This window comes from Zootoca vivipara, chromosome 3 (genome assembly GCF_965207765.1).
Source record: "Zootoca vivipara chromosome 3, rZooViv2.hap1.1, whole genome shotgun sequence".
Taxonomy (NCBI): domain Eukaryota; kingdom Metazoa; phylum Chordata; class Lepidosauria; order Squamata; family Lacertidae; genus Zootoca; species Zootoca vivipara.
In genome coordinates, this window is record NC_142586.1 from 112,383,747 (window position 1) to 112,443,658 (window position 59,912).

The following is a 59,912-nucleotide window of genomic DNA, read 5'->3' on the forward strand; positions in this document are numbered from 1 at the left end:
CCCATCTATAGCTAAAGAGTGGCTTTTCTCTTGTGTGTTTCTGCCATTGAGACCATATCAACAATTAAAATCAGATCTACAAACTATTATGGACGGGAGCTTTCTTCATTCATATGCCTGGGAGCATGTAAAAAAAAATCATGCCTGCTCCTTGCCTGGGGGATATTACTCGCATGTAGCGCAATTTCATGATAACATGAGAGTGGGACTACATTTTTAGCTCCACCCTGACTTTGCCCAAAGCTCCTTCAGAGTCCCCATTCATCATAGGCAGGATTTAGGACAGCTTTCTTCCCACTACATCCTACAAACATATTAGCCATTCTTACGCTCTTCATAGAGATGCCCTCCCCTGCTTTTTCGTTTATATGTCCTCCATCCTTCTTTCTTTGTGGCTTGTATGCCTCTGTTCTTCCAAGTTTACCCTCCTGCAATACCTCCAGACCTGTTTACAAACAAGTGGCATTGGTGGAAAGGAAGCAAACTCATCACCATCTCTATCAGAGCCACAAACAATGGTCTTAATTAATTAATAATCTGCCAGGGTGCAAGGAGGCTAAGCCAGAGAACATAAGGTGACCATGCTTGTTATAAATGCCTTCCAGGCCCATTTCATTGTTCTGTAATTCATGTCTGAAGGTTTTTAATTTCAGCGTATGTCTTACCTGCAGAAAAGAGAAGCAGCACACAAATGGCAAGCATGAAGAGCCAGCACAAAGGCATTGTTGAAGCTTGACTCGGATCTCAAGTTGAACAGTAAGAGTGGACTACAGAGGCAGAATGTTCTTTTGATAGAATGCCCTCCTATTTATTACTATTCATGATATATTAAAACGTAAAGTCTGTGCATGAATGCTCCGGGTGCGATGCATGTGATGATATAAACTGTTAATCAAGGAAAAAGAAAGGTAATTACCATATTTGTTGCATGTTATTTTTCAGGAAGTCATAATGCTCAAGGAACAGAAAATAAATTTCATGGCATTAAGCTTGATCTCTCCTCAGGGTTGAAAGGTTTAATATCATTTCCTGTTTTAATGGTTTCTGTCTGGATATGAATTCCTGCTCTAGGTATTGTGATCCACTGCAATACATAAAGGAGGCACTGAATACCAAAGCAATTAGGAAGGGTGGAAATGGGGAGAAATATTGGGTTATGGAGAATAAATAAACTGCTGTCAGGAGCTTTTGCAGGACATCTGATGACAAAGGAGAGTGCTCAGGATCATGAAATGGCTTTTGTGGAGGCTGAACAAAACAGCAATGTGGGACAGAATAGCTGTTAGGAGATCCAGCAGCCTGCACTATGTAGGAGCAACATCAGAGCAGCTAGACTGGTGACTGGGAGTGGCTGCCAAGACCATATACCACCAGTCATGAAAGACCTACAAATGGCTCCCAGTACGTTTCTGAGCACAATTCAAAGTGTTTGTGCTGACCTTTAAAGCCCTAAATGGCCTCGGCCCCTTATACCTGAAGGAGCATCTCCACCCCCACCATTTAGTCTGGACACTGAGGTCCAGCGCTGAGGGCCTTCTGGCTGTTCCCTCATTGTGAGAAGTGAAGTTACAGGGAACCAGGCAGAAGGCCTTCTCGGTAGTGGTGCCCGCCCTGTGACTTTTAGAAGGCTTCTGAAGGCAGCCCTATTTGGGGAATTTTTTTAGGTTTGATGTTTTATCGTGTTTTTAATATTGTCAGGAGTATGGGCAGGAGTCAGGCTCTGGGGCCTGTAGTGCTTTGCAGGACTGAGGCATGCCTCAGCTTGTGCTGGAGAAGCAAGGCATGGCCACACAGGTGAAGTCCTCAGCTTGTGCTGGAGAGGCAAGGAGTAGTCACCCAGGTGAGGCCACTTGAGATCTCACTGCACCTGGTGGCAGGAGCTGGGAGAGATAAAAGCCCAGCATTTCCCTTCAGCTTTTTGCCACAGCAACGCTATCCCTGCCTGGTTGCATCTGGCCTCCTGCTCCTTGGAGCCTTGCCTTGCTGCCGCCTTGCTTCTTGTTCCTGGATCCTCCGCATTGCTCCTTGCTCCTTGGACCCTTGCTTCGCCTTCGCCTTGCTCTTGCCCCGTGGACCTTCGCCTTGCTTCTTGTTCCTGGATCCTCCGCCTTGCTTCTTGTTCCTGGATCCTTGCTTCGCCTTCGCCTTGCTTCGTGCCCCTTGGACCTTCGCCTCTGCCTTGCTCCTCGACCCTGCTTCTTCACCACCATCTTGCCTCTGGTCCCGACGCCCGCTGACCGGACCGTGACAGTTTGCTATTGGCCAACCCACGTCCCGGCCAGGCTGTGAGATGGACAGAGCCCAGCCTATGGACCTCGCCACTGTGCTGCAGCACTTCAGCATGCAGGTAGCTACGCTCCAGGGGGAGGTGTGAGCACTTCAAGCAGTCCCTGCTGCGGCCCCAGACCAATGGACTCTCCCCGTCCCAGTGCCAGATAAATTCAGGGGGAAACGTGGAACTCTTCCAGCCACTACCCCCCCCCCACAGGCTGTGGTCAACCCCTTCTATGGACCCATGCAATCATCCCGGCACCCCCGCAGCTTCTCTCGTGCCTTCCACCAATGATCGGGTCTCCCACATCCAGGAGACACAAGCCGACCCGGTACAGCACCCAGAGAGGGCCAAAGCAGACTGTAAGGTGCAAGTGGATCGACGGCGGTGGCAAGGACCTGCATTCCAGGTTGGGGATAAGGTTCGGCTGTCCCTGGCACGTCACTGCACCGGACGTCGGCCCCTGAACTTGTCGGCCCCTGAACTTGGGGACCTCCGAGAGTACCACCCACGCAATCATCCCTGCACCCCTGTGGCTTCTCTCGTGCCTTCTGCCAATGATCGAGTCTCCCACATCCAGGAGACACAAGCCGACCTGGTACAGCACCTAGAGAGGGCCAAAGTGGACTATAAGGCACAAACGGATCGACGGCGGTGGCAGGGGCCTGCGTTCCAGGTTGGGGATAAGGTTCAGTTGTCCCTGGACTGAGCTTGGGAACCAGCTGACTTCGTGCACGCACCTGCCACGGTTCGGGCCTCCCATCGGAAGTTCCCAGAGAAGCCTGGACTATGACCGGGGGTGGAACCCCGTTTCCCTATGGGGGGGAGTACTGTCAGGAGTATGAGCAGGAGTCAGGCTCTGGGGCCTGAAGTGCTTTGCAGGACTGGGGCATGCCTCAGCTTGTGCTGGAGAAGCAAGGCGTGGCCACACAGGTGAAGTCCTCAGCTTGTGCTGGAGAGGCAAGGAGTAGTCACCCAGGTGAGGCCACTTGAGATCTCACTGCACCTGGTGGCAGGAGCTGGGAGGGATAAAAGCCCAGCATTTCCCTTCAGCTTTTTGCCACAGCAACGCTATCCCTGCCTGGTTGCATCTGGCCTCCTGCTCCTTGGACCCTTGCCTTGCTGCCGCCTTGCTTCTTGTTCCTGGATCCTCCGCCTTGCTCCTTGCTCCTTGGACCCTTGCTTCGCCTTCGCCTTGCTTCGTGCCCCGTGGGCCTTCGCCTCTGCCTTGCTCCTTGACCCTGCTTCTTCACCACCATCTTGCCTCTGGTCCCGACGCCCGCTGACCGGACCGTGACAAATATTTTGTTGGGAGCCACCCAGAGTGGCTTGGAAAACACAGCCAGATGGGTAGGGTATAAATGTATAAATAAATAATAAATTACTGGTTATTATTATTATTATCATTATTATTATTATTACAACTCACAACAACAACCAGGCAGCTCCATGGCATCAGGAGGTTGGTTGGCATCCCTCTGACTCAGAAGACAATGGAGTTTGCATTCAGGGTTCTGCAATCTTTGGAGGTTCTGTTAGGCAGTTCTGGGCACTGTAATTTATGAAGACTGTTGACAAGCTGGAATGTGTGCAGAGGATCAAGGATCTGAAAACCAAGTCCTATGAGGAGTGGTTGATTGAGTTGGGTATGTTTAGGATGGAAAAAATGGTACGGAGAGGAGATACGATAGTCATCAAGGGCTGTCACATGGAAGATGGATCAAGCTTGCTTTCTCCTGTTCTAGAGGGTAGGATTCGAGCCAATGAATTCAGGATACTAAACATCACAATCCCCTTCATGGATCAATGCCTTGTCGTGGCGAAGGGGCTTGAATAACTCAGAGAAGCTATGAGCTATGCCATGCAGGGCCACCCAAGATGGACAGGTCATAGTGGAGAGTTTTGACTAAACGTGATCCACCTGGAGAAGGAACTGGCAAGCCACTCCAGTATCCCTGCCAAGAAAACTCCATGGACAAAGACAACAGGCATATAAAAGTTATGACGCTGGAAGATGAGCCCTTCAGGTCGGAAGGCGTCCAACATGCTACTGAGGAAGAGCGGAGGACAAGTACAAGTAGATTCAGAGCTGATGAAGCGGCTGGGCCAAAGCCGAAAGGACGCTCAGTTGCGGATATGCCTGGAAGCGAAAGGAAAGTCCGATGCTGTAAAGAAAAATATTGCATAGGAACCTGGAATGTAAGAACCATGAATAGAGGTAAGCTGGATGTGGTCAAAAATGAGATGACAAGAATAAATATCGACATCCTGGGCATCAGTGAACTAAAATGGAAGGGAATGGGTGAATTCAGTTCGGGTGACTATCATATCTACTACTGTGGGCAAGAATCCTGTAGAAGAAATGGAGTGGCCCTCATAGTCAACAAAAGAGTGGCAAAAGCTGTAATGGGATGCAATCTCAAAAATGACAGAATGATCTCGATACGAATCCAAGGCAGACCTTTTAACATCACAGTAATCCAAGTTTATGCACCAACTACCGGTGCTGAAGAAAGTAAAATTGACCAATTCTATGAAGACCTACAACACCTTCTAGAAATGACACCAAAGAAGGATGTTCTTCTCATTACAGGGGATTGGAATGCTAAAGTAGGGAATCAAGAGATAAAAGGAACAACTGGCAACTTTGGCCTTGGAGTTCAAAACGAAGCAGGGCAAAGGCTAATAGAGTTCTGTCAAGAGAACAAGCTGGTCATCACAAACACTCTTTTCCAACAACACAAGAGACGACTCTACACATGGATATCACCAAATGGGCAGCATCGAAATCAGATTGATTATATTCTCTGCAGCCAAAGATGGAGAAGCTCTATACAGTCAGCAAAAACAAGACCTGGAGCTGACTGTAACTCAGATCATCAGCTTCTTATAGCAAAATTCCAGCTTAAACTGAAGAAAGTAGGAAAAACCACTGGGCCAGTAAGATACAATCTGAATCAAATCCCTTATGAATACACAGTGGAAGTGAGGAACAGGTTTAAGGATTTAGATTTGGTGGACAGAGTGCCTGAAGAACTATGGATGGAGGCTCGTAACATTATACAGGAGGCAGCAACGAAAACCATCCCAAGGAAAAGGAAATGCAAGAAGGCAAAATGGCTGTCCAACGAGGCCTTACGAATAGCGGAGGAGAGGAGGCAAACAAAATGCAAGGGAGATAGGGAAAGATACAGGAAACTGAATGCAGATTTCCAAAAAATAGCAAGGAGAGATAAGAGGGTCTTCTTAAATGAGCAATGCAAAGAAATAGAGGAAAACAATAGAATGGGGAAAACCAGAGATCTGTTCAAGAAAATTGGAGATATGAAAGGAACATTTCGTACAAAGATTACCATAATCAAGGACAAAAGTGGTAAGGACCTAACAGAAGCAGAAGACATCAAGAAGAGGTGGCAAGAATACACAGAGGAATTATACCAGAAAGATATGGAGGTCTCGTACACCCCAGGTAGTGTGGTTGCTGACCTTGAGCCAGACATCTTGGAGAGTGAAGTCAAATGGGCCTTAGAAAGCACTGCTAATAACAAAACCAGTGGAAGTGATGATATTCCAGCTGAACTATTTAAAATTTTAAAAGATGATGCTGTTAAGGTGCTACACCCAATATGCCAGCAAGTTTGGAAAACTCAGCAATGGCCAGAGGATTGGAGAAGATCAGTCTACATCCCAATTCCAAAGAAGGGCAGTGCCAAAGAATGCTCCAACTACCGCACAATTGCGCTCATTTCACACGCTAGCAAGGTTATGCTTAAAATTCTACAAGGCAGGCTTAGGCAGTATGTGGACCGAGAACTCCCAGAAGTGCAAGCTGGATTTCGAAAGGGCAGAGGAACCAGAGACCAGATAGCAAACATGCGCTGGATTATGGAGAAAGCTAGAGAGTTCCAGAAAAACGTCTACTTCTGCTTCATTGACTATGCAAAAGCCTTTGACTGTGTCGACCACAGCAAACTATGGCAAGTTCTTAAAGAAATGGGAGTGCCTGATCACCTCATCTGTCTCCTGAGAAATCTCTATGTGGGACAAGAAGCTACAGTTAGAACTGGATATGGAACAACTGAGTGGTTCAAAATTGGGAAAGGAGTACGACAAGGTTGTATATTGTCTCCCTGCTTATTTAACTTATATGCAGAATTCATCATGCGAAAGGCTGGACTAGATGAATCCCAAGCAGGAATTAAGATTGCCGGAAGAAATATCAACAACCTCAGATATGCAGATGACACAACCTTGATGGCAGAAAGTGAGGAGGAATTAAAGAACCTTTTAATGAGGGTGAAAGAGGAGAGCGCAAAATATGGTCTGAAGCTCAACATCAAAAAAACCAAGATCATGGCCACTGGTCCCATCACCTCCTGGCAAATAGAAGGGGAAGAAATGGAGGCAGTGAGAGATTTTACTTTCTTGGGCTCCTTGATCACTGCAGATGGTGACAGCAGTCACGAAATTAAAAGACGCCTGCTTCTTGGGAGAAAAGCAATGACAAACCTAGACAGCATCTTAAAAAGCAGAGACATCACCTTGCCGACAAAGGTCCGTATAGTTAAAGCTATGGTTTTCCCAGTAGTGATGTATGGAAGTGAGAGTTGGACCATAAAGAAGGCTGATCGCCGAAGAATTGATGCTTTTGAATTATGGTGCTGGAGGAGACTCTTGAGAGTCCCATGGACTGCTAGAAGATCAAACCTATCCATTCTTAAGGAAATCAGCCCTGAGTGCTCCCTGGAAGGACAGATCGTGAAGCTGAGGCTCCAATACTTTGGCCACCTCATGAGAAGAGAAGAATCCTTGGAAAAGACCCTGATGTTGGGAAAGATTGAGGGCACTAGGAGAAGGGGACGACAGAGGACAAGATGGTTGGACAGTGTTCTCGAAGCTACGAACATGAGTTTGACCAAACTACGGGAGGCAGTGCAAGACAGGAGTGTCTGGCGTGCTATGGTCCATGGGGTCACGAAGAGTCGGACACGACTAAACGACTAAACAACAACAAACATCACAATGAGCTGTTTGACAGTGGAACAGAGTCCCTCGGAACATGGTGGACACTTGTTCATTGGATGTTTTTAAGCAAAGGTTAGATAGTCATCTGTCATGGATGCTTTAGCTGAGATCCCTGCATGTTCCCTACCCAAATGTTCAAAAGTAGGGGGTCCATGGCTTGGCCTTTGAACCACTAGGGCCTGCAGAACTTAGCTAATTGGGAACCACTGATTTACAGCATTAAAACTCTTTATACTATCTCGCTCTTCTGCTCTCTTTTTCAGCACCACATTTTCATTCTCTCTTTCCCTGTCACTCGCTTTCCCCTCTCTTCTTTCCTTTTGTCCCTCCTCCCTTTGTGCTAGGTACATACTTGGTGTAACTGGGCACAGGGTAGCTTCTTCACATGCTCCTATGATAGGGCATTGTTGGAGTGGAGAAACAATGCTCACCTAAGAATTGTCACCTAAGCTCCAGTGAAGTACCGGTAAGTCATCATCATCATCATCATCATCGACTTTTATTGCGCTAGCCATAGGCCATGGCATCATTCAGAAAAATAGCAAAAGGAAAAACAGCAATAACCATAAAAACATCAGGCACCACACATACAATATAAACCATGGTCACAACTACTAAGATTGTTTGTTGCATAAAATAGAATAGCAGGAGATTCTCCAGTAAAATGTGCCAAACTAAATATCCGAATCTCCTTTGCAGTTGACCACTATTTTATCTAGTTCTTTCCCCCTGATCTTCTTAGCTGCCAATGCATGGAGTGATACTTTATAAGTTACAAAGTCAACGGTGAAGAAAGAGACTGAACAGCCTGTCAGATTTTATCCTCCTTTACGTTTGTGGTCATTCTTCCTCTCTTTGCAGGACAAGCTAAACCCAAGACTTATAAGGAGGTGGGAGGTTCCTGCATTCATCATAAATCAAACTGCCCTAGGAATTCCATAATTCCAGCCCAAAGTAGTAAGCAGAATGAAAAGTGCTGCAAAGATTAATAAGGTTCGGATCCATTTATTTGATGCATCTTCAGTGATGGAAGCCAAGAGAGCTCACTTTGTGCTAATGTCGACACAGATAAAGCAGCATATTCCACTCATTAAATGTATGTCAAAAATACAGATTTAAGATTTGTTTCCAAAATGTCTGTTGTGAGATATGATTCTGTCTCGGTTACACTGTGGAATGTTCCTGCTCAGGTCTACAGTTTCTGGTGACAATTGTTGTGGTTCAGAAGCTTGCAGCTGCATTTTGGATTAGGTGCCATTGCTAAACAGTATTTATTTTTTTATTTTTTTTATAATCTATTTTATTAATTTTCCAATTAAAACACGATTATATCACATTATTTCAAATTATACAAATACATATCAATTAAACCGAATATTATGCCAAATCATATAATATTTTCTGGAGTTCCCATGCTTCAAAAATTTGGGGATTCCTCGCACCCGTCTACTGCCGTCTTTTTCTAAAGTCCAAATCTTCACCCAAAATCCAAAATAATCCCGATCATTCCCCACCAGTCACTAAAATATTTTCTTCTTTCATCCGATTTTTTCACAGCTGCTGAGATAAGTATCAAACGAGAGTTCACATATATACTTTCTCCTGTGTGGGTTTTAATCGTCCTGACCCCCCCATAAATCTTCTGTCTGGAATGTCCTGTTGCGTCAGCCTTTCAACACGGAGCAGCGCTAAACAGTATTTAAAGGCAGTCCATGTGTACCACATCACAGTAGTCTAATTTGGGGGATTCAGAAAGTGCATGATCTTAGCCAGGAGTATCAATACAGGCAGGACCACAGCTGGCATACTCAGCTGGTACAAGACACCCCAAGTCCTTCATGCCACCAATGCCTCCAGTGACAAAACTGGATCTAATAGGATCCTTGACTTGGGTACCAGATTTGAAGCAGTTCAGCCCTATCTAGACCTGAACTCCCCCTTCCTGGCTAGATGAGCTATTGTAAAGGTAAATGGACCCCTGACCATTAGGTCCAGTTGTGACTGACTCTGGGGTTGTGGCGCTCATCTCGCATTATTGGCCGAGGGAGCCGGCGTACAGCTTCCAGGTCATGTGGCCAGCATGACAAAGCCGCTTCTGGCGAACCAGAGCAGCACACGGAAACATTGAGACTGGTGCAAAATACATGCAGTCCTCTCATACACACAAAACTACTCCTGTTTACCCAGCCGGTCGACTTTCTTAATTCCAGCAATATAATTTAGGAGTCTGAAACCGTGGCCACTCTCCTGCAAAGCACCCAGATTCAGTAGACACAGATCTATCTTCCCACCCACCTTTTCTCCATCCTATCCAGATGGAATTCCAATTAACCCCCATCCAGTTCATTCATGATTCCAAGCAAGTCCCTTCTGGCATAGCAGGAGGGCAGGTTGCGGGCACCTACGAGCCCTTCATGCGCTGGGGGGATGGCTGCTATCCCCCCAGCCATTGGCCGTGCCCCAGGCGCAGCCCTCCCCGGCGCATCCAACCCGGACATCCCGGGGGGGGCGTGGCTCATGGACTTAAGTGAGTGTGCGGCTGGGGCTCAAAAGCGTACAGGTGGGCGGGAGGTTGCTGCCCTCCTCTCCCCCAAAATGCTGAGGGGTACTCCCTTAAGGAGTCTGGGGGCATTGCCATGTCCAAAACCGTGGAAGGTGAGGGCCTAAGGCACACCCCTTATTAGTGGCCCCAGGGTGAGTTCCTAGTTGATCTGCATCGCAGGGCTCACCCAACGGTGGTTAACCCTTCCCAGACTGCCAGCACATCGGGCTGGAGTCGGATATAGTCGGTTAGATCCAGTGCCTAAGCCAATACCTTTCCACATCTGTAACCAATAAAGTTGTGGCCTTTTATGCCCATTAACCTTATTCAACATGTCCTGTGTCTTTATTTACTCCGGGAGGGACCTGGGTATCGCCACGCAACTGGTTCGCTACATTCATTATCTCACCCCACTCAAATGTAAAGGCAGAATAGAAATGGGTGTGTGGATGATCTTCACTGGTTCTTCTTGGTAAGGCCAGATGATGCCCTGAATGTCTAAACTTATTGGATGGATGTTGTAGAGATGAACAAAAGAGTTCATATATTCTACAACATGGATTGTACAACATGGTATTCTACAGCATGGATAATTTCATCCTTGAAATAATTAGCAAACATATAACAACATGCTTCCAGGGATTGACATTATCAGACACCCTTTGGGCCCCTGGGGCCCCGGCACTAACATCACCACTGGGACTTCTACAACTGTCAATGTTGTGGTCTGGCACTACTGGGGCTTGTTGCCACCAGTCACTCATTCACCCTTCCCTTCCTCCTGTTTACATGGTGGTGGTGAACGATATGTGACTCAGGTTAATTCCATGGCTTTGTGGACCAAGGAGGTCACATAGGTGAGGCCAAGCTGTTCTGGTTTTCTTCCCATCCTCCTTCCTTGTGAAGCTGTAGACACCAAAGCATTGCAGTTGTGTAAGGACTTGGTGTCTAACTAAATTCAAAAAAGTGTGTAACCTTGTTTTACAATGGGTCCTTACCATCACAACTTCTAGTATGGGCTAATGTCACATTAACTTTGATGATGGTAACTACAATTTATTTCCTGCACATCATTCTGTAGCCACTTGTTCCTCCTGGTGGGCTGAGCCCTCTGCTCCCTTCTCTTTTGACTCATCTTAGACCAGGGGTCCCCAGACTACGGCCCCCGGGCCGGATGCGGTCCAATTAGCCTCCCAATCCGGTCCGCGACGACCCCCGCCGCCCGCTCTTACGGCGCGCGGCGCGGCGATCTTCAAAATCGGCAAAAAACCGCCGAAAATCCTTTGTGCGCATGCGTATGGGCCTCTCCCGACCCAGAAGAGGTCATTTCCGATGCACTTCCGGGTCGGGGGAGGCCCATACGCATGCGCACAAGCGATTTTCGGCGATTTTTTCCGACCGTGTGCGTGTGCGCATGCGCACGGACGCGCACTCCCCCGCCCTCCGGCCCGCTGCGCACGCACTCCCCTGCTCTCCGGCCCGAAGCCCGGTAAGTCTGGGGACCCCTGTCTTAGACCTAGGTAATGGGGGAAGAAGTCTCTGACTCTTGCAAGGTGGTTTGAACCAGTGGAACTTCTCTTCTAGGCTGACAGAGCTACTCCCCGTTTCCAATGATGCCACAGCAGGTGTGTCAAAGAACAGCTCTTCCAAGCCTAGAGAGCAAGGCAGAGGCAGAGAGAGGGATGGATCTTGCAGCTGCCATAGCAGGGATGGATAAGGCGAGAGAACAAGTTGAGGAAGTGCCCTCCTAGGATCTTCGCTGGCAGATTCCTCCACTCACAGTGGAGGTTGCTACATGCTACTGGAGCCCTCTCTCAGGTCCTCCATCTGCATCATCCCAACTTGGCCACCCCATGAGAGCTCTATCATGAAGGTCCTAGACACATCTGCATGAGAAGGGAATTTCACAGCTTAGTGGCTGCTACTGAGATTGCCCTTTGAGATTCTCATGACAGTGGTAAAACTCCCTCTGTCCTGCGAGGGTCTGTAGGGAAGCTGGCAGTCTTTTATGTATATGGGGCCTGAGACATCCAGGGCTTTAAACAGTAATGTGAGCACCTTGAATTGGACCCAGAAATGAACCGTCAAATAGCGAAGCTGTTTTAAAACAAGGTTTTTATGAGATCTGGATGAACCCCAGGCAGTAATCTGATCAATGCATTTTGGACCAATTGAAGTTTCTGTGTCTCCTCAAGGGCAGGACACATAGTCTGCATTCAAAAGGTACCAGGTTCAGGATTGGGGGAGTCCATGGACTCGAACCTTGGAGATTCTGTGCAAAACAGAACATTCATATGCAGCCAGCAAAATTATGAAGACATTAAACTGGGTGTTTTTATTTCCATTCCATTGTGCCTTGCTATTTGGAACGTATGCAACAAGGTGACAGGTAATAGCAGACTTTTATTTCCATGGATCCCTGAGGACAGCGGGTGTCAGCGCAGCTCCCTCCTTTAGCTTCACATGCTTGTATGCCTCTCAACTTTTCATTCTCAGTTTCTCCTACACAAAGGAAACACATTAACACAAGAGAAAATCACTACAAACTGTTCTACCAAAGGTATAGGACCAGGGCTATATTGAGCATATGTGGCACCAGGGTTCAAAGATCCACCTGGCACACACACCCCAACGTTGCCCAGAGTTGTTGACCTTTTTAGGGGGGAACCCCAAAGTTGTTGACCTTTTTTAAGGAAAGTTTCCCAGAGTTGTCGGGTGCCTGGGGAGTGGGCAACCAATGCAAGCAGCAGAGGAGCTCAGCACAACAAACTGGTCTGAAGTGTCAGCAACTGAGCGAAGGCGGGTGTCTTGTGGTGTAGGCAACGTGTGCTGGGTGGGCCTCTCCACGACCCTATGCCAATCCCAGGCATGCAGGAGGGCAGAGCCAGCCAGCCGCCTCAGCGCCTTGCTGGCTCGCTCTCCCCTGAACTCGCAGCACAGAGCCACCTGCAGCAGAAGAGCCTGCTGCGGTGCTCCAACCGACGGGCGGGCTCTTCTCCGGACTCAACTCTCGAGCCCTGGACTCTCATCCCCGCACCCCTAGCGCTTATGGGTTAGATGGCCCTGTATAGGATTCCATACAGCCATAAATGTAGGAGCGGTAGCAAGAAAGCAAATGTGCCTGTGAGTATTTTTGGTGACCCTTTGTCTTGAGTGAACCGTGTTGGGTGATTAGCATTACTGACTGATGAAACTTGCTGTGAAACCTGGATAATATCTGGAGAACAGGTCTCATCAATTTGGCTTCAATTGTACCATTTGGCTTTGTGCTTACAGCTAACAACTACTTGAAGAACACTTTCTTGCTGCTGCTCCTACGTTTATGGCTTGTGCTTCCAGTGAAAGACTATTTGAAGAACATTTTGTTTGTTCCAAGCAGCAAGAGACATTGGTTCATTATATGTTTATGAGTATCTCCAGGCTTGGTTATGCACATTGCGCTTTAGTTTGCTCATTGTCCAGGAGGTTTATGACTATATATACTGTACTTGTTCTAGTAAAATTGCCCTTTATATTCATAGCCAGTTCTTGTGTTGTTGGTTTGTTGTTTAATGATTGTTATTATACCTGATACTTTTTGTGTACACTTTACAACATTCATTCACAGCCATTGTAATTACATTAAACTGGACTTTCCATCACATTTTGTCTTGCTATTAGGAAAATATGTAGCAGGAGCACCAAGGCCGTCTTAAGCATGTCGGGCGCCCTGGCGCTGTGGTGCGGAGATCGCTCCGGCGCCCCTGCCCCGCCCCGTTTCTTGACGTGGCTGGTGGGTGGGCGCAGCATGGAGCACGGCTGGATAAGGGTTTAAATTGGAACTCAGTCTGGTGAAGATGGAGATATTGAGCAGCTGGAGGGGAGCCCGGTGCCCTGTCGCCTCGCGCCACCCAGCCTTCCCTTAGAGCCGGCCCTGAGGAGCACCAACTGCTAGGGTTCCAGCCATTTTGGCTTCCCAATAATTTTGGGGGTGCCTGGCCCCCCACTATGTCCCAAAAAATCAGGCAGAGGAAGCCAAGCATGGAACCAAGCATAACATGGCTTCAGTGGCTGGCTCTTTCTCCCTTTGCTGCTGCCACGGAAGAGAAGGAAGGAGGAAGCAGCCTCTGGCTGATGGCGGCAGGAGGAGGAGGAAGAGGAAGAGGAGGAAGAGGAAGAGGAAGAGGAAGAGGAGGAGGCTGACTGCCAGAGAGGAGGAACTACCAGCCATTGAAGCTGTGCTGCTGCCGCATTCAGCTCTGCCCCCGGCTCCTCCCGATGTCATAATTAAAGCTTCATTTGGAGATTCTCTTCCATAAAAGAATCATTCTATTGATGTTGGATTCCATGAGTGGAGGACAAAACAAATATAAATCAGTCGTCCTACTTCAGCCATATCTTCTACAAAAACAGAAACACTATTGGTAATGCATTTTACTAATATGGATGGATGGCAGCTAACAAATTGAGGCTGAATCCTAACAAGACAGAAATACTGTTTGAGGGGACAGTGGACAGTGGACAGGCAGGTGTGGAGGACTCCCTGGTCCTGAATGGGGTAACTGTCCCCCTGAAGGACCAGGTGCATGGCCTGGAAGTCATTTTGGACTCACAGCTGTCCATGGAAGTGCAGGTCAATTCTGTGTCCAGGGCAGCTGTCTACCAGCTCCATCTGGCAGGCTGAAACCCTACCTGCCTGCAGACTGTCTCGCCAGAATGGTGCATGCTCTAGTTCTGCCTGGACACTGAGGTCCAGCTCTGAGGACCTTCTGGCGGTTACCTCGCTGCGAGAAGTGAGGTTACACGGAACTAGGCAAGAGGGCTTTCTCGGTAGTGGCGCCCGCCCTGTGGAACTCCCTCCCACCAGATGTCAGGGAAATAAACAACTATCTTACTTTAGAAGACATTCGAAGGTAGCCCTGTTTAGGGAAATTTTAAATGTTTGAGGCTTTATTGTGTTTTTAATGTTCTGTTGGAAGCCACCCAGAGTGGCTGGGGAGGCCTAGCTAGATGTGTGGGGTATAAGAAAGAGATGGGGTTAATAACCATTCTCATTTGTTGAGATTGCCCAACAATGTGTGAGAAATAGATGTGTTCCATGATTCTTACATATCACCATCTTAACTATGTATATATTCAACTTCTTCCTCAATAGCTTTTTGCCTGTCTATGCCTATTGTGTCCACCATCAAGTGATCCCCACCACTCTTGTTGGCTGACGCTTCCAGCAAAACACATGTTAGTCTTTCATGCAGACTTCCACAACCTGCCATCCTCTAGATGTTGTTGGACAATATCGCCTATGATCCCAGACTGGCCATGTTGGATGAGGCTGATGGGGAAACTATAGGAGAATTTTACTCTCCCCACTGCACTGAATATTTGGCAAAATGATCCCTCTTGTTTTGCCATCCACAAATAGCTTGGAGAGTATTGTGGCGGGGAAAAGTTTTGCTCATCCTAAAGATAGATGACAATAGATTATTGCTAGGGGACAAATGATAGGTTATATGCATGGCAGATGGCAAACAGCAGGTGTCAGGTGGTAGGTGATAGATAGATAGACGTGCCTATAAAATAAGCCATGGCACGATTTTCTTGAAGCAACAAAATATAAGACATACCCCAAAAATAAGCCGTACCGGGGCAGTGGTGGGAGCAGGTCTGGATGGTGCTTCTGTAACGAAGAGTAAAAGGAAGATGCCTGTCCTTGCCGGAACCGCCACATGGAGCTCAGACCGAGCGGGAGCCGACAAAAGCTGCAGCACGCGCTGTGCCGAGCCCCGACCTAGCGGGACCTGGCGAGAGTCGCGGTGCGCGCCGCGCCGAGCCCCAACCCAGCGGGAGCCGGCAAGGGCAGCGGCACGCGCTGTGCCAAGCCCCGACCTAGCGGGACCCGGCGAAAGTCGCAGCGCCCCGACCCAGTGGGAGCTGGCAAGGGCAGCGCCGCACGCCACGCCAAGCCCCGACTTCAGAGAGCTCTGAAGTGACAATTTCCTGGCTCCCAACTCACTCTCAGCTATCACGCTCCCAGCTACTGCATTTAAAGCAAAAGAGAAATGCCAACCGAAGTCCGAAGGCTGGGGATTGTTTGCTTTTTCATTTACATGTAAATAATTATGCACTCGTAATAACCAAAGCCGGGACCTCCTGGTACGCTGCCAATGAGAGATCTCTGGCAGCTCCGATTCAGAGCTCCAGACTCACAGCAGTTTAGCAGCTATTTAAGGCGCCCCTCCACCGGTTGTTGACTGAGCATCAGGCAGGCTCTATTTGAGGTGCATGCAACGCGCACTCTCAAGCCAGCTCGGGAGGCTGGTTCAGCAGCCCGAAAGCTCTGCCCTTTAACCCTAGAGGTTTGGCCGCTTTGTGGTGAAAGGGCAGTCTGCACAAACTCATGATCCCAGGGTCGGGGTGGGGAGGTCAGCTGGTAAGCCTCCTCCCCAGCCCATATAACTCGCACCTGATAGGCTCTGCCATGCTGAAGGACTCAGCAAAAGCCGCAGTTGCAAAACTCTGACTGTGAAAGCTCTGTAAGGATACCAGCCCAGTTGTTGTACCATACTTAATAAAAAAAAATAAGACATCCCCTGAAAATAAGCCGTGGTGTGTTTTTTTGGAGGAAAAATAAATATAAAACGTGTTTTATTTTAGGAGAAACACGGTAGATAGATAGATAGATAGATAGATATAGATAGATATAGATAGATAGATAGATAGAGATAGATGATAGATGATAGATGATAGATGATAGATGATAGATAGATAGATAGATAGATAGATAGATAGATAGATAGAGGACTCAGCTATACAGCTGCAAAGAAAACATTTTAAGTGTGTTGTAAAGCGCATTATACAAATGTGACGCTAGGTGGTAATGGTGAGCTATGACAAATTACATATATTTTCACAGTGTTTTTTAAATATGTGTCTAGATTCCACCATAGAGGAAAACTGTGGTGTATCAAGATATGATATTAGTTATTTCTGCTTAACATATCTGCTGAGTTGCTTTCGCTTAACAAGATAGCTTGCAAATTTGCATTAATAGTTAGTTGATGTTGCTGAAACCCCCACTGTGGAATTCCATCACCATGTAAGTACTTTCCCAATTCCAAGGAAATACACTCTTTTAGCCCATAGGTGACACCAGTCCCTCTATGTCCTTAATCTCTGTTCTGGCTTGTGTTACTAAAAATCTATATTTTCAGATCCTGAGTACTTGGGCATTTCTGTCTACAAATAAAAACATACAAACCATATTCATAATCAGAGACTATTGCAGAAGGATGGAGCCAGTGTGGTGTAGTGGTTAAGAGTGGTAGACTCCTAATCTGGGGAACCGGGTTCACGTGTCCGCTCCTCCACATGCAGCTGCTGGGTGACCTTGAGCTAGTCACACTTCTCTGAAGTCTCTCAGCCCCACCCACCTCACAGGGTGTCTGTTGTGGGGGAGGAAGCGAAAGGAGAATGTTAGCCACTTTGAGACTCCTTCGGGTAGTGATAAAGCAGGATATCAAATCCAAATCCAAACTCTTATTCCACCTCTACCCTCCTGTAGTACAGCTGGGCAGTACACATGGGTTTGGTTCCAACTCAATAACTTTTCAATTAATATTTTTACAGCCAACAGGGGGTCAAAGCGATAGAAGGAGAAGAGAAGAAGTGTTTGGATTTGATATTCCACTACCCTAAGGAGTCTCAAAGCAGCTAACAATCTCCTTTCCCCTCCTCCCCCACAACAAACACTCTGTGAGGTGAGTGAGGCTGAGAGATTTCTGAGAAGTGTGACTAGCCCAAGGTCACCCAGCAGCTGCATGTGGAGGAGCGGGGAAGCGAACCCGGTTCACCAGATTACGAGTCCACTGCTCTTAACCACTACACTCTCATAGAACACAAGCTGGCCAGGCTGGTAACAGATGACTTCCAACCCCATTTTATTCTTCTGTTATTTATGTTCAAATGTTTTTAATTTCAATGCATATCTTACCTGCAGAAAACAGAAGCATCTCAGAAAACAGAAGGGCAACCACGAAAAGGCACTGCAAATACATTGTTGAAGCTTGACTCAGATGGATCTCAACTTGAACGGCATGAGAAGTCAACTGAGGGAGAATGCTCTGATGATACTTCTATGTCTTCTTGAAGGTTGATTGCCTACCTATTTATAGGGTTCTTGACATACAGACACGTAATGATCTTTATGCAATGCATGTGATGACAGAAGTAGAAAAAAAAGGTTATTATCTTATACGTTGCTTGTTGTTAATCAGGAAGATATAATCTTCAAGGAACATAAACTTCCTGACATTACCCCTGATATTTTTTCTGAGTTCAGGAACAAAATAATTGTTTTTAAAACTCTCTGTCTATATTTTATTTCCTGCTTTAGGTGTTGAGGTCCACAACTGCTATCCCTCAAGAAGACAAGGCGTACCAAAGCAAGGACATACTGAACAGTACATTGAGTTGCTGAATGACTGACGGTTCAGCAGATTGGAAAGCTGGTTAACAACTGAGTGGAAAAATATAGTCAAAGAATCGTAGGACTGTAGAGCTGGAAGGGACGCAAGGGTTATCTCATCCATCATCCTGCAATACAGGATTCACAGTTAGAATTCCTGAGAAATGAGGAAGTCTGTTCCACTCTTGAACAGTTCTGTCAGAAATGTCTTCCTAATGTATAGCTGGAATCTCATTCCTTGTAAATTTGAATTCATTGGTTCAGATCCTACCCTCTGGAGCAGAGGAAAACAAGTCTGCTCCATTTCGCATGTGACAGCAGTTCAGATATTTGAAGATGGCTACATATCACCTCTCAGTCTTCTGTCCTTCACACTAAACATAGTCAACTCCCCCATAAGGCTTGGTTTCCAGACCCTTGACCACCTTGGTTGTTGCCCTCTCTACATGTCCCATTGTGTCAATATCCTTCTTAAACTGTGGTGCCCCAAACTGGACAAAGGCAGGGCTTGACTAAATGCAGTTGGGAGCCTCTTGACTACAACAATTGTCACTTGGATTTTGAGAAACCTCAAACCTGGACAGGAAACATCAGGAACATTCTATAATGTAATTGGGATGGAACCATATCTTGCAACACATATTTTAAAGATGAGTTTCACACCTGCATTTTTAACTTGTTTTAATGAGTGGGATACACTGCTTTATCTGTGGTGAGCAGAAATAAGCTTTCTTGGCTTTTAGATATGATAAAAATGGTCCCTCAAGACCTTTGGTGTCCTGAGACCCTTAATAAAAATGATCTTGGACAATCTTGGTAAAATAGGAAGATTTTATTAATACGGTACATTTGCAAATGGGTGGTTGCAGCATGAAATGCCAGCAAGCACACAGATCAAAACATCTTTCATAGCTTTTCAAGTCTAAAATTCCTCTCTCCCCCCCCCTTACAGAGAAGGTGTGGAAAGCCCCCAGCTGGTAACAGCACCCCAGTTTCCTCTATAATAATTTCCACGACGCATCAGCGGACTGCCTTTTCACCACAAAATGTTCCATCGCCAACTTTCATCTTTATGTTTGTTAGTTTAGCAACAGGTGTTAACCACAACATTGCAACATCATATGTGCAACTTTCATACCTTATTAGTTTAGCAACAGGTGTGAAACCCCCAACCTTGACACATGGAACTTTCATATTTATGCCGACCACACACTGCATCCCGTGATCTTGGGTATTTTTGCACCTGCGCTGTACCTTCTTCTGATCTGCTTTTGTGGTTAATGATTAACTTAGCTGCTAGCTTCATGCTTTTCAGAACTTGCTTTTTTGTGTGAGAAGAACAAAATAGACATTTTATGATTTCTACTGCTAAGGTAGAAGCATTTTACTTAAAAATATATTTTATTTAAGCTATAGGTAAAGTGAATAACTATAAGCCTGAGGGGGAAAATAAATGGCTATGGGTGCAGCCTATTACATGTGCTGAATAAAAGTGAATAAAACATCTTATTTCTTACAAGCCATGAAGAGGCAACGTTGATCATTTCTCATATTGGCTTCCCCGACTGAAGATCCATCTCTTTTTTCAGGTAGTCAAGCTTAAGAAAATGCAATGGCCTGGAGCTGAACATCATTTTTTCTTGCAGCACACTTGATCACTGTCACAGTCATGTTGTATAATGTAATCATAGAATCATAGAATTGTAGAGTTGGAAGAGACCACAAGGGCCATCCAGTCCAACCCATTGCCAAGCAGGAAACACCATCAAAGCATTCCTGACAGATGGCTGTCAAGCCTCTGCTTAAAGACCTCCAAAGAAGGAGACCCCACCACACTTCTTGGTAGCAAATTCCAAGAAGTCTATACTATACTGGGGCATTACTGAGGCATTATAATCTATACTGGGGCATTCTGGTGCTCAGAAGTCTTTGATCCTTTTCTGCACCTGTCTCAGTACTCATCTAGCCAAGGTCACAGAGTTCATCTCTGGATATGGCTGAACCCTCTCCGACCAGCTCAAGGGTACTCTTGGATCCAGCTGTGTCACTGGGGATATAAGTGACATCAGGTGCCTGGGGACAATCTTTCAGCCATTATCCTGTCTGGATAGAAACACTGGCCATGATCATTCACACTTCCAGAGTCTCCAAATTGAACTCAAGTAGTGTGTTGCTCAGAGTTGCCTTTGAAAACTATTTTGCAAAGACAGCTAATCCAAAATGCAGTTGGAAGATTCTTGACCACAACAATTGTCACTTGGATTTTGAGAAAGTTCAAACCTGAGGAGGAAACATCAGGAATATTCTATAATGCAATTGGGATGGAATCATATCTTGCAGCACATATTATAAAAATGACATTCACACCTGCATTTCTTTCATGTTTTTAATGAGTGGAATACACTGCTTTATCTGCGTTGAGAAGAAATAAGTTTTCTTGGCTTCCCTGACTGAAGATCCATCTTTTTTTCCAGGTAGTCAAGGTTAAGAAACATGCACTGGCCAGGAGCTACACATCATTATTTCTCACAGCACATTTCTTTGTTGCCACCACAGTCACTATAGTCTTCGCTTCGTGGGGCGCATATTTTAGCAGAGCTGGGAATTACACACTCATATCCTGCATGTTTACAATATTCTCCGTTAGCTCCTGTAAGAGAGGGAAATGGAAAGAAATTTAGACAGATAAATACCGGTAAGGAGAATGAGATTCTGACCTGCCAGGCAGGCTGATCAAACAAAGAGAGGAGGGGTGACTGAAAGAGAGAAGATGAACAGAGTGAGATAACATAGAGAGATTTATTGCTGTAATTGGTTTCCTTATTTTCCACATTTATTTTAAAGTGGGCTGTCACCAAATTGGACCCTGCTGCCTGGTGCACCGGTGTCGCCTATTCTTAGTTGACTAAAGCATTTTCCTTATTTTTCACATTTATTTTAAAAAATAAATAAATAATTCCTTCCATCAGCACCTTAGAGACCAACTAAGTTCGTCATAGGTGTGAGCTTTCGTGTGCATGCACACTTCTTCAGATACACTGAAACAGAAGTCACCAGACCCTTATGTATAGTCAGAGGGTGTCGCCTATTCTTAGTTGACTAAAGCATTTTCCTTATTTTTCACATTTATTTTAAAAAATAAATAAATAAAAAATTCCTTCCATCAGCACCTTAGAGACCAACTAAGTTTGTCATAGGTGTGAGCTTTCGTGTGCATGCACACTTCTTCAGATACACTGAAACAGAAGTCACCAGACCCTTATGTATAGTCAGAGGGTGTCGCCTATTCTTAGTTGACTAAAGCATTTTCCTTATTTTTCCACATTTATTTTAAACAAAAAACTCTAGGCATTGAATTCTGGATTTCTGAAATCCTGGATTTTTAAGCTTCAGTGTTCCAGGTTCTATATAACCATTGCATAATAGTATTCCTAAATATTCATGATAAGATTTAAACCAACGTACATATATTTATAATATACGTCTATGTACAGGGGTGGCCCATACTGTTTCACCACCTGAGACGAAAAAGAGACATAGGGCTGGATTTAGGATAGCCTCCTTCTTCTCCGGGATCATCTTTACAATGGTCCTGGTTGTGGGCAGGACCGCGAGCCAGTTCCACCCCCATGGGCGGAGTAGAAGCCTCCGTGCCAGGGTGGCACCACAATCATCCCAGGCCTATTTGGCCAATCAATTTTGAGCTGGATGATTGAGGGGAGTTTAAAAGAGGCCACGCGACGTGTGATGAGCATCTGTTTCGCACTGCCGGACACCCTCCCCCCCTCCCTGTCTTTATATGTGTGAGCTTTGGCCTTGCTTTGGACTTCGGTTGGCCGCCTGTCTTGGAGCAGGGGCCGGGTAGGGATTTTTTCCCATTTGGCAAATTGGCACTGGCCACTTGGTTTTTCACCTACCTCTTAGCCATCATCACAACTTTTTAAGGTTTGGCGGTTAGGCATTGGCACATTCATTTTTGGGGGGAGGGGAGGTCAGCCATCGCCTGCCCCTCCACTTGATATGGGGTATTCTGTTATAGGAATCCAGGGCCTGGATCCTGTTCGAAGTCCGCTTCAGGGGCTAGGGCCACGCCAGGCCTCTGGGAACACCGAGGTGAGCTGCAGGCGGGATCCCCCGATGTGGCTCCCTCTTGAGTGGTTTACCTTACTTGACTACCTGCAAAGGGGGCAGGAGTCGGCTATAGCCTTCGCCAATGCCTAAGCCAATACCACTCCTGTAATTCAATCCTCTATAATAATATCCAAGTGTCTCTGCGTCCAGTCCCTGTGTGCATGGGATTGCAATACTGCGCATGTGCCCCACGGACAGCCGTTGGGACTTGGAGGCTCACGTGCGCCGCCGGGACTGTAGGCTCTTGCCGCTCACTGTGATGGGAGGGATTGACTACGTGAACGGAGTCCTCCTGAGAGGAGCTGCCAACGCCGACGCAGTTGCCGCCCCCGCCTGCCAGCACCGGCCACAGCCCTGGCAGTGCCGCCGATGCCAGTTCACGGGGGCCAGACATGCTGGGTACAGGGGGTGGCGCGGGGGCCAGGCTGGCCAAGCCCTCCTTCGTCTCCTACATCAGCCCGGAGGTAGGTCGGGCCCTGAGGGGACCAGGAGAGACTGTTGGTCTGAGAGGAAGGGAGTACGCGCGGGCGGGTGGGGCTGGCTGGCAGCGCGCGGGACGAGGAGGGAATTGGGACTCATTGGGAGAAGGGTTTATCTACACATTCCTGGTAAAAATAAATCAGGAGTCCCTCCAGGAAAATTATGTGTTTCTGTTAATGACCATGATGGTACCAGGGAAGTTCTCAAACAAGACATGATGACAATACACATAGTCCATCACCAATTATAGCTCACTGTTCTAGCACCCGCTAATTTAACGGGCTTCATGATACTAGTAATTCAATAAAGTTGTGGCCAAAATTTTATCCAATAACCTTAAACTAAAATTCTGTGTCTGTGTGAATTATTTTAATAAGGGGGGCCACACAAACACATTAACTATTCCTAACCTAGGGCAGGATTTAGGATAGCCTCCTTCTTCTCCCTCCCTCCTACAAACACATTATCTATTCCTTAGCTCTTCCATGGCCATGCTAGTCCTAGATGACTTCAAATCCCATATTTTTCATCTGTCATTGATGTCTCAATGTTTTTTTTAATTTCAATGCATGTCTTACCGGCAGAAAACAGAAACATCTCAGAAAACAGAAGGGCAACCACGAAAAGCCAGCGCAAACGCATTGCTGAAGCTTTACTCAGATCTGAAGTTGAGCAGCAAGAGCAGACTACTGAGGAAGAATACTCTGGTGATCGTTCTGTGCCTCCTGGACCACTTACTAGCCACCTATTTGTAGGGTTTTGTGGTATACTGACACGTAAGCTCTGTTCATGGGTAATCCGGATGTGATGCACGTGATGACAGGAATGATTAATCAAGGATACAAAAGAAAAACATAAAGTGAAGTTCATGACATTAACCATGAAATATTTTCAGAGTTCAAGGATTCAGTGGCATCTATTGTTTTAACAGTTGCTGTTTCCTGCTTTCAGCATTGTGGCCCATGGTTGTTGCTCCTCAAGGAAACATGGAGTACCAAAGCAAGGAAATACTGAACAGTGTGCATTAACTTAGGGAAGTTTTCTGGATTTGGTGCACAGTAAATTTGATTTTATAACCCTTTGGTTGACAGCTGAGTGGAACACTAAGAGCACTATTGCTATTCTGGCGGCCACACAGAGTGGCTGGAGAAATAGAGCCAGATGAGGAAGGTATACATGATAAAATTATTATTATTACTACTACTACTACTATCTGAGACAACTGTTGTGATACACAGGACCAAATGCTTTGAATGCAAAAGTGTTCAGTTTGCATAGGAGACTGTAGGAAAGATGTTGTTTTGGTGCTCTGAGAGCATCCACAATATGGTTGAATGCAACTGAGGGAGATTTCATAACAAGAAGAAACTACATTATATTTAGTCAAATCATTATTTCCTTGCTTTGATACACTGTGTCTCCCTGTGGGGTAGTAGGCATGGACCACAATGCCTGAAAGAGGAAATAACATATCGGCAGAAACTTTTAAAACAATAGATGCTGCTGAACCCCAGGACCCTGAATAATGGGAAATGTCGTGGACTTTACTGTCTGCTCCTTGAACATTATGGCTTCCCAAGGAATAAAAACAGAATATATGGCGATTAACTTTTTTTTTTGTCTCCTTGATTACGTTTATGTCATCACGAGGAGTACATCTGAATCATCCATTCATTGGGCTTAGATGTCAGTACGTTACAAAATCCCATTAATAGATCAGCCTTCAGCCTTCCAGAAGACACAGAACATTAATCAAAGTATTCTGCCTCAGTAGTGAACTTCTGTACCCAGGGCATGTGGGCCTGTATATGACTGCAGCCTCCCTAATTATTCCACTCAGTTGCCAAGCAAAGGGTCTGAAATGGAATTTACAGCCCACGGAATGCTGAATATTTCATCATGCCAATGCACTGATCAGCACTTCCTTGATTTGGTATACTGTGTCTCCCTGAGCAGTAGTAGTCATGGACAATATCACCTATATAATTTTGTTAATATATTCATTAAATTTATGTACGAACATTTTATCTGAAGATAACAGGGTGGTTCACAACATTAAAATACAAAATGGAATCACAAAATATATAATAAATGCATAATAAAACAAATGAAGAAACAAGAAATGTTATGGAATCCAGAACTCTGCATGAATAGCGTCATGAACTTTACTCTCTGTTTCTTGAAAATTCACAACAGAAGTGCTGAGAGTCAGTGGCGTCGCAATGGGGGGGCGTGGGGGGGCGTTACGCTCTGGTTCAATGTCTGCAGGGGTAACAAGAAATTACCCCACGGGGGGGGGGGGTTCGTGGTGGCACAAGTAGCCATCGCGCCGCTGCATGTGTCGTATGTAGTCCCTTGTTCTCTTTTAAGTTATAACAGCAATGTCACCCACCTGAGAGGTGCTGGACCTGAGTTCTGGTGGGTTCAAGCTGAAGGAAGCCCTGGGGATGGAAAATACAGGGCCTAGTTCCAGATGTCACCCACAGTCAGCATAGCCCATGAAGGGAGTTATATTCCAGCAACATCTCAAGGTCCACAGGTTTCCCACCCCTTGATCTATGAGCATTACAGACCATATTTTATACAGTGCTCCCTTGACTTACGAAGTATTCGACTTACGAAATTTCGCGTTACGAATGAAAAAGAATGGCCGACGCTCACGTTTTTTCCGGCATCCGAAAGGGAAACTGTTGCGGTTTAGATGGGGTTTTCTCGACTTACAAATTTTAGATGTGGTTTACTCGACTTACAAATTTTTCCTTTTCCAATGCATTCCTATGGGTAACCGCTTTTTTCGACCTACGAATGTGCATTCGGAACGGATTAAATTCGTAAGTCGAGGGACCACTGTATTTATGATAAAATATCCAGGGTGAGTATTGATTGACAAGATGGAAATGTTAATTATCAAGTACCTAGGAATCAACAAAATATTACTGAACTGTCAAAAATATATACATACATTTTATAGATTAAAAAAAAAAGCTGATGGAAAAGAGCTGGAAGGAGAAATAAAATTCCTTGATGTAGTAGAGTATATGATTTCCGTGTGGCTCCATCGCACAGCGCCCCCCTGCCCACCCGGCGCCCTGGCGCCCCGCGCCACTAGAGTCAATGGGCAAGCCACCCCTGCCAACCGTATATTGTTAGGCCCAACATTTGTCAGGTTCAGAAAAACAAGTTATCATCTCTCTTAAGAACTGAGATCAGGCAAAAGTGCAAAAAGAAGAACAACCCAGAGCTTGTTAGTATTTTTCATTCTCCCATTGCTATTGGATCTCGTGATCCACACTGGTTACAGGTTACATTGCCTACAGACAGCCACCCAATCTTAAACAACTCCTCACCCACAATAATACAACCACCAGACTTAACATGGACACTGGTACCAGAGCCTGCAATAAACCCAGATGCCAACTTTGCTGCCACATACACCCAGACAACACCATTACTGGCCCCAACAACATCCAACATACCATCTCAGGACTATTTAATTGCTCATCCTCTAACATTGTGTATGCCATCAAATGCCAACAGTGCCCTTCAGCTCTCTATATTGGACAAACAGGCCAAACCCTACACCAAAGGATAAATGGACATAAATCTGACATCAGGAACCAGAAGACAGAAAAACCAGTAGGAGAACACTTCAATCTCCCAGGACATTCTATACAAGATCTCAAAGTAGCTGTCTTACTACAAAAGAATTTCAGAAATAGACTGGAAAGAGAAGTTGCTGAATTGCAACTTATCACCAAGCTCAAAACCATGGAGGGACCTGGTTTGAACAGAGATATCGGATTCTTATCTCATTATACATGATAAGCGATCTTCAGCCATCTCAACCCTTGCTTTTTCATGCAAAACCATTTGCAGTCGTTTGCGGTCATCAACAGCTATCAGTCAGTCAATCACCCATTTGCACCACCCTTCTGAGTGATCCCCCCTCCCCATCCCCACCCCTCCCCACCCCTTCTCTACATAAGTGCCTGGAAACTTCCATTTCACTGTATCTGAAGAAGTGTGCATGCACACGAAAGCTCATACCAAAATAAAAACTTAGTTGGTCTTTAAGGTGCTACTGAAGGAATTTTTTTTATTTTACTGTGATCCACACTGTTTACATTCCATACTTCTGGAAGTGTGAGAACGGAAGCTTAGACACTGTTTTGGGGCTCTTTCTTTTGTCTTCTGGACAGACAGGATGTTTGCGTGAGCTTCTCCTCGCACTGTTGTGTTGTGTTCTTTACTATGATTTGCTTTAATTTGGCTTGATTTGATGTACAGCAATAAAATCAGTGATGCTACATACTTCCACAGCCAAGCTTTCATTTACTCTGCTGTTTGCATGCTCATATGAGCAGATATGAGTCGTTGAGAGACAGGACTGTTGCTGAACTCTTCTGTTACCGGAGGGAGAGGCTCCAATAGAGCTCCTCAGTTTAGCACACATAATCTTTTTTCTTCTTCTTTGGCGATCACTTGTATCCGAGTAAGATTGTCTTCCATAAACACGGTTTTAACAATGGGCCCATAAGTGACTGTGGAGGCCAATTCTGGATCCACACGTCCTTCCACAGTGGGGACATTGGTTTCCGGGCGGGAGTTGATCACAGTGTGAATTTGCCAAGCGTGCCTTCCTCTTAGCACGTTTCTCCCTTGCGTCCTGAGATCGAGTGTCTTCAAAGCCCATGACACCTTTGGTAAAGGCTGTTCTCCAACTGGAGCGCTCGCAGGCCAGTGTTTCCCAGTTGTCAGTGTTTATACTACATTTTTAAAGATTTGCCTTGAGACAGTCTTTAAACCTCTTTTGCTGACCACCAGCATTACACGTTCCATTTTTAAGTTCAGAATAGAGTAGTTGCTTTGGAAGACGATCATCAGGCATCTGCACAACATGACCAGTTCAACGAAGTTGATGTTGAAGAATCATTGCTTCAACACTGGTGATCTTTGCTTCTTCCTGTACACTGATATTAGTTCACCTGTCTTCCCAAGTGATGTGTAAAATTTTCAGAGACACCATTGATGGAATCTTTCAAGGAGTTGGAGATGGCGTTTATAAGTTTATATGTTTCACAAGCATATAGTAAGGTTGGTAGTACAATAGCTTTGTAAACAAGCATTTTGGTTTCCCTGAGAATGTCCCAGTCCTCAAACACTCTGCGCTTCAATCGGGAGAAAGCCGCACTCGCAGAGCTCAGGCGATGCTGGATTTCGGCATCAAGGTTGGCCCTTGTGGAAAGTTAACTGCCTAGGTAGGAGAAGTGATCAACATTTTCCAATGTTACACCATTGAGTTGGATTTGTGGTGCTGCAGAGGGGTTGTTTTGTACTTGTTGGTGCAGCACTTTAGTTTTTTTGGATGTTGAGTGATAGGCCAAGCTTTTCGTAAGCTTCTGCAAAGATATTTAGGATGGTTTGGAGGTCATACTCTGAGCGTGCGCACACTACATTGTCATCAGCATACTGAAGCTCTGTGACGGAAATTACGGTAACCTTACTTTTTGCTTTCAGCCTGCTCAGATTGAAGAGCTTTCCATCTGTTCGATATATGATCTACTCCAGTGGGGAGTTTCCCATCGACAAAGTGTAGGATCATGCTTATGAAAATAATGAATAGAGTTGGGGCAATAACACAACCCTGTTTAACACCTGATCCCATTGTGAATGGTTCACTTTGGGAGCCATTGTTATCTGCCATAATATTCAAAGAACAGAAAGTAAAATTCATGTCATTAAGTAGGATACGCACCCATATGGTTCTATTGCACTTATTTTTTTAAAAAAGTTTCTGTCTATATATTATTTCCTGCTTTGAGTATTGTGGCCTAGGACTGCAACCACTCAAGAAGACACATTGTACCAAAGCAAGGAAATACTGAACAGTTCATTAACCTGATGAAATCTTCAGGATTTAATGAGTTGTAAAATCAATTTGGTTGAGTGGAATAATATGACCACAACTACAAAGGCTGATGGCCTATACAGGCCCACATCAGAGACACCAAGTTGCCCCCAAAATTCAGGAGGCGTGGCGTGACCCTTATGCATGTGACATCTCACAGTCTGGAAGGAGATCAAGGGCTCTGGAGGAGATGGTCACTGAAGTTGAGCCAATGCTCGGCTCCATGCTTGGCCTCCTCCACCCATCAACATTGAGGGGGCACAGCCTCCTTCCAGCAAATATTGTAGACCCTCCAAGTGTCCCTATTTTCCAGGCACGGTCCCATATTTTCAGAAGCTGACTCAATTTCTTATTTGATACTTGAATTTTCCCTTTTTCCTTAGAAATTTTCTATTTTCATCGGAGAAATGTTGTAGAGCATGGGAGTCAATTCCTAGGGGCTGTGGCGGCATTATCCCCCTCAATAAAATATTCGAGAGGGTGCCCCCCCCAAAGTTGATGGGCATTCCCATTCAAATGCTGTGTGTGCACTGTATCATATGATCGATTGTGTGGGGCAGAGCTTATCTGAGCCCCCACAATATTTTGTTCAAGTTGGCACCCCTGTTGGAGGGTAGGGAGTTATCTGACCCCCAAGTCATCTGATGGCAGCCCTGTATAGGGACGTTTTTCGATATTTAATGTTTTAATATGTTTTCACATATTTTCCAATCTGTCCAGAGTGGCTGGGGCAACCCAGTCAAATGGGTGGGTTATATATAGCTATTTGGAGGGAATCAGTTTGAGGGTGCTGAAGACACCTCAGCCTCCTAGAGTTGGCACACCGGACCCACTTGCTTTGTGTGCAGAAGTGCCTAGGATGTCTCCAGAAAGAGGGCATATTTTTTATTTCTTTTAACTTGCTCTGGAACTTTTGTTTGAGCATTAAATAAGACAAATGAAGAAAAATGAAAACAATTCTGAGTTAGATGAAATATGGATCTGACTCTGCAGCTTGTTTTTGTTATGAAATCTCGTAAAGTTGAGAAAGCAGCCAACTTGTGGATTCTCTCAGAGCCATAGCTGCCAAGTTTTCGCTTTTCTCATGAGGAAGCCTATTCAGCATAAGGGAAAATCCCTGTAAAAAAGGGATAACTTGGCAGCTATGCTCAGAGCACCAAAACCTCATCGTTCCTTCAGATAGCTATAGATGTGTCCTAGGCTGCTAAAATAGGAGAGTTGGAATTTTGGTGACCATGAGCAAATTTCCTTCCCCCACCCTCCTGGCCACTACCTCCATTCCACAGCTGTTGTTCCTGTAAGGAATTGCCTGGTTCATGCTGGGTCAAAAGAACAGGAGAGATTATGTATCTATTCGTGCACAATCTATTTATTGTGTTCTTTTAATCTTCTTACTATTGTTCTGTTTCCAGTTGCTTGGGGAAAATGGGGAAAATACAGTTGTAAGGAGTGAAGGGAAGAAGTCCTGGGCACACAAGGTAATTCAGTGGTTTTTCCCAACCCTGTGAGAGAGCAATGAAAGAAAGAAACCACCTCTTCCTTCCTGTTTGCATTGATGAAAACTGACACAATAAGTCATTGGCACAACAGTTTATTATTATTATTATTAAAATCGGGAGGTCAAAGCATTGGAAGAAACTGGAGATTTCCTTTACTGAAAGTTGTTGAGTTGCAGCAAAAGCTTGGCTGATCTCCTGAATGTTCGGCACATCAGATTGGTTGGAAAGTGAAGGCATCTTTTACAAAAGACTGCTGAGATATATGCATAGCTGCCAAGTTTTCCCTTTTCTCGCGAGGAAGCCTATTCAGCATAAGGGAAAATCCCTTTAAAAAAGGGATAACTTGGCAGCTATGGATATATGGATTCTCTGGGATATCATCTGAGATATCTTTCTGTAGGTCGTCTCTGAAAAACAGAAAAGAACAGAATGAGACTCACAGGCCTCACAGTGTCATCTACTTTGTGCTGCAAGCTCTAGAGACAGTGGAGGAAGTCAAAGGAGGAAGCCAAAGCACTGGCAAGAAGGGGAGGTTTTCCTTGCAGAAAATGCTTGAGGTGCAACAAAGGCTTGGCTAAACTATTGAATCAAATGCTGGGCACATCAGAAAAAGGAAGCCATCTTTTACCAAAGCTTTGGTGATATATAAGGATTCTCTGGGATATCATCTGGAATTTGTTTCTGTGGGTCATCACTGTAAAATAGAAGAGAACATGATTCACAGACCTCACAGTGTCGTATTACTTCTTCAGCCAATTGATCCTAAAAAAAAGTACTGGTAGAGGCATTCTGAACTATTCTGTACTCAGAGGTGTTGAATCCTCGGCCCTCCAAATATTACTGACTTTCAACTCCAATAGGCCCAAGACAAGATGGCCAACCATCTGAAATGTTATGCCTTGGTGAGAGAAGTCTCAAAAGTTCAGAGATGTGTGGCAACATTTCACTATGGTGTTTGGCTTTATCCCATAAAACAACTGTGCTTCAGCAGTAGCACCAATGTGGTATCTTCCTGAAGAGGGTGAATTTGCCAATGTAGAGGCAAAGGAACAAACTGAAGGAGGATGGTACTGTTGGTATTTCCCACTGCCACTATTGCAGAGGGTCACGTGATCGGGTGGTTTCATTTCTTATCATTGTGTGTGTTAGCGGAAGTCAAGCCGGCAAGCTTCCACTTTTGGTCTCTATCCAGCTAAGGGCTAAAGAGGAACATAACCTCATTAAAACAGATCAAAGAGAAAATAGCATTGTTAATCTTAACTTTGAACGGTTGCCCAGAAGATCCAGAGGAAAGAGGGGTCATGAAGAAGAGGAGGAGGAGGAGGAGGAGCAGGAGGAGGAGGAGGAGGAGTTTGGATTTGATATCCTTCTTTATCACTACCCTAAGGAGTCTCAAAGCAGCTAACAATCTCCTTTCCCTTCCCCCCCCCCCCACAACAAACACTCTGTGAGGTGAGTGGGGCTGAGAGATTTCAAAGAAGTGTGACTAGCCCAAGGTCACCCAGCAGCTGCATGTGGAGGAGCGGAGACATGAACCCGGTTCCCCAGATTACGAGTGTACCGCTCTTAACCACTACACCACACTGGCTGGTGAGAGAACTGGATGACTTCCTGTTTTTCTGCCGCCATTACAAGGAGTGCAGGATCAGTCCTCTGGGAAGCTCCTGAGCTCTGTGAGGGAGAAGAGGTTGCGCCAGGGTTCCGTGGACCTCGAAATCCAAGGAGGGGAATACTAGGAAATGCAGCATCTGGCGGCATTCTTGGCAACTCTCCCAAGCTTGGGCTAGCCCCACTGGGGTGCTCCGCCGGGAGCTGGTGAAGTTCAACCAACACCATCACACAGTGATGCCACAAGCTCCAATTGAAAGTGGCAAAGCATTCTGAGACCTAAACCCTAATCTGGGTTAAGGGCTAAATTTATAATTCAAATTGAAGCAATAGCTCTAAAGAAGTTAAAATGATTCGGAAGGTGTTATAAATCGTTAAAAATCAAGGAAGCCCATCCCAATGTTTGTGAAGAAAGTGGCGCATGAGAGGAGACTTTTGGCTGACTGCGAAGCAATGGTGGGCATCGTTTTCCTCGGTTGAGGAGAATGGTGTGCTTTCGAGGAAGGGGGGACTGCTCCAGCGCAGCGGCTTCCAAGAAGAAACCCCAAATCAAGTTTTTTGGGGACGAGGATCCGGCAGACGCCAGAAGCGAGCTCCCCCATCCCCTGGTTTGCCTATTTTGGGGCGGCGAGAGAGCAGGGGGTCAGAGCGAATCGCGGCGCATCGGAACAAAGCTACCTCGGAGGCACGAAGCTGCGATCCTGCCAGGCAACAGCGATCGGTTCTTCCTAAAAATTGTAAAAATTCAAGGACATTGGATACCGTGAGGAGAAATTTAAGAAACTTTTTAAAATAATTGGATAGAATTGGCCACGGAAGGAGATCTAAACAGGAAGTCAATCTCCCCCATTATGAGGACTGTAATGCACTTAATTTGCCTATAGCCGGAAAAGTGAAAGGAATCTTTTAAACATCAAGGGCTGGACTTAATTCCTTCCCCCGGAGACAGGGAAAAGGGGAGAAAGATTAAACACACCAAAATCCCTGCAAAAATTGTCAATTTGGACTGGGGAAAATCCCTCTGGAAACTGAAGTTGGGTCCTGGGTGGAAGCAGTGAGCTGCCATTATGACATCACAATAGAAAGGAATTTGTTTTACCCTTTTGACACCGAGAACTGTCAATTGTGAAGAGAGTTTGACATTGCTTCTTTTATAGATGGACATAAGAATTTTAAGACACGAAAAAGATTTTAAAAATGGGAAATATAACCAGTTTGGACATAAGCCTGATTTCTGAGGTTTTTGGAAATACAATTGTTTAACTTCCTGCTCTGCTCTGCTCCCATGAAATCTGAGATAAACAGGACGACTGTAGCCATAACATCGTCTGAAGGCCTTGACTTCCAGAAGGATCTTTTCGGAATTGTTCTTGGACTTGAAAAATGAGCTGCAGCAAAATAACATATTGTTGCGTAAAAGTAATACAGAATGGCGTGAAAGGAACCAGAATGGTCAGGACAGAGAAAAAGGATTAACCCCAACAGAGAGCGAAGTCACGCAAGAGGAACAACCACCAGTCTTGGACAGTGTAATGGAATTGGTTCCCCCAGTGAGAGGGGGGAACAGAACAATTGCCTGATTCAATGAGTCACCAAAGAATAGCCAGCATGGAGTAATGTCCTCCCAGTGAGAGAGGGAGGGCAGGATCCATACTGGAGTCAAAATACAAAGGGAATAAAAATTGTGAAAGGGCTGGGGAAGAGAATTTTTGTTGGTTGGTTTTGTACTACAGTATTTGAAGAAATGGGAGGACATCAGGGGATGATTGAGGAAGAATGGTGGGTAGGCTGGGGCCGGGTGGGAGTGGGGTGAGGGGTAGTAATGGGTGTAACTTTTTTGATTGATTTTAATGGTCCGAAACTGGAATGATTTATGATTTATGGAACTCGCTGATGAATCTGGGAGACCCGGAGTTCAGGGGAAGGGGGGTTAAATTTGATATAATGGGTTTAAATGTTTATATGATATAAGAATTAATATTTAAATTTATGGAAAGTTCTTGGTAAAAATTTCTAGGCTAAGGGGAGAAATAGAAGATAAAGGAAGGGAAAATAATATTTGATTTGGATAAGTTAATTATTGGTGGAGAATAGATGATATTTTCAGAATAGGATATTTGAGTGTTAATGATAAAATGCGTTAGATTAATTTAAGAGATAAGATGAAAACTGCTTAATTGGATTATCTAATGGACCCAGTGAGGGGGAATCGAGGAAGTCAACAATGTTAAGTAAACAATATAAGATTTGAGAGTTTTTCTTTTTTTAATGTTGTATTTTCATTCTTTGTTTTTTCCCTTTGTTTTATATTTTTTTGAGGTTTTGTTTGGTGTTTTTTTGTGATTCTGTATTTGAAAACGAATAAAAATTATTTGGAAAAGAAAGAAAGAATATGAGTAACCCTTTCCATGCAGCCATTTTTGATGTATGTCATCTAATTCTCCTTCCCAAATCACCTTCAGATCAGACACCTGGACAAATAAACACAATTTCCCCAGTGGCAGCTAAAGGGCTTCAGATAAGCAAGGTTCCGTTTGGCTTAAGACAGCCTATAATTCAGAACATGTTGTAAATCCAGTTTCAAGATGTGAACGTGCTGTGGTTCAAAACAATGTCGGTGACTTCCATTGCTCGGGACATAATGCAAACATACGCAACCCTGAGCGATGAGAGTGTGTGCACTTAAGACTAGTTTGACTGCCTAGTATTTTTAAGAGGGGGTGTGTATTAGAAAGTCACTTCATTATAAGGAATTGATACTTCAATTGTTGGGTGATTCATCCTTGGAAATGGTTTGCAATGTTTACAAAACAGTTGCAGTAACATCTGTACAACATCATTTGATCATCTGTTGTGGATTCTCTTGGTTATATAACTGACACGTAACATGCTTAGGTGATCTTAGTGGTTAGGAATGTCTTTTCTTTGCTCCAACTAGCAAATGGTGATTGCTGTTTCTGGACTGTGATAACTTGACCACTGCTGTTATTGTGAAGGTAGCTGTTTTCTGGGGGCAACTTTCGGGATAGGTTTAAGCCCCATATGCTTCAGCCACTACCTGCACAAATAGGCCTAAATCAGGGCAACTCTCAATGAGACCACAGAGGCATTGGAAGTTGTAAACCCCCCCCCCCGACATAGCTGGATGACATCAACAACCGGTGGGTCAAAGATTCCTCACTTGTGTGTTAGACATTTTTGTTCGAACTGGTTTTCTGGATAAAAATACAATATTTTTGACCCACTTCTTTCAAATAAAAAGAGAGTGATTTGCACTAGCACAACTACATTGCATTTATTACTTTGCAAATATTCCATTGTGTTCCTTCAGATGGTGAAAAGTCCTTGAGGCAGTCCGGCTGGCCTTAATACATAAGGCGAAGGTTTTCTGGCAAGGAGCTGTCTGGCCTAAAAGTTAGAGGTTTTGACATTCCGAGTTGTACAATTCACCCATCCCGTCCTAATTTCAAAGTTCTCAGTCATTGTGTAGGTATCATGAATACAAGTAGCAAATTCTTTCTCTGATCACTAAGTTGCCAAAACAGCAGCACCCACACACAGGAGATAGGTGTCAGCAGGATCCCCACATTTTGCAGAGCAGAAATGTGTTCATAGTTTTTGCATTCGGAAAGCACGATTTAGGCAAGTTCACCTTTAAATGTGAACTGAATTAAATTCACCCCCATCCTTAACTCCAGGCAAGAGTATGTGAATCATTTCACCTTCTACTCAATGAATTTTTATTTTATGGGGAGTGAGCCTTTGTACTCACCTTTTACAGCAAACACCTTTTGGGATGCAGTATCCGAGTGGTATATAACGAAGACTCCAGCACTTCCCAGGGTTGTAGGTGTTCAAATGGCAGACCCCTCCAACAATGTCACGTTCATCTTCACTATTAAATATTTCAAAAGCTTTAGACAGGTATACAGGGGTGGAAACTGAGCACAGGTCTCGCATGTGTAAATGCAGAACCAGCTAATCTACCGCTATTTTCCTACATTTTGGATTCCTTAGGTTCCTGCGTCGGAGCTGCTTTTCATTGGTTTCAGACCTGTGGTCGGCTGCAGGCTATTTTGAAGAAAGCTTGTGCTGGCAATATCTTAGCTTCATACTGACAGATGGACAGAACTAAATATGACCTAGTCTACCTGCAATAGCTGTTGTGAAACCTGAGTCTGTTAACAATCATTAAAGCACCCTGAGCACTGAAAAGCACAATACTCAGTAACATTTCTAAGCTGTACAGGCAGAGGGACCCAGAGATCTGTTTCATGAACTGCTTGATCTTCCTTCACTTATTTGTTTGCAGATGCATCAGCCTTGGGAAATAACTTCTTGCATGGATCAGTAAATCAGTCTTTGCCAACTGCTGGCTGAAGGGATTTGTTAGTCCCAAATATTTGGAAAGCACCAGGTTGGGGAGGAAGGCTGCCATAAACTAACCTTTCCAATCCCGAAACAAAAATTAACTTCAAGCTCCCCCTGGTTCAGAATGCAAAAATGCTCTATCCATTTAACAGACCCCTATGATGTCCCCTGTTGGTACAGCTGAGACATTAGCTTTGAATATAATGATCTTTAGAGCACTCTTGATTCCCCACCCACCAAATCTCTCGAGGATTACAGACAAGGCTTGTGTTGTTGTTGTTTAGTCGTTTAGTCACACTTCTTTGAAGTCTCTCCGCCCCACTCACCTCACAGAGTGTTTGTTGTGGGGGAGGAAGGGAAAAGGAGATTGTTAGCCGCTTTGAGACTCCTTCGGGTAGTGATAAAGCAGGATATCAAATCCAAACTCTTCTTCTCTCCTCCCTCCTCTGATGCCCTCAGGGCAGTCTCGAGCAGGTCGGGCGCCCTGGTGCTGAGGGGCGGAGATCGCTCCGGCGCCCCCGCCCTCGCAGGACGCAGCATGGTTTCCGGCTCGGCGCCCTGGCACACCGCGCCACCGGGGCTCTACCTAGAGCCGGCCCTGGATGCCCTCTAGCATCTCTGCCTCCCAAAGGCTTACACAGCTGTTTGTTGCAGCAGCCCTGGCTACAAATTCCCCAGGTGAATGGTGCCTCTGAGGCTGGTTGCCAGGAGCTGAGGTGGCCTCAGAGTAAGCAACCAAGTGGGCAAGGCAGCACAGCCAGCCAGTCTGCCAGTCCTTGCTGTTGGGAATGGACAGACAAGTCCCAGGCCCCTGTGGGGTAGTGTGAGGAGGCACCTCTCTTTGGCATGGGATGGGGAGAGCTCAGAGACCAAGGACAGCAGCAGCAGCTGCCCAGAGGACTCACAAGGAGAGGGGAGAGGAGAGGAGGCTGAGGGAAGCCTCCACAAGGGAGGGTGTTCAAAAAAGGGTGAGAGGCTGCCAGCTCTGCAGACAAGGGGTGATGCAACTGGGCTCCTCAGCCCCACAGGGGTGCCGCAGAAAGAATGTAGTTGGTCAAGGGAGCCGAGGAGTCAAAAAGGTTGAAAACCTCTGACTTATACAGTCAGCTTAGAAGCATAGTTTTGATCAGACACATATCTGCAGGATTTCCCCCATTACATCTGAATCACCAAGGCACTGCAAATAACTTCAGAAGTCCTTGCTCCAGCTCAGAAGCCCTTGCTCCGGTTTGTACTTTTCTCATCCATGTCTGTATGCTTTCCTTTTGTTCCCACAGCTCCCCCCCCCCGGGAAAACCTGATATTTAACGCTGAATCAAAACCAACAGCAATTTAGGTTTTCCACCGATTGCTGAAAGGGTTAAAGAGTGGGTAAGGCAACATGCTAGACTTTTTATTTCCATCCCATTTTGTCCCTCGACCCCCATATTCTCACCTTCGACAGCAAGGCCTCCATCTGTAGCATCGTTGAATAAATGTATCACCTGGATGACATAATTCATTAGCACAATAGCCGTCAGCATCCATACCTCACTTTAGTGCTGGAACCATAAAGCCTACAGAAAGGAAACCCTCTATTAACGATAGATTTTTGGAGATGTGCAAAAAATAGCCATTCTCAAAGCTACAGATACAAGTTGCATCTTGTGGTCTGTGCACACCCCTAAGAAATAAGATATGGAATGTCGGGAGCCCATTTTCTCTCAACCTGAAGACGTGAATAGCATTATTATTTTTTAAGTCCTCATCAGATTTCTCCCCCAAATAATCCTGAGAGTTGTAGAGCAGTTGCTAAGGGAGAGAGAAAATGATTGTTAGCTCAGTTTAAGTCTGTGGAGAATATCTATGCCCCTGTCTCTTCCGACACACCCTGGAGCCACTGAGTGTTTCGTGACCCTTAACCTTGACAAATGCTCTTCCCAAAGTCCATCTTGAATAGCTCCTCACCAGATCCATACAGGAGAACCACTGAGACCAGAAATAAACTGATGCAAAAGATCTTCATGTTTGGAAGAAGACAGGTGGGAAGACTCTGCCGCTGAGGAGGATCAGCAAAACTGAGAGATGAAAAAGCAGGTTGGCGCTGCGGTTCTCCATGGGATGGTTGCAACAGTTCACGAAGCTGGCAAAGGTTCTTAAAGGGGGCATTTTTGTACGAAGTGTTCTCTTTATGGCGCTTCTGCATATATCCAATCGCTTCTCAGCAGATCAAAGGGAAATTTTGTTCCTTCCGGTGGACATGGACTGAAATGTTCCTTAAATGGAATAATCTGAACTGTTTTGCTTCTCTGCACCAACTCCTTATTTGGGTTTCTTCATTTACAGGTGATAGGGAGGAACCAAATGTACTGCAGTCAATCTCCTATTTTTAAAGCCCACTTTAAAAGCTGAATGTTCTGATCTCAGTCTCGTGTCTCTACAGTCCACAGGCAAGCCTTATCTTCAGAAATGTTGGGATGGTGGGTCTGAAAGGAACAGGGAATCATGATACATGCACATGAAATGGTGTGTGGCATAGAAAAGCCAGATAGTGATATGTTGTTGTCCAGGGCCGGTGCGTTCATCAAGGCAGACTAGGCGGTGGCCTAGGGCGCGAAACTGGAGGGGGCGCTGCGCTGGCCAGCCCGCCCGCCTGCCACCCGGTGCACGCCCGCCGCCCACCCACCCGCGCCCGCCGCCCGGTGCTGCCATCGGCCGGGCTGCCAGGCGCCCACCAGACAGCAGCGCGGCGCCCGCCGGAGTCCACCACAGCCGCGCTGTGGGAGGGGCTGATGCTCCCGACATTTGGGAGACCTTTGCGCACGCGCACAGTGGGGCACATGCGCCCAGCGGGGCTGTGGACTCCGGCAGCCACCGCGTGGGGCTCATGCGCCCAGCACACCTGTGGACTCCGGTGCGCAAAAGTCTCCCGAACGTCGGGAGCATCAGCCCTTCCCTTCTACAGCGCAGCTGTGGTGGCCTCCGGCGGACGCCGCGCAGCTGTCCCGGACTCCTGCCGCGGCCTCTCTGGTCGCTGAGAGGCCGCGACGGGACCTGCGCTTTCCCTCCGCCGCAGATTGGATTGGGGGGGGGGGCAGAAGGTGATTTCGCCTAGGGCACAAAAAATCCTAGCACCAGCCCTGTTGTTGTCCCTTCTTCTCTCATAAGATTCATCCAGTTAAGCAGGTTGTTGGGAGATTCAGGGCGTGGGGGGGGGGAGAGTATGTCCCCAAACAGTACATTGTGAAAGAATAACACTTGCTACCACAATATATAATGATGTCTGTCAGTTTGGACGGCTTTAAAATAGAGCGACACAAACTCATAAGCTGGGTGGTGATGAGAAGAGCAGTGGTCATTAGTTCAAGATTGGAGCCAGTAGGCTGGCGAGTACCCTGTTGCTGTGGAATCACAAGTGGAGAGGGCACAAGATGGTACACTTGGTTCCTGCTTGTGAGCTTTCAATCAAACATACACATACACACATACAAATATAGATCAGCCATATATTAGCTCTCAGTGAAATCTGACATTCCAGAGCCTAGCAGGGACTAATTTTATAGTCCGCAACACAACACCCCCACCATCTTAGAACTGTTTCAGTCTGCAAATGTGACTATAACATGACATGGAATCAGAAATTAAAAGGGTGCTGAGCTTAGGGGGGCCCAGGCATTGCAACTATGGTGTAGTGAACTGAGTAGAACAGAAGGCGAGAGGCGAGGAAGCACCAAATTTTGGCCTCACAAAGTGTGCCACTTGCAATTTGAAAGACCACAGCCTACAGCTGCAGCCATTTCTGTTCCACCTTGATATTTTGTTCAACCTCCACCACAGCCACTCCAAGGCTCTGAGTGCTGTCTCCCATCATCTGATATCATTCAAAAGCCCCCAACGGCACTTTTCTCTCTCTCACTAGCTCAACAGTGCTCCCCATCTCCTTCCTTGCTGGCCTAACTGCCCTACAAGGGTCAGCTGCCCAAGATTCCAATTTCCTTAGCAACAGTTCCCAAGGATGCCAAGAACTCTTTCCCCTCACTCCATACAATTATATACATTCCCTGCTTCCCCCAGGCAACCGGATTATGAACGATATTATAACAACAGCAAGGATCCTAAAAAGAGACACAGGAAAACCACTTCTATAAAGAGGGTGAGAAAGTGGCCTTGGCAGTAGCAACACAGATCTCTTTCTTAGTAAATGAAGCATTGCCTCAGTGTTGGAGATGCAGCAGGAACAGTCGGGGAACTTCTATTGGATTACAACCCAGTGGAAGGCAGGCGATTCCTTACTAGGCAGCCCTATATCAGGAAGCTTTTAATCTCTGCTGTATTGTGTGTGTTTTATATTCTCTTGGAAGCCACCCAGAGTGACTGGGGGCAGCCTAGTCAGTTGGGAGGGGTGAAAGTATCATCATCATCATCATCATCATCATCATCATCATCATCTCGAGGAGGCAGGGGCAGAGAAGGAAATTTGCACATTATCCCCAGGGAGAGCTCAATGATGAGAATGGTCTGTGTCCTCCTGTACTAAAATCCCAGGACAGGTGAATAGCATCTATCTGCAGGAAAGATGAGCTTTTGGTACTCTAGGAGCATTCAGAAGTTGGTTGCTCTCAAATGTATAATGTATAATGAATATTGGCTTAAACTGATTGGTAGTACACCCAAACCCATGGAAGACAGACATATTTTTCTCCCAACCTGAGCATCCAAGGCACGGGGGCCTGTTTCACAACAGCCTTCCCTGTTTTAGTCAAAGCATTCCCTTCAGTTGTTAACCAAAGGGTCATAAAACCCAATTTACGAAGCACCAATCCTGAAGACTTCATTATGTTAATGCACAGTGTTTAGTATTTCCTTGCGATAACAAAATTCAGCTCGCACTTGCCTCTCACCTCTAAGTCATTGTTGCAGAACCCCTTATCATTGTTGCAGAACCCCTCTCAGCTTGGTGCTCAGTGCAGGCAAACCAGTTGCGCTCCTCGAAATTTGCATCTGCCAAAGGTTATTTATGTATGTAACAACTGCGCCCCGTGTTTTGTTAACCCCAAAATGAGCAAGGTCCCAACCAAAGAAGATTGGCAACTTAAGTTGACAGAAAATGAACAACTTGCAGACTTAACAAATAGAGTAAGAGAACAAGAAGAGCATACGTTTAAGGAAGATTGGGAAACGTTTATTGAGTATATGGAAAATAACTGTATACAGCTGAAATCGCTGGCAGCATTAAGATAAATTCAACAGTGTAAATAATCTTTGACGGATGCAATAATGGAAAACCGATTGGTATCGTTTTTGTAAAATATGCAGGGATGTAAGATATGCAAAATGAACCATGGAAAGAGAAGAAGGGAAAACATTGATATTTTAAGTATGTGAAATGTTTATCTGAAATTGTAATACAGAAAATTTAATAAAAAAATATATTGAAAACTGCAAATTTTATATTGACTGCAACATTTAAAGTAATACATGCCACTAAAACCTTGAACTCTGATTACTTTATTTTCTTCTTTTCTTTCCTTGATGAATAGTTCCTGTCATCACGTGCATCACAACCAGATCACTCATGCACAGAGCTTACCTGTCAATATACCACAAAACCCTACAAATAGGTGGACATTCAACCTTCCAGGAGGCACAGAACTATCATCAGAGTATTCTGCTTCAGTAGTCTGCTCTTGCTGCTCAACTTGAGATCCAAGTCAAGTTTCAACAATGAGTTTGTGCTGGCTGTTCATGGTTGCCCTTCTGTTTTCTGAGATGCTTCTGTTTTCTGCAAGTAAGACATGCATTGAAGTTAAAAACATCCAAACAGAAATGACAGAAGAATGAAATGGGGTTTGAAGTCAATCCAGCATCATCATGCCCATGTTATGTTCTATGGCTTTGTCCCCCTGCAGCCTGACAAATTATTAATGGAAAGGATATTGAGTGTGATGGGGATGGAGGAGATGCTGGCTTTGTCTCTTTGCCATCCCAAACCACTTGTTTGGACTCAGGTTCAAGTGGACTCAAGGAGGCTGAGGTTGCAAGAACAGGGGCGTAGCCTAGGGATGGGTTTTTCCTGCTTTACAAGCCACAGAGAAAGAGGAGGGAGGTGGATGGAAGGCAAAGGAAAGAGAGAAGCAGAAAGATATCTCTAGGGAAGAGGGTAAAAGTGGAGGCTGTCACAAATCCTGCCTTATGATGAGCAGCTCTAAGCCCTGTCCTCTGTTGCAAGGGGAATCTGAGAATCCTCTGAGCGTTGTAATCACTGTGCCCTGTAGGTTCTTTTCTACCCACGCCATCCCATGTCCTCCATCCAGGCCCCCAAGTTTATGAACACATTCCAATGACGCAAGAACACTCAAGGAGGCGTATAGGGAAGAATCCCAAGGGGCTGACAGAGAGGCTCAGTGGACTATATTGTCAGTTTGTATTTCTTAGTGCAGAAAGTATTGATCTGATATGTAGTATTGATCTTTCCTATTCTACTTAATTCAAGAGGGTTCTGGAAACTTCTGGAAGCTTCTCTGTGAGAAAGAAACAAGCAGAAGGTTCATGATGTTTGGGTTATTCCTTCAGAGAAGCTGAGTACAGCTGGTTTGAACTGGTTCTCTTATCTCTTCTGCAAAGGTCATGCTGACTGTAAAAGTAAGGCTGGAAGGAACCTGGGTTTCACTCTTCCTATCTCTTTTCCTTCTGCTGTGGTGTTCTGTACATAGTAGGCTATAATGTTAAGGTTTAGACTTTTTATAAGTTATTGTAAGTTTAAGTTAAGTCTGCTGCAACTGGATTTCTTATGGACGGTGCCAATCCTGAATGTATTGGATTTGTGACCATTATTCTCATTTGCTTTCAGTAGCACTAAAGCTCTGCTGGATGAGATAGAATTGCCTCTGGTCTATTTTTGGGGAATCCTGCAACGTCTTTAAGTTGTTACTCTGCTAACTATACATTGGAATCTATTCTGGATCAATACTGAGTAAATTTCAGTGACATATACTTGAATCCTGGGCCTGAGTTTCCCCACCACTGCATTAACAAGAAACCTCTCCTTTCATCAAACTAGAGGAAGCCAATCAGAAACTTCTCCACTTGCTACCATTGTCCACCAGTCCCTTGTTAATATTTCCCCCCATCACCTCTTATGAAATCCATTGCTAAGAGCAGTGCTTTTTTTCTGGAGGGGGATGCTGGGGTACGCATACCTGTAAACATTTTGTGAATCTTTGTACTTTTAATCACTTACTGTATTTATTTCCCCTGATTTGAACTATAAAATGAGTCTTGAGTCAAAATGAGAGTGCCCCGATATATATATATGAAAAAAAGCACTGGCTAATAGTATTTCCATTTTGGAGGGAGTTATGGCTGAAGTCAAAGGCTTGGAAACAATGCCTTATGAGGAACTGCTTAGGGAGCTGGGTATGTTTAGCGAGGAGAAGAGAAGGTTAAGGGGTGATATGATAGCCATGTTCAAATATATAAAAGGATGTCATATAGAAGATGGTGAAAGGTTGTTTTCTGCTGCTCCAGAGAAGCGGACACAGAGCAATGGATTCAAACTACAAGAAAGAAGATTCCACCTAAATATTAGGAGGAACTTCCTGACAGTAAGAGCTGTTCGGCAGTGGAATTTGCTACCAAGGAGTGTGGTGGAGTCTCCTTCTTTGGAGGTCTTTAAGCGGAGGCTTGACAGGATCAAGAATGCTTTGGTGGTGTTTCCTGCTTGGCAGGGGGTTGGACTGGATGGCCCTTGTGGTCTCTTCCAACTCTATGATTCTAGGTCATACAGCAATTTATATTTATTTCCTTCACCTCTCATGCAACTCTTCTTCTTTTGTATAGGAAAGGATTATATAATTAAAGGTAAAGAAGCGTGCATCACGAAAGGAGGTCACTGCGCTGGAGAATTCTGTCCTTCAGGTCACAAGGAAATAAAGATATGCTACGACAATGTACCTTGCTGTGTACCCGCTTAAGAGCAAGTCAAAATGGAATGGAAATAAAAAGTCCAGTTTAATGTCTTCCTAATTGTGCTGGCTGTGAATGAATGCGTCATGGGAATATATACTGAGTCAGACCATTGGCCCCTCCAGCTCATCCTTGTCTCCATTCTCATACATAAACTCAATCAAGGAGACCATACATAAACTCAGTCAAGGAGTTGCATTCAACCATATTGTGGATGCTCTCAGAGCACCAAAACAACATCTTTCCTACAGTGTCCTATGCAAACTGAACACTTTTGCGTTCAAGGCATTTGGTCCTGTGTATCACAACAGTTGTCTCAGATAGTAGTAGTAGTAGTAGTAATAATTTTATCATGTATACCTTCCTCATCTGGCTCTATTTCTCCAGCCACTCTGTGTGGCCGCCAGCAGAATAGCAATAGTGCTCTTAGTGTTCCACTCAGCTGTCAACCAAAGGGTTATAAAATCAAATTTACAATGCACTGAATCCAGAAAACTTCCTTAAGTCAAAGCACACTGTTCAGTATTTCCTTGCTTTGGTACTCCATGTTTCCTTGAGGAGCAACAACCATGGGCCACAATGCTGAAAGCAGGAAACAGCAAATGTTAAAACAATAGATGCCACTCAATCCTTGAACTCTGAAAATATTTCATGGTTAATGTCATGAACTTCACTTTATGTTCCTCTTTTGTATCCTTGATGAATCATTCCTGTCATCACGTGCATCACATCCGGATAACCCATGCACAGAGCTTACGTGTCAGTATATCACAAAACCCTACAAAGAGGTAGCTATTCAGTGGTCCAGGAAGCACAGTACGATCACCAGAGTAATCTGAGTAAAGCTTCAGCAATGCGTTTGCGCTGGCTTTTCGTGGTTGCCCTTCTGTTTTCTGAGATGTTTCTGTTTTCTGCAGGTAAGACATGCATTGAAATTTAAAAACATTGAGGCATAAATGACAGATGAAAAATATGGGATTTGAAGTCATCTAGCACCAGCATGGCCAGCTTGTGTCTGGGGCTTTGCTCCGTTGCAGCCTGACAAATTATTAATGGCTAGGATATTGAGTTTGATGAGGATGGAGGGGATGCTGGCTATGTTTCCTTCCCATCCCAAACCACCTGTTTGGAAGAACAGAGGTGTAGCCTAGGGGAGGTTTTTCTCCTGCTTTTCAAGCCTCAGACAAAAGAGGAGAAACGTGGATGGAGGACAGAGGAAACAGAGAAGCAGAGAAGTGGAAGAGGTTAGGAATAGTTAATGTGTTTGTAGGAGGGAGGGAGAAGGAGGAGGCTATCCTAAATCCTGCCCTATGTTGAACAAGGGTTCTGAGGTCTAAGAGCAGGGACCATAAGCGGTTCTAGGTCCTGCTACAAGAGGAGTCTGATAATGTTTTGAGGGCTGTGGTCTGTGTGCACCAGACACCCCTCTGCCATGTCCTCTATCCAGGCAATCAGGAAACATCATACAAGTTCTTTCCCCACCCCTGTATTAAGGGAATACCTCTCTCATCACTGAACTCCAGGAAGCCAGTCAGAAATCTCTCTGCTTTCTACCATTTTTCTTCTGTTAGGATTTCATTTTTGAAATTTTGTGGGCGTCCACTTGCATTATTTGTGGACAGAGAAACACAAGCTCCCATCTTCTGAGGATATAGAATTTGACTGACTCCCTTAATTGTGGGCTAATGGAGATCAAGGGACATAGAAGAACGAGCGTGTCACCTATGAGCTAAGAGAGTTAATTTCCTTGGAACTGGGAAAACATCTGCTTCTTGAGGGAATTCCAAACTTTGAAAGTCCCTCCCTATTGAGACCAAGCAGACACCTTATCTGTATTCTTTTCAGTGTCTGCTAAAAGCATTGTTATTTAGACAAGGCTGCCCATATGCTTAGAAAGTTGTGGTAACATTGATCCGTTTTAGTATTTTAACATTGCTTTGTTTTAAAGTGTGGTTGCAATTTCTTCTTGGTTTTACTCTTTTGTCTTATATAGACCTCTTTGTGGTTTGTTTGTTTGTTTGTTTGTTTGTTTGTTTTTACAATCAAACGGTATATAAATCCAATGAATTATATAGAAAATTCAGTATGAAAGGTGAATTCATTCTGGCATGAGCTTACATAGAAACTTAGGCTGACAGAGTTGATATCCACAAGATGGAAAGTATAAGAGGCACACATAGGTCAAAAAGTATCAAGGAAAGAGCTGAAGAAAAGAAATGTTGAGATGTAATAAGCAGCTAATATATTATTATTATTATTATTATTATTATTATTATTATTATTATGACAATACTTTTACTATTCATACCCTATCAATTTGGCAGCCACTCTGGGCGGCTGGCATTATATAATGTTGGACAATCTCAACAAATAGGAATCGTTTTTCCCACCCCTTTTCAAATCCATTGCTAATAGTGCTTCCTGGTGTGTGTGTGTGTGTGTGTGTGTGTGTGTGTGTGTAATTGGTGAGGTCATACAATGATGTACATTTATTCCCTTCACCTCTAAGACAATTGTTCTTCTTTTGTGCAGGAGGATTCAACAAACAGGCAGGTGAACGTGCATGTGAAAAGATGGGAGGCTTCTGCGATGAAGGAGGCTGTCCTTCGGACCACAGGCAAACAATGTACTGCTATTCAGGGGCGCCTTGCTGCGTATCCAAAAATTAATGGAAATAAAAAGCGCAGTTTAATGCCTTCAAAATTATGCTGGCTGTGAGTGAATTTTTCATGGGAACAAATACAGAGTCAGACCATTGGTACATCCAACTTAGCCTTGTCAGCAGTTGCCCATTTAGGTCAGACTTTCCAGGCTTTCTGGCTGTTTTCTCTCACAATCCCAAGTGAAGGTGCCAGAGGTTGACCCCGAGACGTTCTGCAAGGAAAGAAAATGTTCTGCCACTGAGTTATGTCCCTTCCCTATAAAGTGTGCTTAGCTGAGGGGCTCTGGGTTGTTTGGGTTATTTTGTCCTTTTGACAGAGTTCCATCCTGGAGATGATTCACTATTATTTTCCACCTCCTCTGCACCACCTCCTTTTTCTCATTATTACTAACTAGCGGTAGTATTAAAGTTTATTAAATTTCAAAACACCAAATACAGTGATCACACCAAATAGCTAAGTATATACACCTTTAAAGCACCCATAATATACAGAATATTAACAATCACCATATTCCTATAACATCAAAATAAAGATCTATGGTTTCTTCTTCCTTGTTTCCCATCTCTCACTCACTTAGTGAATCAATCAATCTCATTTGCTGGCATCGTAAGAGTACAGTACATCATATACATAGATTGGAACACAGCACATGTGACAAAACATAGTAGGAGGATAAAACTGTCCAGACATCGATACAGGGGCAGTGCCATTCAGGGGCAGTGCCATTCAGAATATGGGATTCTGAAGAACCTACCTTGCAAGACTGCAGAATGCAAAACATTAAATCTCGCAAGGGAAAGAGCTCTGCATAGATGGGGATAATAAAAGAGATGTAAATATGGAGCACCCTGGCCAAATAAGGGTGGAATTCCCAACCCCAATTGGGAACAGGTTTTATTGGCTGCACTGCTTAGGGTTTGGAATAAAATCTCTATTATTCTGTGCTTCATTGTCTGGAATGCTTCCAATTGTGGGAGCATAGGCAGTGACTGATTTTCTGCTCTTAATGACAGACAACCATTTGTAGTGTTTGGATTCCACCAGCATATGGAAAGTTAAATAAGATGGATCAGACTTAAAATGTAAGTGGAACCAGAATTTTATAGTGGTGAACCACACTTTGGTTTCCAGAAGCCCTTGGCCAGTTTCCAGACACATGGCTGCATACAGCACACAATTTGGCTGTCCCAGGATTTTGCACAGAAATTTTGATTGGATGTGTTCCAATGACTGGTTAATTGCACCAATCCATAATGGGATGCCATACGGACGTTTTGGGCCTTCTTTTGCATTAAAAAACCTTTAGTGCGGCTAGGACGTTTTGATTCCCTCTGTTGAAGAAGAAACAAGCTGAAGCTGGCAGCGGCCATTTTTGGTGCCCATAGAAGGGCAAATCGGAAAAAAAATGGCCGCCGGCAGGAGAAAATAACGGAGAAAAACGGGAGACGAAGTGATACGGGGGACCACCGGGAAAAGGTAAGTAAAAAAGGGGTTTTCCCGGGGGAAACGGGAGACTTGGCAGCTATGGTACGGACAAAAGCATGTCGAGCCCCAGGATTCCTTTAATGGAATACCTCTATAAGCAGCAGCAATTTTGAGGGGTAGGCCCAGCCTTTCCATACCCCTCCACCAACCAATTTTAACTAATGCCTAACCGCCAACCTAACAAGTTGTGACGATTTGCTACGCAGTAGGCAAAAACCAAATGGCAACAGTCAATCAGCCAAATGGACAAAATTCCTACCAGGCCCCTGCCCCAAAGCAGGCGACCCCATGACAGGCATAGCAATGTCAATCGCAAGAAGACCTTTAAAGAGGGTGGGCGGGCGGGAGATCCATTGCACTTGGCAAAAGTGAAACCAGAAAGTTGCATGCAGGAGTTTATAATGGCTGTGGTTGCCAATCATTAACTTACAACATACCTTTTACCCCAGCAACAAGAAATGCCCAATCACCCTGTGGCCATCTAGTCTAACCTGCCCAGCAACCCGGGAGATGTCTTGTTAACCCTTCTGCAACCCGTGCTCTCCATGAATGGAGAACGCGCTCTCTCAGCAGGGGCAAAGGAAGGGATCGTGGCACCCGGGGCGTGCGTGCTTTGTGGAGGTTTTCAGGCTGGCAAGGGTTAAAAGCCTGAAGCTGTGACGCTGGTTACTGGGGAGGAGGAGAAGGAGGGAGTTTTTCCTACATACGGGAATGTTCCTTTGTTCTCTGTATGCTGTTTTTAGTTTCGTTTCTGGTTGCAATGAAGACGCAGCCATGCCTGATTTCTCACCAGGTTTGTTTGTTATTTTCACTGTAAATGAAGTTCAGTAGAATTAGCAGAAGCTGGACTTCGTGGTTTTATTCATGAGCTACTTCTGAAAGCTCCACAAGCTTCCGTTTGTGCAAGAAAGGAGACGACGGAACTCTGCATTTTACAGCCGAGAGCGCGCAGCTTCTGGGAGCGTGCCGGGCTGGAAGAAGCCCTGCTGAGCCATAAAACACTCAGTAGGGCAATAAAACGTAGGGCGCATGCGCGGTGTCGCTACGTACAACACATGCGGTGGCACAATGGCTGCTCACACTGCCACGAGCCCCCGCAGGGTGACATCTTGTCACCCCCCACAGACATTGAACCTGGGGCATACCACCACCCCCCCCCCATGGCCCCATTGAAACGCCACTGCCTCTCAGTTCTTCTGCTGGGAATTTTCAAGAAACAGAGAGTAAAGTTCATGACGCTATTCATGCTGAGTTCTGGATCCCATATCATTTCTTGTTTCTTTTTTGTTTGTTTTGCTTTTGTTCTATTATGCATTTATTATGTATTTTGTGATTTCATTTTGTATTTTAATTTTGTGAACAACCATGTTACCTTCAGAGAAAATGTTCGTACATAAATTTAATAAATATATTAACAAAATTATATAGGTGATATTGTCCATGACTACTACTGCTCAGGGAGACACAGTATACCATATCAAGGAAGTGCTGATCAGTACATTAACATGATATAATATTCAGCATTCTGTGGGCTGTAAATTCCATTTCAGACCCTTTGCTTGGCAACTGAGTGGAATAATTAGGGAGGCTGCTGTCATATACAGGCCCACATGCCCTGGGTGCAGAAGTTCACTACTGAGGCAGAATACTTTGATTAATGTTCTGTGTCTTCTGGAAGGCTGAAGGCTGATCTGTTAATGGGGTTTTGTAACGTACTGACATCTAAGCCCAATGAATGGATGATTCAGATGCACTCCTCGTGATGACATAAACTCAATCAAGGAGACCAAAAAAAAAGTTAATCGCCATATATTCTGTATTTTATTCATTGGAAAGCCATAATGTTCAGGAGCAGACAGTAAAGTCCAGGGCATTATCCATTATATTTATTCAGGGTCCTGGGGTTCAATAGCATCTATTGTTTTAAAAGTTTCTGCCTATATGTTATTTCCCATAGTCCGGGTCGTAAAGATCCGGGATCGGCAGCGCGCGCATGACCGGAAGTTGCGTGACGCAACTTCCGGTGGCGCTTCGCCCTTCTATGGGCATCAGAAAATGGTGCCGCCAGCGCCGGAAGTCGCTTCCGCGCATGACCGGAAACACGAAAAAGCGACTTCCGGCGCCGGCGCCGCCATTTTCTGATGCCCATAGAAGGGCGAAGCGCCACCGGAAGTCGCGTCGCGCAACTTCCGGTCATGCGCGGAAGCGACTTCCGGCGCCGACGTCGCCATTTTCTGGTGCCCATAGAAGGGCAAAGCGGCACCAGAAAAATGGCTGTTGGGAAGAAGCGAATTTACGGCAGAATGCCGGGATTTATCGCTAAACGGGATACCGCCGGGAAACAGTAAGAAAAAAGGGGTTTTCCCGGCGGATACGGGATACTTGGCAGCTATGGTTATTTCCTGCTTCAGGCATTGTGGGAAACCATAATGTTCAAGGAGCAGACAGTAAAGTCCACGACATTTCCCATTATTCAGGGTCCTGGGGTTCAGCAGCATCTATTGTTTTAAAAGTTTCTGCCGATATGTTATTTCCGCTTTCAGGCATTGTGGTCCATGCCTACCACCCCTCAAGGAGACACAGTGTATCAAAGCAAGGAAATAATGATTTGACTAAATGTAATGTAGTTTCTTCTTGTTATGAAATCTCCCCCAGTTGCATTCAACCATATTGTGGATGCTCTCAGAGCACCAAAACAACATCTTTCCTACAATCTCCTATGCAAACTGAACACTTTTGCATTCAAGGCATTTGGTCCTGTGTATCACAACTGTTTTCTCAGATTATGATGATTAATAATAATACTACTACTAATAATAATTGCTCATCTGGCTCTATTTCTCCAGCCACTCTGGGTGGCCGCCAGCAGAATAGCAATAGTGCTCTTAGTGTTCCACTCAGCTGTCAACCAAAGGGTTATAAAATCAAATTTAAAAAGGGCCCCTGACCATCAGGTCCAGTCGTGTCCGACTCTGGGGTTGCAGCGCTCATCTCGCTCTATAGGCCGAGGGAGCCGGCGTTTGTCCGAAGACAGCTTCCGGGTCATGTGGCCAGCATGACAAAGCTGCTTCTGGCGAACCAGAGCAGCACACGGAAATGCCGTTTACCTTCCCGCCGGAGCGGTCCCTATTTATCTACTTGCACTTTGATGTGCTTTCGAACTGCTAGGTGGGCAGGAGCTGGGACCGAGCAATGGGAGCTCACCCCGTTGCAGGGATTCGAATCCAGAAAACGCCCCTAAGTTAATGCACACTGTGCATTATTTCCTCGCTTTGTTACTCCTGAAAGCAGGAAACAGAAACTGTTAAAACAATAGATGCCATTGAATCCTTGAACATGGTTAATGTCATGAACTTCACTTTATGTTCTTCCTTTGTATCCTTGATGAATCATTCCTGTCATCACGTGCATCACATCCGGATTACCCATGCACAGAGCTTATGTGTCAGTATATCACAAAACCCTACAAATAGGTGGCTAGTAAGGGACCCAGGTGGCGCTGTGGTTAAACCACTGATCCTAGGGTTTGCTGACCAGAAGGTCGGCGGTTCGAATCCCTGTGACGGGGTGAGCTCCCGTTGCTTGGTCCCAGCTCCTGCCAACCTAGCAGTTCGAAAGCACGTCAAAATGCAAGTAGATAAATAGGAACCGCTACAGTGGGAAGGTAAACGGCGTTTCCATGTGCTGCTCTGGTTTGCCAGAAGTGGCTTTGTCATGCTGGCCACATGACCTGGAAGCTATACGCCGGCTCCCTCGGCCAATAATGCGAGATGAGCGCGCAACCCCAGAGTCGGTCACGACTGGACCTAACGGTCAGGGGTCCCTTTACCTTTACCTTTAAGTGGTCCAGGAGGCACAGAACGATCACCAGAGTATTCTGCCTCAGTAGTCTACTCTTGCTGCTCAACCTGAGATCTGAGTAAAGCTTCAGCAATGCATTTGCACTTGCTTTTCGCGGTTGCCCTTCTGTTTTCTGAGATGTTTCTGTTTTCTGCCGGTAAGACATGCATTGAAATTAAAAAACATTGAGATATAAATGACAGATGAAAAATATGGGATTTGAAGTCATCTAGGACCAGCATGGCCAGCTTGTGTTTGTGGCTTTGCTCCGTTGCAGCCTGACAAATTATTAATGGATAGGATATTGAGTCTGATGAGGATGGAGGGGGTGCTGGCTATGTTTCCTTCCCATCCCAAACCACCTGTTTGGAAGAACAGAGGTGTAGCCTAGGCAAGGGATGTTTCTGCTTTTCAAGCCTCAGACAAAAGAGGAGAAAGGTGGATGGAGGACAGAGGAAACAGAGAAGCAGAAATACATCTCTATGGAAGAGGTTAGGAATAGTTAATGTGTTTGTAGGAGCTAGGAAGAAGGAGGCTATCCTAAATCCTGCCCTAGGTTAGGAATAGTTAATGTGTTTGTGTGGCAAAGCCCCAGACCAGCCCCCCTTATTAAAATAATTCACACAGACACAGAATTTTAGTTTAAGGTTATTGGATAAAATTTTGGCCACAACCTTATTAAATTACTAGTATCATGAAGCCCGTTAAATTAGCGGGTGCTAGAACAGTGAACTATAATTGGTGATGGACTATGTGTATTGTCATCATGTCTTGTTTGAGAACTTCCCTGGTACCATCATGGTCATTAACAGAAACACATAATTTCCCTGGAGGGACTCCCGATTTAATTTTACCAGGAATGTGTAGATAAACCCTTCTCCCAATGAGTCCCAATTCCCTCCTCGTCCCATGCGCCGCCAGCCAGCCCCACCCGCCCGCGCGCACTCCCTTCCTCTCAGACCAACAGTCTCTCCTGGTCCCCTCAGTGCCCGACCTACCTCCAGGCTGATGTAGGAGACGAAGGAGGGCTTGGCCAGCCTGGCCCCCGCGCTGCCCCCCACGCCCAGCATGTCTGGCCCCCGTGAACTGGCATCAGCGGCACTGCCAGGGCTCTGGCCGGTGCTGGCAGGTGGGGGCGGCAACTGCGTCGGCATCGGCGTCGGCAGCTGCTCCCAGGAGGACTCCGCGTCTTCCTCCACCGCCGCCCTGCTTAGCCTCACGTAGTTAATCCCTCCCATCACAGCGAGTGGTAAGAGCCTACAGTCCCGGCGGCGCACCTGAGCCTCCAAGTCCCAACGGCTGTCCGTGGGGCACATGCGCAGTAGCGCAATCCCATGGACACAGGGACTGGACGCAGAGACACTTGGATATTATTATAGAGGATTGAATTACAGGAGTGGTATTGGCTTAGGCATTGGCGAAGGCTATATCCAACTCTTGCCCCCTTTGCAGGTAGTCAAGTAAGGTAAACCACCCAAGAGGGAGTCACATCTGGGGACCCCGCCTGCAGCTCACCTCGGTATTCCCAGAGGCCTGGCATGGCCTTAGCCCCTCAAGCGGACTTCGAACAGGATCCAGGCCCTGGATTCCTATAACGGAATACCCCATATCAAGTGGAGGGGCAGGCAATGGCTGACCTCCCCTCCCCCAAAAAATGAATGAGCCAATGCCTAACCGCCAAGCCTTAAAAAGTTGTGATGATGGCTAAGAGGTAGGTGAAAAACCAAGTGGCCAGTGCCAATTTGCCAAATGGGAAAAAATCCCTACCCGGCCCCTGCTCCAAGACAGGCGACCAACCAAAGTCCAAAGCAAGGCCAAAGCTCACACATATAAAGACAGGGAGGGGGGGGGAGGGTGTCCGGCAGTGCGAAGCAGAAGCTCATCACACGTCGCGTGGCCTCTTTTAAACTCCCCTCAATCATCCAGCTCAAAATTGATTGGCCAAATAGGCCTGGGATGATTGTGGTGCCACCCTGGCACGGAGGCTTCTACTCCGCCCATGGGGGTGGAACTGGCTCGCGGTCCTGCCCACAACCAGGACCATTGTAAAGATGATCCCGGAGAAGAAGGAGGATATCCTAAATCCTGCCCTATGTCTCTTTTTCGTCTCAGGTGGTGAAACAGTATAGACGTATATTATAAATATATGTACGTTGGTTTAAATCTTATCATGAATATTTAGGAATACTATTATGCAATGGTTATATAGAACCTGGAACACTGAAGCTTAAAAATCCAGAATTTCAGAAATCCAGAATTCAATCCCTAGAGTTTTTTGTTTAAAATAAATGTGGAAAAATAAGGAAAATGCTTTAGTCAACTAAGAATAGGCGACACCGGTGCACCAGGCAGCAGGGTCCAATTTGGTGACAGCCCACTTTAAAATAAATGTGGAAAATAAGGAAACCAATTACAGCAATAAATCTCTCTATGTTATCTCACTCTGTTCATCTTCTCTCTTTCAGTCACCCCTCCTCTCTTTGTTTGATCAGCCTGCCTGGCAGGTCAGAATCTCATTCTCCTTACCGGTATTTATCTGTCTAAATTTCTTTCCATTTCCCTCTCTTACAGGAGCTAACGGAGAATATTGTAAACATGCAGGATATGAGTGTGTAATTCCCAGCTCTGCTAAAATATGCGCCCCACGAAGCGAAGACTATAGTGACTGTGCTGGCAACAAAGAAATGTGCTGTGAGAAACAATGATTTGCAGCTCCAAGCCAGTGCATGTTTCTTAACCTTGACTACCTGAAAAAAAGATGGATCTTCAGTCAGGGAAGCCAAGAAAACTTATTTCTGCTCAACGCAGATAAAGCAGTGTATTCCACTCATTAAAAACATGAAAGAAATGCAGGTGTGAATGTCATTTTTATAATATGTGCTGCAAGATATGATTCCATCCCAATTGTATTATAGAATATTCCTGATGTTTCCTCCTCAGGTTTGAACTTTCTCAAAATCCAAGTGACAATTGTTGTGGTCAAGAATCTTCCAACTGCATTTTGGATTAGCTGTCTTTGCAAAATAGTTTTCAAAGGCAACTCTGAGCAACACACTACTTGAGTTCAATTTGGAGACTCTGAAAATGTGAATGATCATGGCCAGTGTTTCTATCCAGACAGGACCATGGCTGAAAGATTGTCCCCAGGCACCTGATGTCACTTATATCCCCAGTGACACAGCTGGATCCAAGAGGACCCTTGAGCTAGTCGGAGAGGGTTCAGCCATATTCAGAGATGAACTCTGTGACCTTGGCTAGATGAGTACTGAGACAGGTGCAGAAAAGGATCAGAGACTTCTGAGCACCAGAATGCCACAGTATAGATTACATTATACAACATGACTGTGACAGTGATCAAGTGTGCTGCAAGAAAAAATGATGTTCAGCTTCAGGCCAGTGCATATTTCTTAACCTTATTATTATTATTATTATAATACTGTAATAATTTTATCATGTATACCTTGCTCATCTGGCTCTATTTCCCCAGCCACTCTGGGTGGCAGCCAGCAGAATAGCAACAATGCTCTTAGTGTTCCACTCAGCTGTCAACCAAAGGGTTATAAAATCAAATTTACAATGCACCGAATCCAGAAAACTTCCTTAAGTCAAAGCACACTGTTCAGTATTTCCTTGCTTTGGTACTCCATGTTTCCTTGAGGAGCAACAACCATGGACCACAATGCTGAAAGCAGGAAACAGCAACTGTTAAAACAATAGATGCCACTGAATCCTTGAACTCTGAAAATATTTCATGGTTAATGTCATGAACTTCACTTTATGTTCCTCTTTTGTATCCTTGATGAATCATTCCTGTCATCACGTGCATCACATCCGGATTACCCATGAACAGAGCTTACGTGTCAGTATATCACAAAACCCTACAAATAGGTGGCTATTCAGTGGTCCAGGAGGCACAGAATGATCACCAGAGTATTCTGCCCCAGTAGTCTGCTCTTGCTGCTCAACTTGAGATCTCAGTAAAGCTTCAGCAATGCGTTTGCGCTGGCTTTTCGTGGTTGCCCTTCTGTTTTCTGAGATGCTTCTGTTTTCTGCAGGTAAGACATGCATTGATTTTTTTTTTAAAAAAACCATTGAAACAGAAATCACAGATGAAAAATATTGGATTTGAAGTCATCTAGCACCAGCTTCCAGCACCTAATGGTCAGGGGTCCCTTTGGCACCAGCATGGCCAGCTTGTGTCTGGGGCTTTGCTCTGTTGCAGCCTGACAAATTATTAATGGACAGGATATGGAGTTTGGTGAGGATGGAGGGGGTGCTGGCTATGTTTCCTTCCATAGCTGCCAAGTTATCCCTTTTTTACAGGGATTTTCCCTTATGCTGAATAGGCTTCCTCGCGAGAAAAGGGAAAACTTGGCAGCTATGTTTCCTTCCCATCCCAAACCACCTGTTTGGAAGAACAGAGGTGTAGCCTAGGGGAGGGTTGTTTCTGCTTTTCAAGCCTCAGACAAAAGAGAAGAAAGGTGGATGGAGGACAGAGGAAACAGAGAAGCAGACATACATCTCTATGGAAGAGCTAAGGAATAGATAATGTGTTTGTAGGAGGGAGGGAGAAGGAGGAGGCTATCCTAAATCCTGCCCTATGTTGAACAAGGGTTCTGAGGTCTAAGAGCAGGGACCATAAGCGGTTCTAGGTCCTGCTACAAGAGGAGTCTGATAATGTTTTGAGGGCTGTGGTCTGTGTGCACCAGACAACCCTCTACCATGCCCTCTATCCAGGCAATCAGGAAACATCATACAAGTTCTTTCCCCACCCCTGGATTAAGGGAATACCTCTCTCATCACTGAACTCCAGGAAGCCAGTCAGAAATCTCTCTGCTTTCCTTCTGTTAGGATTTCATTTTGGAAATTTTGTGGTTGTCCACTTGCATTATTTGTGGAAGGAGAAACACAAGCTCCCATCTTCTGAGGATATAGAATTTGACCGACTCCCTTAATTGTGGGCTAATGGAGATCAAGGGGCATAGAAGAACGAGTGTGTCACCTATGAGCTAAGAGAGTTAATTTCCTTGGAACTGGGAAAACATCTGCTTGTTGAGGGAATTCCAAACTTTGAAACTCCCTCCCTATTGAGACCAAGCAGGCGCCTTATCTGTATTCTTTTCAGTGCCTGCTATAAGCATTGTTATTTAGACAAGGTTGCCCATATGCTTAGAAAGTTGTGGTAACATTGATCCGTTTTAGTATTTTAACATTGCTTTGTTTTAAAGTGTGGTTGCAATTTCTTCTTGGTTTTACTCTTTTGTCTTTGAGGTTTGTTAGATAAGAATTGTTTTTCCCACCCCTTTTGAAATCCATTGCTAATATTGTTTCCTTGGGGGGATGGGGTGCAGAGATAGCTGAGGTCATACAATGATGTATATTTATTCCCTTCACCTCTAAGACAATTGTTCTTATTTTGTGCAGGGCAAGATGAGAAAAAGGAAATTGAAACATTATGTAAAAATATAGGAGGCTACTGCGATGACAAATTCTGTCCTTCGGACCACAAGGAAAAAATGCAGTGCTATGGAGGGGCACATTGCTGCTTACCAATAAAATAGAAATAAAAGGCGCAGTTTAATGCCTACAAAATTATGTTGGCTGTGAATGAATGTTTCATGGGAACAGATACAGAGTCAGACTATTGGTACATCCAACTTAGCCTTGTCAGCAGTTGTTCTCCAGGCTTTCTGGCCGTTTTCTCTCACAATCCCAAGTGAAGGTGCCAGAGGTTGACCCTGAGACCTTCTGCAAGGAAAGAAGATGTTCTGCCATTGAGTTATGTCCCTTCCTTATAAAGTGTGCTTAGCTGAGGGGCTCTGGGTTGTTTGGGTTATTTTGTCCTTTTGACAGAGTTCCGTCCTGGAGATGATTCACTATTATTCTCCACCTCCTCTTCACCACCTCCTTTTTCTCATTATTACTAAGTAGTATTAAACTTTATTAAATTTCAAAACACAATATACGGTTATCACACCAAATAGCTAAATATATACACAGAATTTTATAGTGGTGAACCACACTTTGGTTTCCAGAAGCCCTTGGCGAGTTTCCAGACACATGGCTGCATATAGCACACAATTTGGCTGTCCTAGGATTTTGCACAGAAATTTTGTTTGGGTGTGTTCCAATGACTGGTTAATTGCACCAGTCCATAATGGGATGCTATATGGATGTTTTTGACCTACTCTGGCATTTAAAAACCTTCAATGCAGCTACGACGTTTTGATTCCCTCTGTTGAAGAAGAAGCAAGTAATGGCCAGAGTAAAAATATCTGCTCCATTAAGTGTGAGTTTACAATGGTTATCCCAGGAGGTGTCATATTGGAAGTGTATGCCTAGGTTTTTTAAATAAGTTTTTAACCTGTTCCAACAGGTTACCACTGACCTCCCACCTGCTATTTTTCACTCTAAGCAATTGTGTTTCATATAGGTAAAGGGGCCCCTGACCATCAGGTCCAGTCGTGTCCAACTCTGGGGTTGAGGCGCTCATCTCGCTCTATAGGCCGAGGGAGCCGGCGTTTGTCCGCAGACAGCTTCCAGGTCATGCGGCCAGCATGACAAAGCTGCTTCTGGCGAACCAGAGCAGCGCACGGAAACGCCGTTTACCTTCCCACCGGAGCGGTACCTATTTATTTACTTGCACTTTGATGTGCTTTCGAACTGCTAGGTGGGCAGGAGCTGGGACCAAACAACGGGAGCTCACCCCGTTGCAGAGATTCGAACCGCCGACCTTCTGATCAGCAAGCCCTAGACTGTGTGGTTTAACCCACAGCGCCACCTGGGTCCTGTGTTTCATACACACTCTTAATATTCAAATGTCTATAGTTTTCCATCGTACATACTATAAATCCTACTGTGTATGGAGTCATACACCATTGATAGAGCAGTTTATAGTGATTTTGTTTAACTTTAACTCTAATATATTGCGCGGCTCTTGACCTTTGCACCTAGTTGAGGTTTCAAAGCCCTCTCAACTCCCCACAAAATTTAGATAAAACTCCTCCCTTTAAATTATAAGATCCAAGCTGAGGAATGGATTTAGCTGTAGTCTCGAAGAGAGTTTAGATCATTACGAGAATATTGGGTCATTACGGGTGGGTTATTTTAATTTCTTTCAACAATGTAAAAAAAAGAAAAAGAAAGAAATTGTGAAATTGTGCATTTGAGAGAATATGAGAAAGTACTGGCTACCTGAGATCAGAGGCGGAGCTACCGTACCTGCTCCGGCACACAGAACAGTGTGGGGGTGGGGCTAGCCGGCCGCACGGTGAGCATACCTACCGGTAGTTGCTTGCCACCCTTGTGACAAGCGTCGGGGGCGCTGCTAGCTGCCTGTGCAGCAAGCATCCCTAGCCACCCACCACCCGTGCAGCGAGCATGGGGGTGGCAGTGCGGTGATGTCACCCCCCCTCAGGGATGACACCTGGGGCAAACCACATCTCCCGCACCCCCTTCCTCTGCCAGTGCCTGAGATTGGAGGTCACTCCAGCAGACTTAGAAGAGATTGCAGCTCTTCTAACGACAGCCAGTATTTGCATTGTTGGTGCTATTGTCCCAGCATCACAGAGAAAGACAGGGAGGGAGGGAAGGAGGGGGGGAATTCAAACCCAGCCCCAATGAGTGTGAAAGGGGTTGGCGTGGTGGAAGATGGAAATACACTAATCCAGCCACAGAAGGAGAGGGTAAGATGAAATAAAG

The 59,912-nt window shown here is 45.2% G+C and overlaps 4 long non-coding RNA genes across 5 annotated transcripts; 2 read left to right on the forward strand and 2 right to left on the reverse strand.

Moving 5' to 3' along the window:
* Positions 1-12,148: 12,148 nt before the first annotated feature.
* LOC148686418 (uncharacterized) lies at positions 12,149-18,135 on the reverse strand. The gene is made up of 2 exons (XR_015949398.1): positions 17,809-18,135; positions 12,149-12,341 (listed from the first exon to the last, which is right to left on the reverse strand). It is a non-coding gene; the product is annotated as an uncharacterized LOC148686418 (long non-coding RNA).
* An 11,425-nt stretch (positions 18,136-29,560) lies between these two features.
* LOC148686419 (uncharacterized) lies at positions 29,561-38,891 on the reverse strand. Of its 2 annotated transcripts, XR_015949205.1 has the most exons (4): positions 38,227-38,891; positions 37,715-37,835; positions 30,929-30,994; positions 29,561-30,707 (listed from the first exon to the last, which is right to left on the reverse strand). It is a non-coding gene; the product is annotated as an uncharacterized LOC148686419 (long non-coding RNA). The 2 variants fall into 2 exon arrangements; XR_015949204.1 differs by lacking the exon at positions 30,929-30,994.
* Positions 37,238-46,929, forward strand: LOC148686420 (uncharacterized). Its single transcript, XR_015949203.1, has 4 exons — positions 37,238-37,650; positions 41,799-42,046; positions 44,098-45,140; positions 46,756-46,929. It is a non-coding gene; the product is annotated as an uncharacterized LOC148686420 (long non-coding RNA).
* A 5,312-nt stretch (positions 46,930-52,241) lies between these two features.
* On the forward strand, positions 52,242-57,806 carry LOC148686421 (uncharacterized). Its single transcript, XR_015949399.1, has 3 exons — positions 52,242-52,368; positions 54,783-56,266; positions 57,636-57,806. It is a non-coding gene; the product is annotated as an uncharacterized LOC148686421 (long non-coding RNA).
* The last annotated feature ends 2,106 nt before the right edge of the window (positions 57,807-59,912 follow it).